This window comes from Coptis chinensis, chromosome 4, assembly GCF_015680905.1.
Source record: "Coptis chinensis isolate HL-2020 chromosome 4, ASM1568090v1, whole genome shotgun sequence".
NCBI classification, from domain to species: domain Eukaryota; kingdom Viridiplantae; phylum Streptophyta; class Magnoliopsida; order Ranunculales; family Ranunculaceae; genus Coptis; species Coptis chinensis.
This window is the reverse complement of record NC_141459.1, coordinates 35,848,539-35,920,627: the sequence shown is the minus strand read 5'-3', so window position 1 is coordinate 35,920,627 and position 72,089 is coordinate 35,848,539. Positions and strand designations below refer to the sequence as shown.

Below are 72,089 nucleotides of genomic sequence, written 5' to 3'. Positions count from 1 at the left end.
GATTTCTTCTTGTTTGTTGTTTTGATGTTGTTTTTTATTATTTTTAGTAGATAGGATATTACGTTGTTAAATTAAAGTAGTTAACTTTGAATTTGGTAGTTAAATGTTGTTTGAATTTCAATTTTAATATAATGTGGTTCTTTTCAAATTGTGCATGGATTTTAGTGTTAATCCCACCTTCCCGAATTGTTTGGGGGTGGTATTATTTATTATATCATGATTTGTAGAAGATCCTCCATTTTAGAGTTTGTTTTGGAGTGAAGGTTGAGAATATTGTCGTAATTGGCATACCTATGATTAGATGTGGTGGTAGGATGAAATCTAAACTCCGGTTTCAACCCTTAGAAGGCTACGCTTCCATGAGCGGCGCTGCGCTTCTTCACATTTTGGAAAATTTAGTTAGCGCCGGCGCCAGCTTCAAGCCGAGCGACCGCCATCATCGATCGGGACCTAGCTTGCCGCCGAGCGCGCGACCAGCTCAAACACGGAATTCTAAAATTTGAGGCTGGCGCCTAGCAAAGCGACCGACCAGCTCAAACACTGGAATTCTAAAAATTTCAGAGCGACGCGCGCTACTATACAGCGCCAGCGCCGCGCTGACTTCGTGGACAGAAAAATTCGGTTTTCACGGGTAGTTTCAGATCATTCACAGCTATTCAGAGCGTAATTTTGAGATGACATCTCCTACATTGATACGGAACAATCTTTGAAGATTTGTTTCAAAGCACTACTTATGGTGCTTGGTTTTGTGAGGTGATCACACACGTAGTGGGATGCTTATGGTTCTTGCAAGCATTTGTTCTTGGACTTGCCATGCCCGCATTTGAAATACAAGACCCATGATGCTATTGGGTAGATAATATTCATGTCTACACTTTATGACTTTTGCATGAGGCTTATGGGTCCAACAATTTCCGTGTAGAGGACCAAAGGGACATATAATGTAGCCCTTGGTAACTTGTCCCTTTAATGTGATACGGTAATGTTCTTTATCATGCTAAACATATTAGGGGAGTGACATTTTTTTCTCAAGCGATTAATGCCACTTGCGATGTTTTCCTTGCTTTAGGCGAGGAACGCTGCTATATGACCTTCCTAAGACCTTAATGTCTAGTTTAGCACGAGCCTGATAGCATGAGGCATAAGTATCTTCTTATGCCTATATTAGTTTGTCATTATACTATGTTTCTTCCCTGTTTTTGTGCCCCTTTCACTGGATTTGGGTTGGGTCGACATTGTGAGACCCACCAATTCTATTATTCGATCTTTCCGTGCAATGACTTGGCAAGGGTGGAGGATACAACCTCATCAAGTTGCACCTTACACCCCATAATTTTAACAGGTTGGCATCCGTAGATGATAAATGGCGGCAAGCTTGGCAAATTATAATGGCATGGCAGGGCTGAAGGAACCTCACTTCTTTATAGAAGAGGAGGATGACGAGTAAACACCGGAGTGGAGGTAAGTTTTAGTTTGGTTAGTGTCCGCTTATGTCCCAAGCAATTTAATTCGCTAACCCCATAATGGGTGGAACTCTTATAGAGTTGCGTCAGTTTTTGTATTTCCTATATTAGTATGTTCTAACCTTGTTTTGCAGATGTTCCAGAATTTCACGCGTTTCCATGGTATTTTTCTACACTCTTTATTTAAATGCTTTGAGGACAAAGCATGCTTTTTGTTGGGGGGGCATAGAAACACGTGTAATTAAGACATCTGTTAGGATATAGATATGTATAATGTGCACTTGTTTTCTAGTTAAAATTTCAAAAATCAAAAATATAAATAAAAAAGTATGCTATACACTTAGGAATATTGGTATTGTTTTCTTTCTCCATGCTCTTAACAATCTAGAAGTCTCACGTGTGAAGTGCATTGCGATCGGAATAATTGTTAGAAACTTAGGTTAATATGTAGGTAATAATCTTTGCATCTATCTATAAATTTATTACATGAGTATCTATGATTGTTAGCGATGAAAGTTTTTCAAATCTAGGCTAGAGTACTTATTCTACAAATCATGTGAGAATATAGCCTAAAGCCTTATATGAGCTGTAAAACATTTGAGAAATGACACAAGGGAGAAGTAAAATCCGGATAGAGAAATCACACGCCCACTTGCTTGATCACTAAACCATATCCTAAAGAGAATTTAGGCCCTCTTTGGATCGATATAGCCGAAATTCAAACCTATGAATTATTTTCCGCTAGTCGCCCCTCGAGCCTTTCTTTAGCCTTCCATAAACCACAATTCCTTTATTACAAAACAAAACAAAATAAAAATCAACCTACCCAATTTAGAATAAGTCGATAATAGAATGAGGAAGAAAGAAGAAGAGAAAAACTGTGTAAACAAAAATTAGTTAGTTCTTGAGAAAATAAAGAAAAGAAGTTTCCATCCAAAGAGAAAAAAAAAAAAAGAAAAGGAAAAAAAAAAAAAAAAAAAAAAAAATAGAAATAAATAAAACTCCAAAAAAATAGAATAAAAGGGAGTCAAAGGCCAAAGAAAAGAAAAAATATGGCTAAGGATGGAAACAAAGTGTAGAAGAAAAGTAAATAACAAGGTTTTCTAGTTACATAATATGAAGACTCTATTATCTCGGACTTGTCCTCTAGAATATCCATTTCCTTCCTTCTTAAACCATCTCCTAATCCCCATGAACACCTAATAAAGACCTCTATTTCAATTAGGAATAGGTTAGTGTGATAGAAGTGGCGGGATGTGTTTGATCGACCCGAGCTTCCTTGTTGTCATTTGAGATTGTAAGGTAAAGTGTGCCCAATCGCATGGAGTAGCTTAAACTTGAGTGGAAAAATCAGAGTGGTTTTGTCTTGACATTTATGTGAGGACCTACTTAAGGACGCTTATTCCGAAGTTTCAGAAACGGACTGCTATTACATTTCATAGTATTACTCATTGTTATATGTTTATTTTAGATGATTGATTTTTATGCATATATTAGCTTTAGGGTTCATTTGGGTTATTCTTATGTAATTGCTAGAGAGATGTATAGATAGTTGAGCATGAATAAGGAAACAATAGTTTTATTTTCTTAGTCGTTGTAGTATAGATGAAGTTTGAGTACCTTCACGGAAAACTCTCACGAGGTTATAACTCGGTCCACTAGGGAATTCCTAGTGGTTTAAGGCCTTGTTGCATATGGTCAATGCAATCGCGACTCAAATAAACGAGAGTAGTTAGAACTCCATTTTGGTCACTTATTCTAATTTCTCATCTTTGCTTGAGGACAAGCAAAATGTTTGTTTGGGGTGGTTTGATAAGAGCCCAAAACTGTAGTTTTAACCCCTTAATAATCATAATGTTAGACCAATTATGTGAATAATAAGTAAGAGTTAATACTGATTACGTGTTTTTATGCATTTCGGGCTTCAAAGTCCATTATGTGCGTAAATGTGCCACTTTTAGCGAGATAAAGGAGAAAAGTCACAGAACTTCGAATGCCATATCTTTGGACTCGGACCTCGGATTGAGGCCTACCTTATGTCAAAACGACCGCTCGGAAAGAGCTTCGCAATGGTCTAAGCCTTGACCCAATCAGAGGAGCAGAAGTGGACGAAAAGTCTGTGGAAGCCAACTGCAGCTGAAGAGGCCTTTTGATTTGAAAGAATTGGGTTTTGGGCCCGATTTTCCGCCCAAAACATGGCTCCAAGCCCATGCACGATTTTGGATCTGAAAGTATAAAACAAAAGCTTGACTCTTTGTTAATGGCAGTGAGGTTAGGAAGCTAATGTTAATGGAGTTTAGGGTTAGAAAAAGATAGATCTAGATTAGTTTTTTAGATCTAGATCTAGTTTTTACATTCATTCCATTAATTAGTTTCATTCTTTGTTTTAGATTAGTTATTTAAATCATTGAATATCATTCATTAGATAAATAAAATAGTTGTTATTCATTCAATCATGACTTGTTCTTATTGTTTTATTAGATCAATAAAGTTAATTATCTTTATTCACAATCTTAGTTTTAAATTCAGTTTAATTTAATTATGTCTTATTGTTATTATTGTTCTTGTGTTGAGAATGGTAGTATAGAAATTTCACACCAAACACATCACTCTCACCATTGTTCCTTGTGTTTGATAAATTGAATTCTATTTAGTCTTGATAGATTGAGAGTGGAACGAATTCCTTACTCGTTGTATTGCATGATTATGTTTTGAGAGTAAGAAGAATTGATTTAAACGTAAGAACGGTAGGATTACGTATTAGTGTTCTGTTAACATGATATTAGGATTCTACTATTTTTATCAAGCTTCTAGCTTAATTGGTTATGTACCCCGACCCTCTTCTCATTGGAGAGGTTGCAAGTTTGAATCCCACTAAGTGTTGGTTGGGATTTATCTCTTGTGTAATTATGTGAAGGGCCTTTGGGCCAAGTGAGCCTTCGGGCTAGAGATAGGGTGCTGCTACGATGGGTGAACCGAGGAGCGATTGGCTTCGGCGTTGATGAGCCTTTGGGTAATGTAAGCCTTCAGGCAAGGGTTATATATGGGTGGCTACGTTGACATCTTATTTTGACATCCACAACTTACACAATGAACTAAGGGCTGATTTTTTGTAGAGCAGATCTTCCTACCATCGATAAAATCTCCACCAAAACTCAACTCAATTGGATATGTCTAACTTTATTAAAAATAGTGCTAAAATTGTGGACCGTTAGATAAATATCGAACTTAAACACAATTTTTGACAAGGTTAAACATGTTCAAATGTCTTGATATTTTGTGGAGATGATCTCTATTATATGGAGAACATATTCCCATAAAATCAGCCCTTAGTTCATTGTGTAAGACATTTGAACATATTGCGTATATACATATGGGCGGGCTACGTTGACATACAAAATTGACATATGGAAATGACATACGCAATCCTACCTACCTACACAATGAACTAAAAGTTGATTTTGTGAGGATGTGATCTCCACAGCATGGAGCCCATCTCCACAAAACATCAGCTCATTTGGACACGTCTAACCCTATCAAAAGTTGATTTCAAGTTAGAAATTTATTTGACGGTCCAGAATTTAAACACATTTTTTATAAGACTAGAGACATCCAATTGAGCTAATTTTTTGAGGAGATACTATCTATGGTAGGTAAGTCATCTCAACCAAAAATTAGCCCTTAGTTCGATGTGCGAATCCGCTTTTGAAATGCGTATGTCATTTATGTATGTTAATTCTGTATGTCAACGTAGCCAGCCCGGTATATATATATATGGTCCTTCTCTAAAAAGTAGCTACTTAAGTTAACTTAAAATAAATACGTAAGTAAAACTTCACCTATAAAACAAATTCAAACCTAATTTTTTTTGTGGTCATAAAGCACTCACCATAAAGATCATCTCTACAAAATTTCAGCTTATTTAGAAACCTCTAACATAGATAAAATTGTTGTCATCTTTAAAAATAAATCTAACGATCTAGAAATGTCGAGTTTTTGCAATAATGTTTGGTCAATGTTGGAGGTTTCCAAATGAGCTGAAATTTTATGGAGATGATCTTTATAGTGGGTATATCATATCCACAAAACATTGGGGTTGAATTCATTTTCTAGGTGAAGTTTTACCTACGTACTTATTTTAAGTTAACTTAAGTAGCTACTTTTTAGAGAATGATTATATATATATATATATATAATCATTCTCTATTAAACTTAGATAAACATAGGACCCAGGTTTCTGTCCAGCATACACTTCAGAACAATTTCTCCTCCTAGCAGATGGTTAGTCCAACTTGCTTAGTAAGTGAGCATCCCCATTTGAAATTTTACTGAACCATCTAAACCTAGAAAAATTAAACACCGCAATACGAGCTTTAATCGACTGTCTGAGAGTTTCCAGATTCCAAGCACAAACTGATTCATTCATAGCCTTAATGACCTCCAGGCAGTCCCCTTGAAATGCAAACTCTCTTCCTTCCAGTCTTTCAGCAAGCATTACTGCTACTTCAAGAGCCTGCAACTCTGCCTCGACTACTTCCCTAGCTCTGAATCGACGAATAGCTGCTTCCATAATGCTTCCTTCATTGTCCAAGGCAATGCAGCCAGCTCCTGCCCAGTCCGTGTCCCTGATAAAGGATGCAACAAAGTTAATTGAAATACAATCATTGGGTATAATAGGGAATCAAACATCTAAACTTTCTAAACAAGATTGAATAAAGATAGGTGTAGAAGTAGATTGCTCTTCTCTAAATTCTTAGAGGCATTTTCCAGTTTCTGACTTGCTTGTTCTGATAATCCTTTCTCTCTTCGCCTTCATAGTTTCAAATTTAGTTTCATTCCTTATTTCCCAAGTATTTTTTGACTCCATATAGGTAAACGAAAGAAAAAGTGAAAGTGTCTTTAGAGCGGAGGTAATGAATATGCAATGTCTCATTTGTATAAACAAGTTTAACAACAAGTTCTATTTAGATTGATCCATTCTAAATATTTATAAACTAAGATTTTTTTTTTTTTTATTATTATTGGTAAGCCTGTTTTAAATGAGATCAGTAACTCTTTGATGCTGGCGAGGTTCGAGCCCCAGATCTCTGGTATCATCACCCAAAGATTTTACCGATTTTGCTAGTCGGCACCTGCACAAACTAAGATTTGACTTGAGTTTGGTACCATAATCGATTAATCTACGTGGCAGAACTTGTTTTAAAGTAAATGTCTAAAATTATCAAGTCGTCCGATCAAAAATCGTTTTATCCTTCTATTTATTTAAGAGTCCCGATACGAAAAGATCGATCTGTTGGTATTGTGGTACCTTTTGCATCTCAACCGTTAGATAGCATAGTGATGACCACACGTGCTTTTTCCGTCGCTTACTTGTTTTTTCCCAATTAAAAGAAAAACAAAACAAAGGAAAGTCCGAGAGAAAAAGGTGGGAGTGCGAGAGAAGACGAAACTCTCTCTCTTTGGTGTGAGTGCAAGGAAGACAAACCTCTCTCTCTCTCTCATTTTCATCATCACAGTCGTGTGAGACTGTGAACACTATTGTTCAAGTTAGGGAAAAGACGTCACGTGGACAAGGCGGACAAAACTTTTTCTTCTCCAAATTTAAAAGAGAAACAAAAGACCGAGAGAAATAGGAAGGCAGTGCAAGTGCGAGGAAGACGAATAGTGAAAAGTCTCTCCCTTTCTCTTCCTCCATAGTTTTTCGGTTTTAATGGGTGTTCTACCACCATTTTCAAGCTTATTAAGAACCTCGAACCTTAGAGCAGAAAAGTTGCCAGTATTGTTCAATTGTATGTGCTTCATGATTCATCTCTGTTTGGCCATCGGTCTGCTGATGATTGCTGTGGAAATCTTCCACACTAACTCCATCAAGTTGAAGAGCACAATCAATCCAAAAACGGCTAATGAATTGTGTGTCACGAACACTAACAATGTCCTCAGGCAACCCAAAGTACTATACTACACCACATTCTTATATTCCAGAAGTAAGGTAGACTATGAAACCACCATTTAAAAACTTGGAGAATGCATGTTTGATGCTGAAACAACATAAATGTTCGAAGTACACAAGCTTGTGGCTAGCACATTTGAAGTTTGGAGTTTGAAATCCAACAAAAATTAAAGTTACATGTCAAACATTACCTGTTTCAAATCAAGGAAATTCAAGTTTATGTTTCTTTGATAAAGAAATCAGGTTTATGTGAAATTGTGTAAAGAAGAGAACCCATTAACTCATAATAATAATCTACTCTGAAATAGAAACGGCAGACAGCAGATACAACCAAGGAAATTCTTAAGCGGCAGCAACTACAATTAAGGGAATTAAATTCGAAGAAGGAGAAAGAGAGAGAGAGTTTGTTTGTCTCGCACTCGCACTCGCACTCGCACTCGCACTTTCCTTTGTTTTGCTTTTCTTTTAATTGGGAAAAAAAAAGTAAGTGACGGAAAAAGCGCATGTGGGTCTAGCATCACTATACTATCTAACGGTTGAGATGCAAAATGTACCACAACACCAACAGATCGATCTTTTAGTATCGGGACTCTTTATTTAAACAGAGTACCCCCTCTCTAGCGTTTCTCAGGGTAAACAAATATATCTCATAGACTCATATAAGAACGTTAGTGTATTTTCTTTAGTGCATCAAATATACGTAAGTATCATAAACTCAAGGGGATGTCATTTGAAGAACGTAGTCCTTAGATTTCAACGATGGTGACGCACAATGGAATAAATAATAACTAGTAGATCAGAGATAAAAACAACTGAATTCCTTGCAAACTAACTATTCACTTATATTTACAAATAAATAGATGCCAATTCAGAAAATGCATCATCGCAATGGAGTGATTTATTTTCGGGTCGCGGTATTGACACCCTACTTTATGGGATTTGCACCTCTTTGACCAATTCCAAAACAAAAAATTGCTGCGAGATCGTACAATCCATGACATTGGGTTACTGCGAGATCCCATATCTCACAGAAAGTTGTTGTCGTGGGTCCTTATTTGTTTTAAATTTTTTTTAATAGCCACCGAAAAAAAAGTTAGTTGCTGTAAGATAATTGTGTTCACTAAAATGAAGTCATTGTTTGTGTTAATTATCAAAACTCTTCTTTATTAATTTGATTACAAGTTTTTTTTTATAGCATATGAAAATATTTGCCGCGAGTAGGGGTGTACAAAAATCCACTCTAACCGACATAACCGACCGACCTGACCCATATGAGTCGGTTATCTATTTACTATCGGTTTAGATCAGTTTGATTATTTCCAAAACCGACTACCTCGGTTCAGATGGCAGTTTATATTTGTAAAACCCGAAATTAACCGACCCGACCGCTATTTACGTGAGTACATGTTGATAATAGAATAAGTTATTTGATTAGTATCAAATAGACCTATAAAAAGCCCATCTATAAAGCCCACACGTGTAAGCCCACCTTTATAAACTTTAACCTAATCACTTTTGACTTCTTCGAAAGCTAGGGCATAGCCAGCCGCTGCCACCCAGCATCCTCCATTCCTCATTCATTTTGTATCACCAGTACTACACCACGACGCGACCAGTCCATCATTAACAAATGTTTGTATTCTTTTCTTCATCTCTTCCTTTTTTCTTTTCTATTCCTATTTCATTGAAACGTTGAGAGAACTTGATTTACTTGATTTTCAGAATTTATTTACAAGTTAAGAGAATTGAACTTGAGACAGCAAAAATTGTATGGTGGGTTCAGTTAATATCGGTTAAAACCGTGAAATAATCGGTTCGGATCAGATATCGGTTAGGTTAGAAATTATTCGGTTTGGTTTTGGATCGGTTGCATCTGGATTATCGGTTCGGTTCGGTTCCAGTTGCATATAATCCGACAAAGTTAGTTCGGTAGTCGGTTTTAGCCCAAATCCGACCCGAACCGACCCGTGCACACCCCTAGCTACAAAATTATGCCTCGATTGTACTTTTTGTTTTCACGGTTTTGGTGTTGTTCTAAAAGTGTATAAAGAAGCTCTAAAGAAAAAAAAAATGAGATATTTATATGTCGTATGTATTCATACGCAAAATTTGAAGTGAAAAAAAAACAAAAAACACTAAAAATCTTCTGCGGCAACTCTCTGCTGTGGGATATGGGATCTCGTGGCAACCCGATGTCATGGTTTGTGTGATCTTGCGGCAACTGCCTATCGTGAGATATGGGATCTCGCGGCAATCCGATGCCATAGAACTATTGGGCATGTGGGGTATAAAATGATATATAAAAAATAACCATTATTGTTATACTTTTTGCCAAAAGAGTGTCAATTCCATAAAGTGGTGTCAATAACACGCCCCTTTGTTTTCTTCGTACTATTTTTTTTCGAGTTTTTCGCTTCAAACTTTCAATAGGCAAGCTGGATTTAACATCTTCAAGACTTCCAGTACATGCGTCAATTTGTTGCCTTGAGATTGTAAACAAGAAATTTGGGTCATTGGATACTTAGCTTGAGAAATAGAGTGCTCAGTGTAAGCTTTCTGGATCACTACTATAAAAATTATAGCCCCAAATTCGAAAAAATTTAACAAAAGCTTTAGGTTAACGGTGTGCCATCCCACTAAATATAACGAAAATTGTGATCCAATGGTGTGTCAAAACACCAACCCGTCAGTACTATTGCTATTAATTTAGCTACATATAGACTGAGTTTTGGTAGAATGATGCATGCTCTATGCAGTGACAATGGCGGGTAGAAAATAAGGCTCCACATAATTGATTTCCAAATATTTAGGAGGGAGGGGCAAAATGGAGAGTTGGGAATTTAATTTAGTAAAAAAGTATCAATTTCTCTGCATGCTTTTGTTGATGGAGGCTAGGATAGTTGTCAAATTTAAAGTTTTTTCTACAAGCCTATAGAAAAAATAGAAAAATATCTCTGTTTTGGGTTTTTATTAGGGGTGTGCACGAGTCGGTTCGAGTAGGGTTTGGAACTAAATCGGCTATCGAACCGATTCTATCAATTTACATTTTTTTGGAACTGAATTGAACCGGCTATACTAATCGAATCGAATCAAACCGAACCGAACTATTTTCCAACTAAACCAATACCAGAACCAAACCGATTGGGTTATGATTTAACCGATTTTTGACCCGAATTGGCCGGTTTTCACAAAATTTTAAATTAAATTAATTAAATATATATTTTTAATATGTATTATATATGACGGGTCGGTTCGGGTTGGATTTGGAATTAAACCAACAACCGAACCGACCCTATCAATTTTCACATACACTAAACCGACTAATAAATATAACCGACCCAAACCAGACCAATTCAATTCCGGTCGAGTTTCACGGGTTGGCCGGCACACTTCTAGTTTTTATAGCCATTAATTAATCACGTTGTGAGGGCCCAAAAAGTTCTGTCCTTGATTGGGACTTGGGAGGAGCATTATTATTACTCGTTAAATTAAAACTCAACAATTAGATTGGCTGGATGCCTGGATTTATGCTGCTCAACTAAGAGGCCGCCGTACGAGTTCATTATTGAAAAATAATAAATTGGAAAAAATAACACGTGGGAGCTTGGAAGATACAGTTGGTGCTTATCATCATGATGACATTAATGATTTGATAGGAAGGAATATGAACGGATGACCGTGTGTTTTCCAAAGATGATGATGTAAAACGATTCGAAGTTACACGAATGCCTAATTTACATGGACTACAACCCAAAAAAATAAGACACTAAAAACAAAGAAATAGTATGACGGTTGGTTTTTATCTAAACAGTTAAGATAGATATTTTAGTAATATTTTTATAACGGATATTATAATTTTATATTGTCAAACATAAAAAAAAATATAATAATTTTATAACAATTTTCGCACAATTAGATCGTGTATGACCCAAGCATCGAGAAAATTTGATGATGTTACCACAGTTTACTAAAAGCATCAAAATTGAGTTTGATACCTAAGGCTGTGTTTGTTTAGTGGCAAATGGGGGTGGCAAATTTTATTTTCCCACTAGATGCACCATTAGCCAGTGTTTGGCTGCATTTAAGGGTAGTGGCAAACACTATTCCCTATTCTTGAAGAACAAAATTTTCATTAGAAGTGGGGAAAATAGAATCCACCTCCCCCCCTAAACTCTTTTGCCAGCATGAAAATCACTGAAATTTTCCCACTATGATCAAAACATTTGCCACCATCAATCTATCGCACTCATCTCCTTCTCTCGCTTGCATCTCTCGTGTCTCGACAAGTAATCTCTCATCTCTCACTTCACTCAATTTCTAACTCAAATAACTCAAACAACAATCTCTTTAATCAATTCAATCTGTTTTGAATCGACCAACAGTTTAAAATTTGACATGTTTTGTTGTAAATTTTACATTCTCAAGATCTCTCTCTCATTTTCTCACTTTGTTTTTTTTTTTTTTCTCTCTTTCTCGATTTGGTCGTTTCTTCTTGTAATCTCTCTAGCTCTCGCCAACTCGCTGCCATCAGGTATGATTTTGGGTTTGATTTCTTTTTTGGGGTTTTGATTTCGTTCTCACTATAATTGGTATTATTTGGTTTGGTTTGGTTTTGATTTTGATTTTACTGAAAATAGTGTATGTTGAACAAGGCTTGTAGATTTGGTTGAACTATTCAATATTATGACGATGAGTGTGTGTGTGTGTGTGATGAGTGTGTGTGTGCTGGTGGTGGTGGTAGTGTGATGAGTGTGGTGAGTGTGTGTAGGTGGTGGTGGTGGTAGTGGTAGTGTGTGTGAGTGTGTGTGTGTGTGCTGTGGTGTTGTGAGTGTGTGCGAGTGTGGTGTGTGTGAGTGTGTGCTGGGTGGTGAGTGTGTGTGTGTGTGATTGTGGTGTTGTGAGTGTGTGTGCGAGTGTGGTGTGTGTGAGTGTGTGCGTTGGGTGGTGAGTGTGTGTGTGTGTGTTGTGTGGTGTTGTGTCTTTGGGTGGTGAGTCTTTGGGTGGTGAGTGTGTGTGTGTGTCTGTGGTGTTGTGTGCGTTGGGTGGTGAGTGTGTGTGTGTGACTATGGTGTTGTGTGCGAGTGTGCGAGTGTGCTGTGTGTGAGTGTGGTGTTGTGTGGTGTTGTGAGTGTGTGGTGAGTGTGTGTGAGTGTGGTGTTATGTGTGCGAGTGTGGTGTGTGTGAGTGTGTGCTGGGTGGTGAGTGTGTGTGTGTGGCTGTTGTGTTGTGTGTTGTGGTGAGTGTGTGCAAGTGTGGTGTGTGTGACTGTGGTGTTGTGTGTCTTGGTGAGTGTGTGATGGGTGTGACTGTGGTGTTATGTGTGCGAGTGTGGTGTGTGCGAGTGGGCGTTGGGTGGTGAGAGTGTGTGTGTGTGTGACTGTGGTGTTGTGTGTTGTGGTGAGTGTGTGCTGGGTAGTGTGTTGTTGCTGCTGGGTGGAGTGTTTGTGTGCAGGTTGGTTTAGATGGTTGGGTGGGTGTTTGTTGCCACCGCAAGGTGTTGGGTGTTCTTTGCGTCTTTGGGGGTGCTAATGGAAGGTCTTTGGTGTTGTTGTTGCGCCGCCGCAAGGTGTTGGGGTGTTCTTGGCGCTTTGGGGTGTTATTGCGTGCTAGGCCGCCACTGCTGGTTCTTGGTTGATGTGTGTTGGGTCTTTGCGTCTTCTTCTTTGGGTCTTTGGAGTCTTTAACGTCTTTGGGGTGCCTCACTTCGCCGCTGCTATTGGGGATGTGTGCTACCATCGGGTGTGTGTGGGCGCACATTTGCAAGGTCTTTGGGTGGTGGTGTCTTTGTTGTGTCTTTGTTGGGTGCTACGCGTCTTTGTCTTCCGCTATTTGCGTCTTTATTTGCAAGGCGTTGGGTGTTACGTGCTGCTGCGAGGAGCTCTTTTCAGTTTGGTATTCTATGTTTTGCATATGTGAGTAGAGGTTTCAAGCATTTAATTTAATGGGATGTTTGGTTTTTAAAATTCTTATGTTGGACTAGGTTTTGAATTGTCCAATTTACTTGCTTAATTTGGTAGTTCCATCTTTGCAATAGTTGATGATCCTTGGTGATGTATCAAGATGATGAGTTAATGAAATGGTGTTGTAGAAATATTGTAGAAATATGAGTTAATGATGATCCTTGATGAGTTAGTGGTGTGATGATGTTTATTGAGCAGTCGGGATATTGGAATTTGAATTTGTTTCTCCAATGGAGGTGTTTGTTCACCCGCCATACTTGGAAAGTTCACGTAGTTGGAATTCAATGTTCTTTCTATTTTTATACTTCATTGAGTTTGGAAACCAAAAAAATAATATTTCTAAAAAGTTAAAAACTCATTTGCCACGGAAAAAAAAAAACCATGTAAACAAACGCTGGCAAAACTAGCAAATCTTATAATTTCTCACTATGAATTTTTGCAAACAAACACTGGCAAACTAAAATTTTCCCACTACAAATTAGCCTGGCAAAACTCTAGTGGGAAAATGCTGTCAAATCTAATATTTTCCCACTAGAGGTTTGCCACTAAACAAACACAGCCTAAATGTGGTTTCTACCTACCGTACCATATTTTGCCTATAAGTTGTAATCTCTTGTTAGTCTCCTTACCTTTAAAACCACACACGGAATTATAAAGTAGCTGGAGATGAGTTCTGTATCAGATACCACTAAACCTCATGCATTATGTATACCATACCCAGCCCAAGGCCACATTAGCCCTATGCTCAAACTAGCCAAGCTCCTATACCGAAAAGGATTTGACATTACCTTTGTCAACACTGAATACAACCATAAACGATTACTAAAATCAGGAGGTCCTGATTCCCTCAATGGCTTGCCTGATTTTCAATTCAAAACAATCCCAGATGGTCTTCCTCCTACTGATACTAACACCACCCAAGAGTGTCACAGCCCGAATTTCAAACCAATTAAAAAAAATGAATATTTGAAATATAAATATCTCAAACATCACTTGGTTCAATTGTCTAAAAACCCAGGCTATGACGGGGTGGATACTACACATGTCAAAACCTAAAACCCACATCATAAATAATCTTAACAACAAAAACTCCAAAAAAATTCTCTCTTCCATTCAAAAATCATCAATATAAAATTCTAAGAATAACAGGTCCTCAACATCTTATTCTCATTCCATATGAATATGAAACTACGCTATTACATACTTCCAAAAAGAACAGACCTAAAATATAAACTCCCGGACTGCTCGGACAAGAATCCAAATCACACGCATGAATTGATTCGCCTTCCACCTATGTTCCTAAGAACACACCCACGTTGCCAAAACAAAGCAAACATGGGTCGACAAATTGAATTTCTTTGGTATGAGTAGACTAAATACATATAAACATTATCATACTTTGATTATTCAAACAATCACTTTATATTATCCCATAACTTAATCATTCGCGGCTTGGAAGGCGGTAGTTCCGAGTCATTTTAACCGGCATAATTTCTTCCCAAGCAAAACTTCCATTTTATTAACGTCCATCTTATTAACTCATTCTAATAACTCCTTTTAATATCTAAATAATTGAATTACACTTACCGATATCCGCCGCTGTATAAGGGTAGGACCGCGTCCCTGCACAAAATATTATTAAGTCCTACCCTCCTGCAAAAGAAAGTTAGAACTTGTATATATAACATATGTAGATATTCTATATGTATTCAATAGTAAACCCAAGCACACTCGTATAAACAAATCCATTTCTCTTATCGATTAATCAATTACTTTATCTTATACACCCATTTCACAACCTATGTACCTTAGGTCATTCCCACCGCCACATTCAAGGAATACCCAACCCTACATTCCCGTACACTCAAGGAATACAACTAACCCGCAAGGCGAATACCTTAGTTCCTCTCTAGGGTAGTCCAAACAATCTGGTCATTCATGGCACATTCAATGAATACCCGGGTCATTCATGGCACATTCAATGAATACCCCTATATAACGCTAACGGGCCATTTATGGCACATTCAATAAATGCCCACCTAACATATGACATCATCAGTCATAAAACTCAAATCCAAAACTTGAGTCGTGGAGTTCTAAAAGAGTGCGGTAAATTTATTTATGCATTATTGAACTTTATTTTATATATCATTTAAGATAACGAATGAGTATCTTGATTCCTGTATTTTTGATTTACGCGTTATTAATTTCAGGGATGTCTTAGTGTCATAACGTTGTATATCATAAAATACTGCAAAATCACATAGTAGTTAATACACATACACACGTATATATAGAGGTCTTAGCCTAAAGTCAAGTATGCTAATAGTCCTAGACCTATCTTAATAACCCAAATCATAATCCGGGTTAAAAGTCAACTCTTGTCAACGGTCAAAGTCAACTATGGTCAAAGTCAAAGTCAAAGGTGCATGGCTCAAAGTCAAACTGTCGTTTCCATGTTCGACAGGTTCAGGGTCGTAGTCATGGTTCATGGCTAAGGTCAACGTGCATGGCTCATGGCTCATGACCAAGGTAATGGTTCGGACCGGTGGCGCCAAGCCCAAACCTTAGAACCCGGAAGTATAAACATTTAAAGACCCAATTAGATCTATTTTAAGTCCAATGGTCTCGCCCGAACAATATTAGAAACTCGCCCAAAAACTGTTAAGTGGTTCGGTCCAAAAATCTTAAATTGAACTGGTCCACAAAACTTAACTTAAACCGCCCAAATTAAACACAATCCGCCCAACCAAACATTTAAATTTATTGACCACTAAAAATTAGAACTGGCCCCAACTAAAAATAGAACCGCCCAAACTAAAAGATTTGGATCGGCCCAATCTCACCTAAGGCCCAAGCCCACACCGAAATCATCGTTCATCATCTTCTATCGGGCTCCTTTCCTCCGCTGACCCGGCTCCAAATCGACCACCACCACAAATACCGATCGCCTACCCATTCCAACCAAGCGGTTGGACTCCTAAAGAAAAACCCACACCTTTAATATATGAAAAACTTCGATTTCATCTTCCCTCACCTGACCACCGGTAGCGACTTCAAGCCAAATCAGCGCCATTGATAGCTTCAACACCTCCGACTGACCTCACACCAATCCAACATACAAACAAACATCAAATCCAAACAAACCCGGTTCAAAGCGATTTTTAAAAACGATAACCCCAAGTTCCAAAGATTATCGGCAAGATGCGCCATTATTAACAAGTCAGGAGCTTCCACCGAGAGCTTCAAAGACCCATTCGACCCATCATAATCCCACTACACAACCCAACAACCAACATCCAAAACAAAATAACAATCCAAGATAAATTACAAAAAAGCGTATTATGTAGCCTCCATTTAACCCTGTTAAGAGCTTCAATCCCACCCAAATCCGGCATTTAATCCCCCACTAATCCCCAATCGAGACGATTTCAAAAAAAAACCACAATCGATTGTATAACCGAAAAATAAAACACAACAGTACTAATATATGCGGGACCATTGTTTTGTTTTGAGCGAGGGCTTCGGGGCTCCATTAATGACCAAATCGCCTCAACAGAGTTTCGACAGTTCTAAATCAACTCCGAAGTTTCACTTTCGAAGTTTTAACAACTTCGACAACACGACGTCGAATCAAAACAATATTATGGACCGATAAAAGCGAAATATTAAGCGGGCGAAAATCATAGTTCTAGTAGTGGTGAGAGTTAACTCTACTCACTTGTATTAAAACCCGACGAATCCTCGTCGTCCGAATCGTCAGCTCCACCTCAAAGAAACCAAACTTCTCTCTCGCCTCCATTTTAATATATTATATTATCTTCGAACCCTATTTTTAAAAAAGTGTTTATATCTTGGGTCCCAAACCCAAGTATGAACTTGGCCCAAAACCAGCCCACGTATCCCGAGTCCAATCCGACGAATTTTTAAAATAAACAATTAAATTAATTAATTAAATAGAAAAATACGTATAAAAACACGGGGTGTTATAAAGACATTCCATCACTATGTGACTCCACTAGAAAGAATTGCGCGGTTCCCTTGGGCAATTTAGTCACTGAATTGAACAACACTTCAATCTCTAATGTACCGCCAGTTTCTTGCATTGTATCTGATGGGACCATGAGTTTCACTCTAAAAGTTTCTCAAGACTTCTCCATTCCTATAGTCTATTTCTGGACACACAGTGCTTGTGGCTTGACAGGTTACTTCCACTATTCCCATCTGCTCCAAAGAGGTATCATACCACTCAAAGGTAATATACACAAGTAACTATCAAGTTTAATGCAAATATTTTTGAGTTGAGAATGAACTTCTCCCTCGTTGTGTAGCTAATATAATATTGATTTTGCACGTAGATGAAAGTGATTTGACAAATGGTTATCTAGACAAAATCATGGATTGGATACCGGGAATGAGAGATGTCCGACTAAAAGATCTACCAAGTTTTGTTCGAACTACGGATCCAAACGACTTCATGATCAACTATGCTATCGGAGAACTTGAAAGCAGCTATAAAGTTTCAGCTGCTATTTTAAATACTTTTGATGCATTTGAACAAGAGGTTTTAGATGCAATTAAGTATGAGTTGACACCACCGTTACCACCTATTTACACTATTGGCCCTCTTCAATTGCTTTCAAAACCTGTTTCAGAATCCGCTTTAGATTCCATTGGGTCTAATCTATGGAAAGAAGAAATCGAGAGTCTTGAATGGCTCAATTCAAAGGAACCAAACTCAGTTGTTTATGTGAATTTTGGTAGTATAACAGTCATGACATCGCACCAACTCATTGAATTTGCTTGGGGTCTAGCTAATAGCAAACACTCATTCTTGTGGGTTATTCGACCTGATATAGTCTCTGGTGACTCAGCAATTCTTCCACCTGAGTTCATAACCGAGACTAAAGAAAGAAGTCTATTAGTAAGTTGGTGTCCACAAGAACAAGTACTGAATCACCCTTCAATTGGTGGATTTTTAACACACTGTGGTTGGAATTCTATTTTAGAAAGTGTGTGTGCTGGTGTGCCAATGATGTGTTGGCCATTCTTTGCAGAACAGCAAACTAACTGTCGATACTTATGCACCAAATGGGGTATGGGCATGGAAATCGATAACAATGTGAAGAGAGATGAAATAGAGAGCCTTGTGAAAGAATTGATGCAAGGAGATAAAGGTATGGAGATGAAGATGAGATCCAAAGAATGGAAGAAGAGCGCCCAAGAGGCCACTGCACCTGGCGGATCCTCGTACTTGAACCTAGACAAGTTGATCGACAAAATGCTGCTCAGTTCTTTTACCGCAAATATTTCCGTTCAAAAAAAATAAATTGATTTTTGTTTGTAGCTGCGTTCTTATATATGTTGGGTTTCTCATCTACATTAATAAGTGTAATCTCTGTCTAGCTCCTTTTTGCCAAGAACTAATACTGTTCCTGTCCGGCTGTCCCTGACTTGGAAAAAAAGTTTTCTTCATACTGGGATTGTGAGCATAAGAGCATGGTACAAACGCTATGTACCGTTTTTAAAGTGAAACTTCTAGCACTATTTTTTTTAGAATGATAAGCAAATTTGGAGATTTAGAATCCCATTTCAGTATGCTATCTACGGAAAGCAACTTCTTTTGTTTTTTTAAAAACAAAAATGGCATTTCCTTTCCATATGATGCGAGAGATTACCAATTGATAACCTTATCAATCGGTAATCTCTCGCATCTTAGTGTTGAGGAAAACGATACCAATCTATCCCTACTAAGATAGCTTGAATATGAACACTCTAAACTCCAATCGAAAAATTTAAGTTTTCACTACAACCAACAACCACAAACCTAAACTATGAAATTAACTATCACAAACAAACAATACCAATATAAAGTAAAACTTACAACAATGAGACATAAGATATAACATGGTTCGGCTAATGATATCTACTTCCACAAGAGCAAATCCTTTTATAAGTGTGGAAATGAAGATTACAATCATTCCTATCAAGTCTCTCCAAACTTACTAGATCTCTCTTTACTAATACCTTTTTACAAGCTTTATCTCTTTGCAAAAAATTTCTCTCAATTTTGGTAGCTCTTAAAATTGGGTTTCTCTCTTGTATGACTTGTATGCTGCTTGGGTAAACAACTCGACCTAACTTCATATATATATAAAATTTTGAAATTTCGGTGTAAAACGAAATTCCAAAACAACTCGGTTTGTCAACTGAAAAATCGAACTCCTACCTGTGCACGACAAGGGAGCGTGCGCCCCTTGGGCAAGGCAAATTAGGGGGTGTGCGCCCTTTCACTTCTTCAAACGTCAGTAGTCAGAAGTATCTTCACCTAAAGACGGCTGTAGCCCCCTTTAGCTCTTTACGAACAATGCCATAAGATCGTCCAAGCCACATGTGGACAATGCCACCAAGTTGTACCAGCACATGGTGAGGGACCCCAACAATCTCCCCCTCCCAAGCCTTAAGAGGGGATACCTCCACACATTTCCAAATCAATAGGAGGAGTATGCTACCATTCCGGTGGTAGCACAACAAACATCAAACTTGCCATTCGGCAAAACTTTGGTTATTATATCTGACCCATTTTTGTCAGTATGGATTTTCTCAATACATAATTGCTTCTCTTCAAGAACTTCTCTAATCCAATGATAATGCATATATATGTGCTTGGATCTAGAATGAAAACTCGGATACTTGCTCATATAGATCACACTCTGACTATCACAAAGAACTACAAATTGTTTCTGCTTTAGCCCTAGTTCATTGAAGAACATTTTCATCCATAACATCTCTTTGTAACACTCAGTGGCTGCAATATACTCAGCTTCTCTAGTGGAGAGGGTAACACACTTTTGCAACTTCGATTGCCAAGAAACTATTCCCCCCGTAAAAGTAAACAGATAACCGAAAGTAGACTTCATCGAGTCAACATCACCTGCCATGTCTGCATCAGCTGTGTAGCCTTTAAGTAAGGTCTTACTTCCACCAAAACACAAACACGCCTTGGAAGTGCCCTTGAGATATCTCAATATTCACTTATTAACACCTTCCCAATGCTCTTTGCCCATATTTGATAGAAATCTGCTTATAATACCAATGGCAAAAACAATATCCGACCTTGTACACACCATTGCATACATAAAACTGCCAGCTGCGGATGCATAAAGAATCTTTTGCATTTCTTTCTTCTCATGCTCACCCTTCAGATACTTATCTTTTGTCATGCGGAATTGGCCACCAAGCGGACAACTCACCAGTTTCGCTTGATCCATGTTGAATCTCTTCAGCACCTTCTCAATGAATATAGTTTTCTTAAGAAAGCCACAATTTCCAACTTTTTCTGTCACGAGTGATCCGCATATATACCAAGTATATGCTTTGATTGACCTAAATCCTTCATCTCAAAGGACTTACTAAAGTAATTCTTCAACTTGGATATCTAATTGATGTTTTGGCCAACAATCAACATATTATCCACATACAACAAGAGCACTATGAAATTCCCATCTGAAAACTTCTGAACAAACACACAGTGATCGGACGCAGACTTCTTATAGCCATGCTTCACCATAAAGAACTCAAACTTTATATTCCACTGTCTTGGTGCCTGCTTCAACCCATATAAACTCTTTCTCAGTTTGCATACCAAATGCTCCTTGCCTTTGACCTCAAAACCCTCTGACTAATCCATGTAGACATCTTTCTCAAGATCACTATGAAGAAAAGTTGTCTTGACGTCTAGTTGCTCAACCTGTAGGTTCATACTTGCGGCCAGCCCCGATACCACTCTGATAGAAGTCATCTTAACTATAAAAGAGACAATTTTATCAAAGTCAATACCTTTCATTTGATTGAATCCCTTCACAACAAGGCGAGGTTTGTGCCTTGGTTGTGAATTATTCTCTTCATGCTTGACTTTGAATATCCACTTATTTTTTAGAACTTTTCTTCCTTTCGGTTTCTTAACTAAGTCATAAGTGTGATTCTTATGTAAAGAACTCATCTCATCTTACATGGCCTTCAACCACTTCTCTTTGTCTGTACCTTGAAGCGCCTCTTGATAGTACATAGGTTATTTACCATCGGATAGTAAAACATATGTATGTGGTAGGTACCTGGTTGAAGCTTGTCTTTCTCTCTCGGATCAACTCACCCCATCTTCTTCTGGCTCAGGAGGATGCACTTCTTCTTGTTCAGGTGGTGGTTCATACACTTCATCTGCATCTTTTATTTCAATAGATTCAATCCCATCATGAAAAATAGGATCATCTTCATGAGCCTCAAACCCATGATTCTCTGCATTCTCAATGCCTCCTGCAATTCGTTCCACATGAGGAACTTCTGGTTCTAAATCAACAAGATCATCAATGAAAGCTTTTAGCTTCTCACCATTCTTAAAGTTTTCTATTGTTTGGTCTTTGAAGAACACAACATCTTGATTTCAGATAATCTTCTTGTTGATCGGATCATAAAGTTTGTAATCAAACTTCTCATCCCCATAACCCAGAAAAATGCACTATTTGGCTTTGTCATCAAGTTTTAATCTCTCATCCTTAGGAATATAAACAAATGCTCTACACCCAAATACCCTAAAGTATCCATGATCAACATCTCTACTTGACCATACTCTCTCTAGATCAATAATCACTATTCAGAGGCTTCAAAGGTGATAGGTTGTACACATGTACGGCTGTGCGTATTACTTTTACCCAGTAACTCATTTGTAACTTAAAATGAGGCAACATTCATCTCATTTTCTCTATAATGGTACGGTTCATCCTCTCGGCTATACCAATGTGTTGTGGTGTCTTGAAAACTGTCTACTCATGATGAATCACGTGACTCTTGCAATACTCTTCAAACGACCCAATATACTCTCCCCCATTATCCGAACGGATACACTTCAAATGTTTCTCGGTCTCTTTTTCCACCATGCTATGGAAAGTCTTGAACACACCAAGAACTTCATCTTTGGTCTTCAAACTATATACCCATATCTTTCTTGACGCATCATCAATGAAAGTCAAGAAGTACAAAGCTCTCCCGTGGGACTTCACTTTCATAGGACCACATAAATTTGGGTGTACTTGCTCAAAGACATTCTCCTTTCGGTGAGAGGGGAATCTTTGGAAAGTCACCCTATGTTGTTTTCCAACCAAACAATGAGTACATATATTTAAATGCGTACCTTTGATGTTTGGCAATGTTTTTTGCTTGGCAAGAGCCTCCATGCCTTTCTCTCCTATATGACACAATCTCTTCTGCCATAGTTCGGTGGAAGCTTTTTCTTGTGCCGCATTTAACTCTGCTTTACACAAACTAGCTTGTGTCTTATAAAGCGAACAACACTTCTTCCCTTTGGCTACTACAATAGAACCTCTGCTCAGTTTCCATACCCCGTTACCAAACGAGTTTTGAAAGCCTTCATCATCTAACTTCCCAACGGAAATTAGGCTTAGTCGAATGTCAAGGACATGTCTTACATCCTCGAGTGTGAAGGTGTAGCCAGCAATAGTTTTTACATAAACATCACCAATGCATGTAATATTCGAGACTCCATTATTACCCATCTTCACCTCACCAAAATCACCTGATTTGTAGGTAGTGAAGAAACTCATGTGGGGTGTGACGTGGTAGGAAGCTCCTATATCTACCACCCACTCTGTACCCTGGCATGAAGTGCTCAAGCATAACTCACCACAATCTGACACAATCCCTACTTCACACTCTGATGCTATGATAGTAGAGTTTTGGCCGATGGTGCTTTCTTTCAACTCTAACTTGTCTTCGTGTATGGTACTATTCTTCCCATCATTATTCAATTCTATGCATTCATACTTGAAGTGGTCATGGATACCATACTGATAACACGTCAAATCTTTCTTAGGATGTTTACTCATGCTCCTAGATTTTCTTTTGTCATCACCTCTAGAATGAGATGGCTCTCTACTTTTGCCATTCTCTTGCCTTTCTGTGACAAGGATCATTGAGTGACAGGAGCTACTATGTGCACCCCTTTTTGTCCCCTCATTGAGGTCTTCTAATTTCTTCCATAAGCTAAAAGAGGTAGTCTCTTGGGATACATGGTGGAATACACTATCGTCAATCCACTATCGAATGTACCCAATAATTTTTCTATCAAGTTTGCTCCACTCAGCCATGATCACTGCATCCGGTTTTACTCCTCCATTCTCAATGGATTGTGCCAAGTCCTTACAATATAGCAAGTCTTCCATCTTTACTTTCCAAAATGTGTAATTACTTCTATTTAGACTAGTCATGCGAGTGTTTATAGAATGATCCTTCTCAACAAACTATATTAACTCAAACCTTCTCTTAGGAATTTAATCAAACAATTTTCGAGCAAGATTTGGAATAACAATCTTTGTGATTGATCTAACCACGGCTCTAATACCACTTGTTGGGAAAACGATACCAATCGATCCACACTAAGATAGCTTGAATATGAACACTCTAAACTCCAATTGAAAATTTTAAGCTTTCATTACAACCAACAACTACAAACCTAAGCTATGGAATCACAAACAAGTAATATCAATGTAAAATAAAACTTACCACAATGAGACACAAGATATAGCGTGGTTCGGTCAATGATGCCTACTTCCACAAGAGCAAATTCTTTTATAAGTGTAGAAAGGAAGATTACAATCACTTTTCTCAAGTCTCTTCAAACTTACTAGATCTCTCTTCACTAATATCTCATTACAACCTTTATCTCTTTGCAAGGGTTTTTTCTTAATTTTGGTTGCTCTCAAAATTGGGTTTCTCTCTTGTATGACTTGTATGCTGCTTGGGTAAACAACCCAAACTTCATATATATATATATAGCATTCTAAAATTTCGGTGTAAAACGAAATTCCAAAACAACTCAGTTTGTCTGCTGAAAAATTGGACTCCTACCTGTGCACGGCAAGGGGGGCGTGCGCCCCTTCACTTCTTCAAAAGTCAGTAGTATCTTCTCCTAACGATGGCTGCAGACCGCTCTAGCTCTTTACAAACGATGCCGTGAGATCGTCCAAGCCACATGTGGACAATGCCACCAAGTTGTACCAGTACATGGTGAGGGACCCAAAGAGAAATTGCATAAGATCAAACAAAAATATGCTTGAAGTAGCGAAGAAGTTGACTGAAATTCTTGGTGAAAATGGTTTACCTGTTGGCAAACTTGCAGCTGTTTTTAATGGGAAAGAACTTTGTTAATTACATGAATTCTTAGGACTTTCCATTGTTGCTGGGAGTGAAGTGGTAGTTATTATTGTATGAAATTGGAGGTTGTAGGTTTGAGCACTGGACTAAAGTGGTGTGTCAGTAGTGTTTGTCTTAAATCATTCCTATGTTTTGATGTCAGAAGCTCTTGGTAAGATATATAAATTAGAGGGTATTTTGTATTGGGTACTGTAGTCAAACTCATTTCACCAGCAAACCTGGGAAGTTAGACATAGTTATGGACTTGTGGTTATGCAGAACATTTGTTTGGGTCGTTAGATTTAAATGATTGGTGACTACTGACTGCTAGCCATTAGATCTTGGACCTGGAAATTGTTTGGGTCATTACAAGAAAATTTATACCAACCACGATACATTGGTATTTACTTGTCCACACTATCTGCTTGCGCAGTAACACCTACCAAGTTTGATTACGTTGGTACCTTTAAATCATAATGTAGTGGGTTGTGGACTAGAGGAATGGGTAATGCTTAAACCCCAAAGCAGGTTCAGTAAACCCCAAAGCAGTAGACTGCAGAGAAATTTTCTTTACAAAATAGTCACTCATAATTGAAACAAGAGAAGTGTCTTAGTACTGCACAAAAGCAATAAGTACGAATTACATACCATGACTACTTCCCACAGAAAAACTAATCTTAATGAGTTCATCTTTCGCAGAATCAATACAACAAATCCTTCATGCGATTCGGCGGCACAGGAGTAACACGACAACCTTTCCATTTATCAGCAGCACAAGAATCCATAACTCCAACTTCTTTAGCCTTGAAGATAGCAAGATCACCAATTGCAGTAGGGGAATCAAAAGAAGCATCAGCTTTATTGCTTCCAAACTCAACAACAGCTGGATGAAGATGTGGAAACGGTAAGAAAATACTGTGGACTGCAATCTTGAAAAAAAAAATCAAATTGATTGGTACAATAAAAATAATTATTCTCAGGGTACACTATTTATATGTAAGTTATAGGGAAGCATATAGCATAGCATCTTTAACCACAAAACGTCATTTCAAAATAACGTTAGATCAAGCATCAGTAAACAATAAAATTTACCAAGGAAGTTACCCTTAGTACACAATATAGGATATTACGTAACTAAAATTCTAAATAAACCCTTAAAGCAGAATCTACAATATTAGATGAAATTAAAGCAGTAGATGATTGATATTAAAGCAGTAGATCAATTCTCATCTGTAATCTTTTGCAAGTATTCTTGGAGCAGGACCACCAATATTATTAAATGATAGGTCCCTATTTCAAAGTAACAAGGTAAATAACATAATTAAAAAGTAGCTCACAAAAAAAAACATAGCTGATGAGATCAAAAACAAAAACAAAAACATTCATAAATGAAAAACCTTTGAGGTTAGCAACACCTCTTGGAATTGGACTTGACAGCCTATTCTTATTAAGCCGTCTCATTAATTAGAGAAACAAAAACAAAAGGAGGCAAATCGATAACCCACTTGTATTAATATCAGCATCCGAAAATCCCGATAACATCAACGTCCATGTGACTTCATCTTTGACTGGAATCTCATCCTTAAATATCCTATAAGCATTATTGATACACCTACATTTAACATACATATCAATCAAAGCAGTCTTCATAACCATATCACTCTCAAATCCACTTCTAACAATACAACTGTGAATCCCACCTCCTATTCTCAAACACCCACAACTCGGACAAGCGACAAGCAAACTCATAACAGTAATAAAATCAGGTTTAAACCCATTTCTCAACATCATCTTATAAAGCCAAAGAGCATCTTCACCAAACTCATTACTCGAATACCCCATAATAATCGCATTCCACGAAACCACATTCTTCTCAGACATTCCATCAAACACTTTCTGTGAATTACCCAAGAGTCCAAGTTTTCCATACATATCCACCAAACCTGTCTCTACAAACACATTCAATTCAACCCCACATCTAATTACCCAACAATGCATTATTTTCCCAATTTGAACCAACCCCAAGTTACCAAAAACTGGTAAAACACTCGCCACAGTAACTTATGCATAAACCCCAAATCAAACATACAGTCATATAGGGTTTGTCTGGTTCACGGAAAAAGGTGGAAAATAAAACGTTTTCCAGGAATTTGAAATGCGTCACGTGTTTGGTAACATGCGGAAAACCAAAAAAATAGAAATTGGTTTCTCTAAAACATAAAAAGGAAAGAAAACAACTAACTTAAAATAAAAAAGGAAGTCGTTTTCTATTTTCCATCCCGACAACAACTCACGGCTAGTGAACTGGAAAAAAAAATTGTTCAAGCTCGAGAAGGTAAGTTTCCCACTCTCTTCTCTCTTCTCTCATTGATTAATGGTGGTCTCCCTCACTTCTGTGTTCATATCTCAAAGGTTTCAAACACATCTCCACCGATCAAATCAGCGTTTGTTTGAGCATAATAAGGTACGAATTTTTTGTTATTTGATTCAAACCATCGATTAAAATATCGATTTGGGGTCGTTGTTGTGATTTCTTTGTACCAATTAGTTCATTTTTATGTTTTATTGTTTATGTGGTTTGGATGTTGTAGATCTGGTGTTTTGAGATTGTTGATGGTAGTTAATTTGTGTTTATTGATGTTTATATAGTGATGAGTTGTTCATTTTGTAAAACTTTGTTACTGTTTCATATTGGTTTTGAGTTTTGCGTGTGTTTTTGGTCTTCTTCTTCGGTTTGTAAGACCAGAAAACTAGTATGCAAACTTCCTTTTTTACTGTGAAATTGAAAGTTTATGTTGAAGCTTCTTCTTCTATAGTTCGATCTAGCCTTGTGTTTTTGAATTTCCTTTGTACTTTGTTTGTATTGTGAACATTGGCTATGATCTTTCCTTTTACTTAGATGAGTAGTGACAACGATTTTGAAAGGATCGCGTAAAGGTAGGCTGCCGTCGTTGGAGCTATGGCGTGATTTACAAGTGCAATAAATCACTGTTTTTCGACTAGCGATAGCATACCAAGGAAGCCATATGTGAATCGTGACATCGCATGTAAAATTGTACTTGGATGGTATAATCAATGATGATAGTGAGTGTTACGATCTTTTGAGGATGAGTAAAGAGTCGTTCCGAAAGTTGGTTATTTTATTTAGAGAAAAGAATTTGTTAAGAGATTCAAGGAATACGAAAGTTGAAGAGCAAGTTGCTGAGTTCCTTCATACTATAGGGCATAACGTTAAAACCCGAGTCATCAAACATAATTTTTTACGTTCAGGAGAAACAACTAATCGATATTTTCATATTGTTCTAAAAGCGATTCTTAGTCTTTACAAGGATCTAGTGGTGGAACCAACCACTGATATGGAAACACCTCCAATTATAATGATGTAATGAAGTGAGATTCGGCCTTGGTTTAAGGTAAAATATAAATATATTCTTTAGTTAAAATTGTTAAAAGTTTTCTTATATTTTAAGTAATTAGTTTTTTATTGATTGTAAATAAGGATTGCATTGGAGCAATAGATGGGACTCATATTCGTGTGAAGGTACCTGAAGGTATACGCAATAGATTTCGTGGGAGGAAAGAAAAACCTACACAAAATGTCTTGGCTGCCGTTTCCTTTGATCTTAGGTTTACTTATGTGTTAGCTGGTTGGGAAGGGTCAGCTCATGGCGCACGGGTACTTGAAGATGCTTTAACAAGACCTAATGGACTTAAAGTCCCTGAAGGTATATATATAAATGTATATATGAATGTATTGTTTACTTATGTAATATGGTAGATAATGATCCCTATAAATAATGTTATTTCCCTTGTAGGGAAATATTACTTGGTAGATGCTGGTTATCCTAATCGCATGGGATTCCTTGCTCCATTTCGCGGTGTTAGATACCACTTGAAAGAATGGAGTGAGCATGAACCAGAAAATGAGAAGGAGTTATTTAATGTTCGTCATTCATCATTAAGGAACTCTGTTGAACGAGCTTTTGGAATCCTAAAGAAACGCTGGAAGATATTGGATGATTCCGAATCTTTCTTCTCTTTTGATACACAAGTAGATGTGGTCCTGGCTTGTTGTATCCTACACAACTATATCATCGGTGTCGCTCCTAATGATTTGTTCCTTTCAGAGCTAGATCCTGAACCTGAGAGTGGAGAGCCTCCAGAGAAAAAGACAAAACTTACTCAGAAGGAGCAACGTGAGCAAAAGAAAGAGTGGGCTGCATTTAGGCTGAATATGGCACAGGTTATGTGGGATAACAACTTAGTAAGAAAAAAGCAAAGGTGACATGAAAGAGCAACTTTAGAAAAATTAGGAGTGGGATAACAAGTGGTGTTTGTACTGTAGAAGAATTTGTGATGCAAGCTTTGTACATAGACTATTATGGTTTTTGTTTTCCTAGTTCTATGCTTGTATAAGACTTCAATGGTGATTAATATGATACTATGTTTTGATTGTGTAACGTTTGATGTAATTTTTGTTATGCTTAAGGTAGTTTAGATATGTGCGATGGTTACTTGCACCTGCTTGTTCCATACATGGGATAACTATGTTGATTTGTTAATTGTGTCATGTGACTAACATAATATTTAGGAATGGAAGAAACTCAACAATCTGTGAAAGGAAAGTCCAAGCAAGAGAAAAAGAATTATAGGTGGTGGTGATAAGAAAGAGAAAGTTTTGATCTCATTTTTAGCGAGTGTGCGAGAAAGGGAGAAAAAAGAAGGAAAAACATTCAAAGAAGTCCACTTTTTTACAGCAGCTGACTAAAAGTTGTTTCCGATGCCTTTAACGACACTTGCACTGCGGAAAATGTTGTTGGTCGTATGAAAACTACTAAGGCAAAATATGCAATGATTAAGAGCCTTAAGGAAAGGAGCGGTTGGGCGTGGGATGATGAGCTTAAGATGATCAAAGTTGACAAAGAAGATGCTGAAGATTTTATTGAGGTATTTGTTTTTTTTTTTCAAACTCAACAGTTGAATATTTTACTGCCATGTCTTTTATTAAAAATTGGTTCTTGAAGTTGTTTGTTTGAGGTATATGTTTATATGATGATTAGGCTTGTTGTTTGAACTGAGTTTAATGTTCTTTTATACCCAAGGTTGGCTGATGAAGGTGTTAATGTGCTGATGAGCTGTTAGTGCTGATGAAGGTTTATTTTCATTGGTTTAGTGGTCTTATTATTTAATTGGGATTTGTTTATTTGCTCTTGGATTGTTCAGTTTAAGCTCATAAGTAGTGTTCATTACTTGTTTCTTCATTACTGTTGCTGCTTTTCTTTGTTTGGGCTGATAATTAGTGTAGACCAAATAGGGGGATACTTTCTCTAGCATGTAGAGTTGGATGGAACTTTTGAGGCTTTGAAAAAGTTTAAGTTAATTATTAAAGATGAGAATTGTAGGATTGTGTAAATGGGCACGATAAATGGATTTAACTGTTTAAGACTCAAAGTACATGCTCAATGACTGCCTTTGAAAGTGTCTTGATAGTTAATTTATATGTAGTACCTATTTGGTAGCTTTCCGTTCTCCTGTTTGTTTGATGTCCGTAATTGCTGGCCGACGTGAATTAATTTCTAAATGTCGCCTAAAAAATTAGAATGTTTAGTATTTATTGATGAGCCCTATTGACGATGGAATTTGCTGGCTAATAGATCAGTCAAAGTTGGGAAGGGTTTGCCCATTTGGTTGATCAAGTGGATAGGAGTACAGAAATTTGCCCCGACCAAGTTGATTGGGGGAGTTCGACAAATCTATTATAGTAGGTAGTCTTGTCATGTAGAAAAGGTGGACTTCCATTCCGCCAGTGCTAAGCTAGATAAAACCTTGTGGCACAACATGGTATTTGCCCATATGTCACAATACCAACGACCTGAAGCATTTTAAAGCCATTTCATTCACTTACAGAATTGAAGTTGACTTCCCATAATGCTCTGTCTTGGATACTTATTCTCCTATTAGCTGTTTATTGGATGCTGATATTAGAAGAGACTTATCAAATTTAATGAAAAACAAAACAAACTACATAATTAAAAAAAACAACATGTATTAATATAAAAAAAAAAATCAAACTCAAGAATTAAAAAAAAAAATTAACAAATATTTCAAAATTTTAAAAAGTACATACCTTGTGAGAATCGAGAATGGGTTCAAATCAAATTTTAAACCCCAAATCAGAGATGGGTTCTTCAAATTTGGGTGCTGTAAATCGAGCTAAATAGTTGGTTGCTTGCTTTGATTTTGGAGTAGAAATTTTGGGTTTGATTTTAGGGTTATTCCAATTTTCGATTTACAATAGTGAATAGTGAAGGAGAGAGTGAGAGAGCCATGAGAACGTAAGTTTTTTTTTTTGATTTCGATAGGAAAGAAGGTAAGGGTTTTTGATCACATAATAGAAATAGAAATGAAATTTGGGAGAGAAATATTAAAATTTACAAAAATACCCCTTCTCTGCTTAGATTTGGGCCTTTGATCCAATAGTATATTTCGGATGTAGAATTGTTGTTAGAATTTCGGCTGTCAACCTATCCGGATATATATATATATATATATAAAAGCCAAAATTAGAAGAATATCCGCACCATATTTTGTAGTGTAGGAAACTAGTACTAAGCGCGCTTTGTATGTTGTTCAAAGAACACACTAATCCACACGTACACCTTTATTAGGCTTCCACGTTGATGTTTAATTTATATTGTTTTAGTGGAACCCTTTTTTGTAGGGCCCTTAGCAAAGGAGAAAAAAAATGGAAATTGGCGTTAGTTTTGTTTTTAGAGGGGACAAAAAAAAAAAAAAAAAAAAAAAAAAAAAAAAAATGGATAAAATAATTAAATGCCAGTGGAGTTGAGCCACATAAGAGATAAAGAGTGATCTTGGACACACCCATAAAAACACTCTCATACTCCATAGCTAACTAAATTTTTTGTCATACCCCAATAACTGCCTCAATCCAATATAATAATATCTCCCAAAAAAAAAAAAAAAAAACTATATATAGTTATTATTATCAATAAAATTTTCACTTGAAAAAAAAAAACAACACACGGCCTTGTAATCTTGCACTTCAGAATTCCAAACCATTAGATGTTGTTGGTCGAGACTTAGGCCTGACCAAATACGTGGGTATTTGTATTTATCTATTGTACTAATCCAAAGTATAATTATTTATCAAAAATAAAAATAAAAATCCAAAGTATAATTGTCGATCTTATGAGTTCTCCCATTCGTCCAAATTTGATTTTGAATTTTTGTCTCCATCCTCATTAGGTGGTATTCATCCTCATTACTTTGGTACGGTTGATTCAAATAAAAAACATTTTTTTTTTCTTTTGAAATATGAAGAAGAAGAACATGTTTTATTTTAGTTACAAGTGAAGAACGTAAAGTATCTAGGGTTTAGTATGGAGTATTTAATAGTCCCACGTTGTATATTCTAATAAATGACTTGTTTTGTACATCTTGGGCATGCTTAATAAAAGAAATGGTAATTTAGGAATCTAAATGTGTCTAAAACCATTTCATTTATTTATTTTAAAAGTTGGGGGTATGGGAGTGTTTTTATGGGTGTGTCCAAGATCACCTGAGATAAAACAGAAAATGTATTATTTTTTTAGTTTTATTTTCAGTGAGGCCCATAAAAAAAAAAGAAAAACTGACAAAATCTGTCGAACACCATGACATCAACTACGACAAAGCCGCATTATAACATAATAAAGATATATACTTTAACCTATACTAACTAGTATGATGCACGTGCAGAAGCACGTGTTTTAGTGCATGTGAGAGTAACACATGCAGAAAAAAAAATGTCCAGACAGCTGTAAAAAGTAGTAATCTATATTTCCTTTTATACCTTTACAATACGATATATATTATGATATTTGACAAAAACAGCCATGAAATTTAATAATTCAAATAGGGACAAAAACATCCTAAATAAGTGGCCAAGAGATTTAGAGATACACAAAAAAAAAAAAAAAAAAAAAAAAAAAAATGAATTTTCACTATTGCGGGACGATTTTTAAAGTAGTTTAAATTTGTGAGGTGCAATGACTCAAAGCCAGGTATGAGGGTGTTCGACCTGTGTGATCACACAGGGCCTCCTGAAGGGGCCCAAGTTTTAGTTCCATCGTCATCCTATTACAACATGACATGTGTTAAAAATCCAAACAAATTTGGAGGATAACTACAAATTACGAATTGTCTAATTTTCCCTATTTCTACGCTTTCAAACATGGAATGGAAGGTATAATCTACGATCTATATACTAAAGCAGAGACCTCTAAAAGAGATTTCTCTTTCTCTTACGTGGCACTATAATATGAGAGATAACATTTTTTCTCTCATATGTGGCACTCTAATATTAAAGATAGTCTTTTCTAATAGTTTATAATCCCATGTACATTGAACTTCTTTGGAGAGTTTGAGTCTATTTCTAATTCTTATATTTAGAGAGTTTGAGTGTATTTCTAATTCTATATATTTGATCAAATAAAAAAAATTGCTAAAAAATAGGTGATTTGTAGAAGATAATTTCTTATTACGAATCAAACACTTTTAGTGTTCCAATTCTTATATATTAGATGATTTGTAGAAAGTAATTTTCTATTACGAATCAAACAGTTTTAGTGTTCCAATTCTTACATATTTGATAAAATAAAAAAAATTGCTAAAAAATAAGTGATTTGTAGAAGCTAATTCCCTATTCCAAATCATACACTTTTAGTGTCTATGATAAAACACCGACTTATTACGAATACATCCTTAACGCAGCCCCAAAAATACTACATATTCTCCAGTTAATATAACTATATACTAAAGCAGAGACCTCCAAAAAAGATTTTTCTCTTTCCTATGTGACACTCTAATATGACATTTTCTCTCTCCTATGTGACACTATAATATGAAAAATATATATATATATATAGTCTTTTATAATTGCCTATAATCCCACATATATTGAACCTCTTTGGAGAGTTTGAGTGTATTTCCAATTCTTATATATTTGATCAAATAAAAAAAATTGCTAAAAAATAGGTGATTTGTAGACGGTAATTTCCTATTACGAATCAAACACTTTTAGTGTTCCAATTCTTATATATTAGGTGATTTGTAGAAGATAATTTCCTATTACAAATCAAACACTTTTAGTGTTCTAATTCTTATATATTTGATCAAATAAAAAAATTGTTAAAAAATAAGTGATTTGTAGAAGCTAATTTCCTATTACAAATCATACACTTTTAGTGTCGTCTATGATAAAGCACCGACTTCTTTCGAATATATTCTTAACGCGACCTAAAAAACACTACATATTCTTCAGTTAATAACTTATTATAGGGTGTAAATTTAGCTTCTGACAGTTCCCCACATTCTCTAAGGATTATGTGAGATATACCGAATCAGAACACTCAAAATGCTATTTGCATAACCCTTTCATATACCTGGAATTTGTATTTGTTGTTGCTTATTAATATCTTAAGAAGTAGACCAATATACTTCCCGAGTAAGTTTCCGAATACCCATCACTGCACGTACTCACATTTTTAACATATGCACTTTTCTTCATTTTCGTTTTTCTTTATTGGATCTCATTCTGATTTTCAAACACATAAAAGCTACAATATGATAATACATATTGAAAGTCGAGACCTATAAAAAGAACATCGACTTATTATGAAGGGGTGCTTTTATTTACACATTTGATTTATGCTTATTTGTATGACATTATTTCTTTTGACAATCTAATGATATATCAAATAATCATCCAAACACAACCTCTCACATACATACACCCGAAAACTCGATTCAGAAAATGCCAAAGTTAACACGAGATCAAATGCCAAGGTGCAAACTCTCCCAAGTTCTTTCTCATTAATGTAGAAAACTATTTTTCTATCGGTTTAAGAACACTATGAAAGGATCGGATGATCACTGATAATCATATTTGGAAGACAGGTAGATGCAATGCATGGTTATGCATATGATGTTGTTTTTCTATTTAATGTATATAGAGCAATAAAGTACGTTTACATGTGAATCCATAGAGTTTTTTCCATCATAATAAGAGCTGACTATAATAATCTAGATTATGTAATCGAATATCATCGGGAAACACAAATGAACTCAAAAGCAAAAATATATTTGGCACTTGAGATGATTTCCTTTAGGGCCCAAATGGTAAGCAAAACCTTAAGTATATGTACTTAACTAATTTCATTTATAAACAATACATTGGCTTTCTTTACTCTGAATACATACAACCTTCTTACATTTCATTTCAGCTCCTGGAATAGAAATTGGAACTGATTCTTATAACAAATACAAGATACGGTGAGTGAAATCACTTCATTTAGGAGCGATGATTAAATTAATTGATCGAGGCGGCTGTCTTTGGCTTCCTAAGTTTTGTTCTTTTTTTTTCCTGAGTACAGGAAAATGGGATAGTGCTAAAAGATATGGGTCATGATGCTTATAGAATGTCCATATCATGGAGTAGGATCTTGCCAAGTATGTTTCACCTCTCTAACTTCATAAATGAGTGTGGATGCTTATAGAATATATATATCATCATGGAGTAGGATCTTGCCAAGTTGTATAATAATATGATGTCCTATATGAACTACTCTTGGTATTGCATAAGAAAGCTATTATTGAATTTGTATTGTGATGAGCATTTCAAAGCGATGGAACTATAGTTGAACTTGCAATAGCTCAACAACATTTATTTGATACGCAACAAATTTTGGTTACAAAGAGACCCACCTAAACATTTTTTGGTTGTATGAATTTTAATAATTTTAGAGTAAAATATATTGAAGCTTAAAAATTATTACTAGTGTTCTACTAATAATTGATGGATGATAATTCTTTGGTCCAAAAGAGTGAATAGTGTTTGTGTGAATTATTGTTATACTTATTTTTGTGGCACTTTATTGATACCATCAAACTTAACCCTTTCAATAGTAGTGTAATATTGGAAGAACTTTGTGGTACTATTTTTTCATCCAAACTTTGTTTTGCAATATGGTTGTAGAAACATTAAGAATAGATAAATCTACTATAAGAAATAAGGAAAAAGGTGGAATAAGATGGAATATTTAGGCATTTTATTGTAAGTTCAAGGTGTGTGTTAGAAGCTTCAAGTTTGGAAAGGGAATGTTATTTGAAAGACACACTCTTCTTCCATCCAATTGATTATTAGATTGTTCAAATCTAAAATTAATGGTAATTACTCATTTTACCCACCCAATCTTACGTTAATACTTTGACATGTTTACATTGACGAAAAATATAGAACGACATGATCTTCTATGTTATTCATGTTGGAATTGAATAAGTATATTTTGCATGTATACAAACAATCCCCTAGAAAAAAGGAAAATACTTGGGGGAGTATTCTAAGTAGGTGAACGCATTTTCTTGAAAGAGATTTTTTTTTTGTATTCATCAATTCATCGTAGAACATGTTCATGTAATAAATTTTTTCAAGTGGGAGTAGTGTATTCTTTGAGGATATGGAAACAATTAATCTGTTTTAGTGATTTGTACACATTAGTATGTAAGCCGAGTAGTGATGATTTACCTAAATCACCATAAATCTAATAAAACTATTATTCAAGCTAGATCGAGTTTAAGATAATTCAATTTGAAAATTATGGATTAATATCCTAAACCACAAAGTGAAAATGCTATCTCAATTTGATCCCTTAGTTTCCAAGTACTTATACACCATAATCGCTGCTCATTAACGTATTTCGGTTTATTTTCAATAAAAATATATTCTGATTTGAAAATTTGAAGCTAAATCACCATAAATCTAAGAAAACTATTATACAAGCTAGATCGAGTTTAAGATAATTCTATTTGAAAATTACAGATTAATATCCTAGACCACAAAGTGAAGAGGCTATCTCAATTTGATCATTTAGTTTCCAAGTACCTATGCACCATAATCGTTGTTTATTAACGTATTTTGGTTTATTATCAATAAAAATATATTCTAATTCAAAAATTTGTGTGAGATATTTTGTAAAGCCTTTTCAACACACAAAATATTTAATAGATCCCGGGCGTATGCCCGGGTCCAAAATCTAGTCCATACTACTTATAACTTTAGAGATAGTGTAACTTCATGTTTGACTTTAGAGGTAGTGTAACTATGTCGAAGGTTTAGTTAAGTGTTATATATTTGGGCTTTGGGCCAAGTTTAAGTATTTTGTAACTTATGCAATGTGCATACCAATGTACCATACCCAGCCTAAGACCATATCAACCATATACTCAAAAAAAAAGATCGGTACATTTGTGCCCGATGTGGATCGGGTTTGAGCTGACATGTGCGCGGTGGAAATCTTCTTGGGTTAAAGTGGGCTTTGGGTTTGTACTAACTTTGTTTTAACTAATTGGGCTTAAGTAAATGATAATTTAATAGTTATTAAAGCATTTGTGGTTACATATTTACATAACTCCTAAATTCTAATTAGTTTCAAGATATATAGTATAGAACTACAAATGTAAACCCTCAATTATATTACTTTCGCTTCACATACCAAAAATAGAAAATAAAAACCATTTAGCATAATAAATATTTCCATAATAAATCAGCAATAAATGTTTTCAATTGAAAACTGAAAATACACAACAAGATCGTGATAGAAGGGGGCAAGCTTATGCTTAAGATGTGATCTCTAAATAGTGGGTGCTAATATTCTCACCCCCTTACCACTTTAAATTCCCCCCAAAAACATTTTTAATACCCATTATACCCCTGTATTCTTTATTCCAACACCATCACTGACGTAGCGGAAGTGATATTAAAAATTCATTAGAATATAAAAAAGATAAATTAAAACATAAGTTTATTAATAATATTAAAGAGTTGATTACAATTTTCGTCTATGAAGCTCTTTATATAGACAACTCTATCAAATCATCTTAGAAACCTACTAAAACACTAAGAAACACTTTCCTAATCTATCTATATCATAATAGTAATCTTCTTAGACTACTAGAACTCACAAACTAGATTTCTACACACTTCTAAATTAGGCTTAAAAAATAAAAACGAAAATAATTTGTTTTTAGTATACTTGGATTTACTAAAAACAATTAGACAATAAACATAGGTTTTATATTCTACATTATTCTCCCCTTCTTTAAAATAACGAACTCGCCCTCGAGTTATACATAGGAATGACAATTATTCAATTGGAGCAATGCAAAGTAGACACAATAGCTTGATTATTCTATATTTTCTTTTGACAATCCAATACAAAATTCTTGAGGCAAACAGGAACATCAATCAATTTTTCACAAAACTTCAAGTATGGGTTTTCACAAATAAATTTCTTTGGATAACTGTGATATACCATATTCTCCTTCTCTTTAATAATTAACTCGTCCTCAAGTTCTTGCTCAAGATTAGAAACATTGACAACTTCTTTAGCAACAATTGACATTATCTCAAGCAAATCAACATCATCTCCTAAAACTTTAGCAACATTAACCTTCTATTGAATATTTTTCTCCTCCTCAAAATAAATATCTACAGTTGTTCATTCTCCACAATGTGATTTGATACTAGAACAATTGTAAGCACTTGGACTTCATCTTTCTGGGGAGTAGAATGCACTATACCACAAACTTCAAGAGTGGATATAGAAAATACCATTCACTACACCATAACAACATTTTTGTGATGCCTATTTGGCATCACAAATAATTTTTGTGACGCCTATTTGGCGTCAGAAATTTGGCATCTCAATTTGCGTTACTAATTTTTGTGACGGCATTTTGGCGTTGGTAATTTTTGTGACGGCATTATGGCTTCACAAATTTGTGACGACATTTTCACATTTGTGATGGCATTCTGGCGTCACTTGGTTTGTGACGGCGTTTTGGCGTAACAAATTTGTGACGGCATTCTAGATTTGTGAGACCATTTTTCCGTCACTTATTTGTATTAATATTGAAAAAAAAAAAAAGTTGCAAGCCACATTCTAAAACTACCTACAGGTGCTCCAATCACTACTATAAATTTCTTTCCATTCATCCATAACTCATTACCATATAACAAGTGAAAAAATAATCTTATATTAAAAATATTTTATACAACATTGTATTATATTCTCAATTGTCAACAAATGTAAACCGGCTACATACGTAGTCCCAAATTATAAATTTCACTCAACAATAGTATTAACAATGCCTACATTATATATGTTCCTACACTTATAAGGAAGCATTAGACAATGACTTGTAAAAACACAAGAAAGAGCTCTCTCTCTCAATGACTAGCCACCATATTTCATCTTTCTCATCTTCTTGATAGCCTTCTTTCAAACTTCTCTCCTCCATCCTCGAAGCTTTATACCAGATGTAATAGTATCAACATTCGACAAACAACGATAGCACAATCGATCACCTGAGTTTAAACATCCAAGCATACAAAGTCGTCATAAGCGAACGGGTGATCATCAATTGTCAATTCTACAACATGTTTAGCTCTTGGATCCTCAACTGCCACACCCCTGACAAGAAGATTAAATTAAAACTCATATTACGGATTATAAGTCAATTATTAGACTAAGAGTGCATTCTCATAACCAAAACTAGTATAAGCATTTTCAAACTTTCCTAAGTAATTAAGTATATATATGACAACAATAAAGATCACCTTTTATGCTAAAATTCAACAAGTGCCTAAGCGTAATATGTGAACAGGTTATCATGACAGTATGCAATTGTAAATACATGGGTATCTACAAGTGGCCTTGGAAAAGCATCAAAGAAGGAAAAGATGCCATCAGAAACTTCATATGGTCAGGTAATCCCACAGTGAGAAAGTTCATTACTCTAAAATGGGCAAAAGTCTACAAACCAAAGAATGAAGGTGGGCTCGACATCCGATCTCTCAAGGAGTTGAACCTGTCTCTCCTCATGAAACTAGCATGGCAACTGCTAACCATGGACAACCCTTGGTCTAAGTACATGGAACAGAAGTATAAAATAAAAAATGGCAAATGGCTTGCCTATTATAAGTGTTCCTCCATTTGGGACGGGATTAAGTGGGCTTTGGAATCCATGAGAAACAACATTTCTTGGGTCATTGGAAATGGTACTACAGTGGACATGTTGAGAGATGCTTGGGCTGGGCCTAGTTCGGTGGCGGACTTGCTCCCACACATCGACTGGAGAAACCCCAAAACCAGAGTTAGCAACTTGATAAAGAGCAACCAGTGACATTTCCCTACCAAAACTCTGTAGCTCTTTGAGTCGTTGGGCATGTCACTTCTCTCTCTACCCCCACCTTGCAATGAGCTAGAAGATTGCCGAATCTAGAAACTTGACAAGGAAGGCAAGTTCACAGTCCTCTCGGCTTATGACATTATAGGATAAGGGGCAATTGTCTGGTGGCATCGCTTTATCTGGAACATCTACATTCATCCCAAAACTGCTGGAATGGCTTGGAAGATTTTGCATCTTATCATTATTCCAACAGATGATAAAGTTACAAGTAAAGGTATCTAATTGGCTTCTCGCTGTAACGGATGCAAGGAAGACGAAGAAAGCTTTGCTCATCTTTTTTGGTACTGCCCAAACTCTCAGGCTCTCTGGGATTGGATTAAAACCTTATTCCAGTTGAATGCACTATCAGTTAAGGGAAACATAGATATGAAGGAAGTTCTGAAAGCGGCAAATCATGCAAGCCCACTGATCAAGGAATTGTGGACAGCAGCAGTTCTGCGCTTGTTGGTAGCAATATGGAAGATGAGAAATGTGCAGAGGTACAACGACTCAAACTTCAACCATCATTTCATAAGAAAACTGGTCTGGCAAGGAATTCATATAACTGGTAGATTGTCTAAGAGCTACATGTTCAATTATGTCAAGGAATTGGTAATTATGCATTCTCTGGAGATTGTTTGCAAGCCCAAACCGATAAAAGCCATTCAACAAGTCAAATGGTATCCACCAGAGGTAGGAGTTGTTAAGATCAATTATGATGGTAGCTCTATTGGGAATCCTGGTCGAAGGGGTGTGAAACTAATCTTCAGAGACCATCAGTGCCACCTGCTCAGAGTTCTCGCACAAGGACTGGGGATAGTTACTAACTATGAAGCGGAGTATCAAACACTAACTTTGGCAGTGGAAGGTGCGGCAGCAAGGAACTGGACAAGAGTTTGGCTAGAAACAGATTCACAGTCAGTCGCACTAGCCTTCTCTCATGGCCATATACCCTGGGTCCTGAAATCGAGGTGGGTGAGAGCTACTGCGGCGCTCTCCTCCTATAGGATATCGCACGCATGGCGGGAAGCCAACTTCAGCACAGATGCTGTGGCAAAGCATGGAGCCACTTTAGAAAAGGATGAATTTGTATGGAGCGTGGAAAGACCACCTTTTGTCACAAAATTGGAAAACTAGGACCAGTTATACTTTAGATTTCCCTAGAGTGTAGCAAGATGCCCTTTTGTTACTTATGGTGAAAACTCTATAATGTAACTTTATTATTATAATAATATATTCACATTTGCTTGCAAAAAAAAAAAAAATGCAATTGCAAATAACAAGGTCCAAATTAAAACAATACTTAAACAAACAATGCAAGAAAAAATTGAAATAGTAGTAGAGCTCATAGAGTCCTCTCAAACTATAGGACCATATAAATAGGAAAGAAACATCTGATTTCAAATAGAATTTTCATCCCAAGATAGATAGACCATAGTCAATTAGAAACTGAAATCTCCTCGCATTGCCTTTCTCCTCATTTCAAGTTCCAACAGAAGTGCATTTGTTCTACCTCATTACATTCCAACAAAAGGCATAATTATGTAACATATGATACATTGTGTAAATAATATATTTACTTGAATTTTCAAGACTTGGGCATTGGATGTTTATACCTGGTAAAAAGTTTAATTTCAGCATTCTTGTTTCTTAATGGCGAGAAGCAGATGGCGGCTTGTTAGAAGCCACATCATGCTCCTCTTCACCTTTAATTCATGCTGGAATGCGAAACCATGAGAATCCACCATAAGCAAATCTAATTCCAGATATCAATGACTGTTTAACTGATTGCATTTGATTTGAATTGGCAATTGACGAGTCTGTCCAAGCACGAAATTGAGGTGAGTTAATGGACTGATTGGGTCCCCTCTGTGTTAAAAATAGATTTTGGCCGAGTACTGGTTGTGATGGCTGTTGTGAATTGAAGATAGCAATACCACTACCACCACCTCCTCCACTGCATGCATATGTACCAGCACTCCAAGCAACCATTGTTTGAAAATAACAATAGAGTTGAACCTAGCAAAAACTAAAAATAGAGTTGATCAAACAAGACATACCTATTATAATTGGATTGATCTGGACACAGACAACGATGTGCTAGTTCAGTGCAACACCAAGAAAAGAGGGACTAAATTAAATAAGTATGAAGGCTAGCTTCATGTATTGGAATGTCTTAACCAAAAAAGGGGGAACCAATTTCAAACTTAAAAGCCTGCAAAATCCACTAGCCATTTGAAAAGAACAAAAATGAAATCTTTGAAATTTGAAGTGCCTCACATATAATTTAATAACTTCTCACGTACTGATTTCATCTATCTTCCAGAAAAAGGAAAATTGATTTCATGCACTCTTCCTAAGACGAGACTAAGGGCATGCTAGAATATCAATTTGGACAGTTCAAATTGGATGTAAACATCAATTAAGTTAACCCATATGTAATTCCTTTTATACCATTCAAAACTTGGTAAAAGTGATGACTTTGAAAAATAAAATGAAAGGGGTGAGAAAGATTTAACCTCTGAAGTATAAAAGATCTTCGATGTTGCAGATACCATTGAATCAATGAAACAATAAAACTCCAGCGACCAATATCAGCCCAAACTTTGAAAATTCAGAAGAAATTGGCGAACTTCAATCGATTTTAGAGTTTTGTCATCCTTCTTTTATAGGGTTTTTGTATCGTTTCTAGAGGAAGACACGATTTAGTCGTGGGAAATTGAGAGGAAGACGAGATAGTTAGAGGGAGAGATGGGAGTTAATTTGAGAGAAGTGTTCGGGTTGTTATTTATACTAAAGAAAACACATGATGGTAGAGATGGAGATGACTACTTAGTAACAGAAGCTCGACTTCCAAAAATCACTCTTTTACTCTTGTCAGAAAGCCATTGTATTTGTTCCTCTTGTCGTCTTCTTTCTTTTCCTTGTTGTAATCTATGATAATTCTCTTCATTTCTTGTTGCACTCAACAATAATTCTCTTCATCAATTTGTTGAGCATACATTTGTTCTTCAGAAACTCTTTGTGCATACATCTGTGCTTCAGCAATTCTTTGTGCCGAAAGTTGTTGTTGTCTAATACTTTCTTGAAAACGAAATTCATAATCTTGAAGTGCATGAGAATATTTTTTATGAGAAGCTTGTAAGCGAGACAACTTGTAAGAACAATCAAGATAGTCTTTTTCATGCCTTAAACGAACATAGTAATCATGGTGAGGAGATTTATAATACTCAAAATCAATATCTCAAATATCATTTTGTAGCTCACATATTTTTGTTTTGATAGCACAAATTCGAGCATGAAACATGAAGTTGTTGTGCTTGAGAATATATATATATATATATATATATATATATATATATATATATATATATATATATATATATATTCCTTTAAAATTCAAATTTTTGTTAAAATCTGACATGCTGGATGAATATTGAAGTATCTCTATCTAGATAATTCCAAACGAGACACCATCAGTTGCATTGGAAATTGGATTTGATAAGCTTCGTAATGATATATAGCACGCAATCTAAATCCCAGTATTGCGATCTATAAAAGCTCAGGAAAATGATGTATTTTCTAGTCTATTTTTCAGTTCATTTATTTTTTGTGTGGTGGTGGTGGTTTAATGAAAACAATGGTGAGTAAGGATCGTTGGTGGTAGGGTGATGGGGTGGAAGGTGAAAAACGTGGATGATAGAAAATCTAACCTGAAGATATAGAGGTTGCACTATAGTTAGTGCATTGGAATTGATTGAAAATTCCTACCTTTGCCTTTTTGTTGTGATCTTCAATGAGGAAAGATTGTATCAACACTATAGGTAGTGAATCGCAAGTCCTTCAACAAAAATCTTGAATCCAAAGATACTCTGAATAGAAGAAACCCAGTATTTACGTCCTGGGAATGTTCTTTAACTTTAAACTGGATATCAATCTTATAACATCGTCAGAATCTGATACCAATTGACGTAGTAGAAACGATATTAAAAGTTCATTAGAACATAAAAGAGATAAATTAAAACATAAGTTTATTGATAATATTGAAGATCGAGTTGATTAGAATTTTCGTCCATGAAGCTCTTTGTATAGAGAACTCTATCAAATCATCTTAGAAACCTACTAAAACACTAAGAACCACTTTCCTAATCTATGCATATTATAATAGTAATCTTCTAAGACTATTGGAACTCACAAACTACACTTCTAGACACTTCTAAATTAGGCTTAAAGAATAAAAAAGAAAATAAAAAACCTTTGGGTGATGATACCAGAGGTCTGGGGCTTGAACCCCGCTAGCATCAAAGAGTTATTGATCTCATTTAAAATCAGGCTTACCAATCTAAAAAAAAAACAAAAAAACAAAAAAAAAGAAGAAAATATTTTTTTTTTAGTATACTTGGATTTAATAAAAACAATTAGACAATAAACATAGTCTATATTTATTCCCTTTCAACCAAGCACTCTTTTTTATTCTACTCGAAGATATCAATTGATGCATCCGTTTTTTTTCCCTCCTTCCATGGGCATAGTTTTGCTAATTAGTATTTATTGTATAAAATTATATTTGTTGTTTGATCAATAGTATTAACTTAGTTTAATAAAAAGAAACAGTTTTAATAGCAAATTAACAAGACAAACTTTCAAAAGCATAATGTTGCTTCATCGAGAATAGTTTGTATGTACTGTCTAATACATGAATATTGGCTTAAGAAAATCTCCACGGTGGGATTATAATTCAAACGTCATTCTCAATAGATTCCATGGCTGAACTCACAAATTATAGTGTAAGTTGGTAATCAATTTCAATAAATAAATTGCAAGTAACAAATTCTGAGTTACCCAAGCACAGAAATTAGACCGATTTGAAGACGTAATTAGTAGCTTTTGAAAGTGGTGGAGGATGAGAGGGTCTAATGGGTAATCAAAATGGTTAGGGGTGAGCTTATAGAGATAACGTGGTGAGAATATTAACACCCTAAATAATTCATGTCCTTTGGGACCCTCGAAATTCGAGTCGTTCTCATTTAACTTCCATACTAAATCCTGAAACTCCCCCAACCCACTATATTTTACCTAATCAGCCCAAGATATAATGAGTCAGAGAACCTAACTATTTAACTATCTTGACAAATGCCAGAGTAGTCAAATAACTGGCTTACAAAATGAAATCATTACAGTAATTCAAATGTAGTTGATAAATAACAAATATAATAATAATGATAATAGTAATAATAAACTACTAATACTAACATTGTGTCCAAAGACAAACTCTAACAGAACAATATCCTAGCTCGTCTCTCTCCGTGCATGACATGTTGAGAAAGTGGGATTGGGCTTTGTTGTTCATCTTAAATCCTTTGTTTGGAGAAATGGTTTGATGGTTGGAAAAATCTCCTTCTAAACTGTCTACACTTTCTTTACTCTTGTTCTTGATGTTTTAATGGTGGAAACACTAGTTCTTTATCTAGAATGGGTTGAAATCTAGAATAAACTATTGATTTGATTGCAAAACATGTATGGAAATGGTTTTTATAGATATCTTGCTCACAAAGTTATACTCATTTGAACTTGTCAAATGAGTATGACTAGTGTTTTTGGGATTGAATCAAAGATTAGAGAAATAATGAAAACTTGTACTGAAGAGAAGATTGAAAACTAGTATTAAAGATAATAAGAACTTGATTTAATCACTAAAGCTTGAAGAACAAAAAAATGAAAAACAAGTAAATCAAATTACACTATTAATTTAAAATATATTATCTACTCCTAATGACCAAAGATTAGTTCTATGGTATGAAAAATAAAGCTACAAACCAAATGGTTTAGATCCTAAAAACATTGGATGCCTAATTTTTTACATCTCAAGGTAATAAAATGCACATTTGGGGACTGATCAACTACCTCCAAACAACATTTTGCTTGTCTTTAAGCAAAGATGAAAAAGAAAAAACTAAGATCACAAATGTATGCTTTATTATACTAGTCTCATTTCACAGAGTGCGATTGCATTGACCATATACAACTAGGCCTTAAACAACTAGGAATTCCCTAGTGGACGAGCTTAAGCCTCATGACAATTTTCCATAGAAGGTACTCACAAACTTTCTCTATCTAGTACAAAGGGTCTTGCTTCCTTGCTTATTCTCAGAGTTCTATACATCTCATTAGCAGGGGAATAAAGAAAAGCTCCTTTGAACTCAGAATAATATATACAGAGTAATTAATCATTTAAAGATAAATGTGCAAAATATGAGTGGTGAAATGCAAAAGCAGAGTCGTTTTGAAACTTTTGGAGAGCGTCCTTAAGGTGGGTTCTCATAGGGGTGTGTTGTAATCACAACTGTCTGATAGATTCATTCAAGTTTCATTTTCTCAAGTGCAGATGACACTTATATTCCTCACATACACGAATGATGTCCAAAGAAACCGGGATTGATTGATCACAATATCCACTTACTATCACACCATCCTATTCCTAGTTAAGCTAGAGGTCTTTTATTAGGAATTACAGAGCTAAGGTAGTGGTTTAGAAATAAAGGGAAGGGAAAACAAACTCTGAGAAATTGGGTTTTCAGGATATTTGTAACTAGAGAAGAACTTTGTTTTGTTCTTTTTCTTATGAATTTGTGATTCATTCTTTAACCCTTTGGCTTTGTGACTCTATTTTGATTTTGATTTTTGGGAGTACTAACTTTGCTTTTGTTTCTTTTGAAATCGACTCATTTTGATTTTGAACTTTTGGGAGATTTCGATTTTTGAATCTTTTTTTTTTTTTTTTTTTTTTTTTGGAAGCTTCTAACTATTATGTTTTTGTATAAGGCCTTCTCTTCTTTTTTTTTTACTGTTCATCCAATTCTTAACTCGTCAGCTGAGTACACTTTTTATTGTGTGTGTAGTAACGATTCAGGGATTGATGGAGAAAAAATAAAATGGTTTTTAGAAATTGGTGAAGGCTCAAGGGGGGTAACTAGAAGAAAAACTATATTTTTGGGTTTCTAACGTTTATTTGGCTATATCGATCCAAAAATAGCCTAAATTCTCTCTTAAGATATGGTGTGATGATCAAGCAAGTGGACGTATTATCTTTCTATCTAGACATCCTTGTGTTATCACTCAATAATCATTCAGATGAGGCTTTTGGCTAGATTCTCACAGGATATGGAACTTAATTGTTTGAATCTCGGCTTCGTAAACTCATTGTTATATACAATCAATGATGTTGATGCATGCCATTTATGAAAAGATGTAGAAACTATTGTATGTATATTAGTCTGAGTTCAAAGAACAAATCTTTACTCTATTGCTATAATGAGACTTTTAAACCATTTGTTCATCATGAAAAAGGAAAACAAAACTTTTAGTACTAAATAGAAAAATATTTTTGGTCTTTTCAATTTTCTTTTACTAAATAGATAGAAACAAGTATAGAAATATACTGAATATATATAATATAAGAAATGCTATATAATAAATGCCTAGTTTTTACATAATATTACTATACCACCCCCAAATAGAAATATGCTTTGCCCTCAAAGTATTAAGAAAAGGAAAGAGATTACCATAAGAACATGAGCAAAAACGGCAGTAACCTGTACTCTGTTCTTCGTGCTGAGAATATACCACCCCCAAACAAGTTTGGAGCGTGGTTTGCTGGATATAGAACAAGAAATACATGGTTTATCTAAATAGTAAGCTACATAATTATTCTACCATGAAAATTTTGGGGTTTTTTATTTTTTATTTTTATTTTTTAAATCCTATTTTTCTCAAAAGGTATCTCTAACCATATAGAGGGTTTTTACAAGAAGATAAAATCATATATTTATCCAGTATTATTTTGGTTACTCTAGGGCGTAAGATTTTAATTTTTATATCCTCAAGTTTTTTGAAAAACTATGGAGAGATGTTATAAAAATAACTCGTACAAAAGTTGTGATTTCTAAACCTAAGTTTGAAAAACAAATTATAACAGGTGATCTTAGGCAACTTTCGTGTCAGCTTTTATTGAACCCAATTCAGTTAGACTGTGGCTTCAGTTATGTGTGTTGGGAGGAATGTAGTCAAAAGAAAAGAGCGCTTAAGGCGCTAAAGTATGTAGAGAGTCAAGACTTTTAGTGCCTTGCCTTGACCAAGGTGCGGGAGGTAACATAAGGCGCGGATTTTTTGTGCCTTTTTGCGCCTTTTGTCAAGGCTCACACCTATTTATTATTTTTTTTTTTTTTTTTTTTCATTTTTTTAACAATTTTTGCTATACGTGACACATTTACACTCGATCCAATTGTTGTATGGTACAAGAAGTTGTACAAACTTAATAAGTTTCAGTTTGGAGTACACTCTAAAATTAATTTTGACTAGTTTTTGTTAAGTTGTATGGATTGAGAGAAGACACAAAGATGCATTAAATGAAGTTTTACGAGATTCTAAAATGTGAATCACGTGTTCTATTTCATGAAGAACTCATTTGGCTCAATTCGATTGGTTCATTATTTTAGTTTATTGAAGTTGAGCTAGATTGTATTGAGAGATATGAGTTTTATTTTGCTCTTTACTTATTGCTTAAGATTTTTCTTTTAAATGACTACAATGGTTTTATGTTTACAATCACATAAAATTAATTTTAAAGTTTGGCTAAACAAATCAGTGATAATTTATGTCATATTTAATATTTATTTTATTTTTTTTTTGATATATCTATTTTTTTTTATTACTATGCGCCTCACTTCAATCAGGCGCGCGCCACGCCTCACGCCTTGTGCCTAAGGCACAAAGAGGGTGTTGCGCCTTAGATGCACTTTAACGCCTCGACAACACTGGTTGGGGGATTTACTGTGCAAGACTTAAGATGTCTCGTACGAATATCATAGTGATATGGGCGACCTTTAGTAACACATAACTGATCCTCAAACCGCCCTTAGAAGAATGGAGATTGCGTATTTCTAAGGGTTGGTATATGTGGATTCTATTGCCCGTTTTGTTTTTGGAAAGTCACATAACTATTGATGTATCGAGAAACTCTATTATAAGCACAGGAAAAACAAGAACTTTTATGAAAGGGTGAGAGAAGGGTTTTTCTTTTTGGCTTTTTGTTCCTAAATTACTTAAAACAATAACATAAAAAGAGAAAATTACTACTAAGCAAAATCACTATGAGGAGAGCGATCCTCCCAATAGAAGGAACAAAATTTTTGAATTTAGGTGACTCAAATTGCGAACCATCCCATGGTTTGACCTCCCTAGAGCTTCCACCTTTTGTTTTGCAAGTAGGCAAATCTAGTGAAGAGGACTAGCTTTATTTCTAGATAATCTAGTCTCTCCTCTCCTACGCTCTAGTTAGCCCTAGTTAAAGCCATTTCAACTAGATTTTAAGACAAAACTCGAAACAACTAGAAATCACCCACAGAAGGAAAAAGTTTTCGAAAATAAAGGAGTACAGTTGCCAACCATCCCATGGTTTGGCATGCCTATATAAAACGAAGCATACTAAACAACCATGAAAAGCAACCGTAAGTCACCTTCACATAATCACCATCTCTCCTCTGCTTTGTTTCACATCTCTTCTTTATAAAGGAAAAACTACTCAAGTGTCAAAAGTGAAGATTGAAAGAAAAAACTTATGTCAGACAGAAAACTGGGAAATACAGAAAGCAGGAAATGTAATGTAAATGGCAGGTAAAGAAAACTATTTTAAAAAGAATGTAAAATAAAGAAATAAAAAAAATGTATACTTGCTCCATAGGGGTATACTACTCAAACTACGAGTAAAAGTGCTAACAAAGAATATGCAAGATATACGTGGACTCAAGGCTCCGACACTTACAACCACACACTCCAAGTGGAGTGGTCCGGTTACCTTAATGATGCACTCCTATAGAATGCATTGAGAAAACATAACATGAATATTTTATAGTCAGATATTCAAGACTATATGTGGGGTCATTTTAAGTTAGATTCTCCAAGACTATGCATATGAGATGGATGATATGCTGTTAACTATATACTAATAGTCTAAATAGTTGGGGATCTTTATTGGAAAACATATGAAAGCATTTACCCCCAAACAGAATGAAATGATGCATTTGGAGTGTAAGATGTAGAATGATAAAAAAAGGCTTATGTAAACCATCATAGAACTTATGCAGTAACCCATTATGTTTGAATTGTCCAAGAGAGTGTGAGTGTGGAAGTAGTTGTTCTTGATGAGGCTTAGATGATGCGACATATGGCAAACTGGGTTTTTCAACCACTTGAATAAAGAGATCATTGTATGCTCTCAAGAACTCATATCCCACCTTATATTCTATTTCCTCTTTTTCTGTACTTCAATCAATGCAAGGCTCTTCTCAACTGGAATGATATTCTCGGGAGTTTGTATGTTGGGCAAAGTCTCTTTACTGGGAAGGTTTAGAAAATTATGAAGGATTTCCAAGGCAATTGGCTTATGTGCGAGTTTGAGGCTTCTTTGAAATGGTTTAGCGGTGGAGTCCTCAGAATTTGGTGGGTTTTTGATGAATGGAGATTGGCTTTCGAGAGGTGTTTACTCGGGGGAATGATGGTCGGGTGGTGGTTCTTTATATGATCTCAAGGACTCAGAGAATTCTTTATCTAGCTTTGGCGTTTCCACAAATTTGTGGTTCATATCAGCAATATTAAGGATGTCACAAATTTGTTCCATCGATAAGTCTTAAATGACCAAACTAAAATTAGATCCACTTCCCACTATATAATATATATCCTCTTCTCCAGACACTTCATTTTCTTTGTCCTCTTTATCTAGAACTTCATAAATTTTCTTAATGTCATCGTCCAAGTTTGTCGAGTTATTTTCCAACACATGTTCTAGATTTTCTTCTGTCGGAGTGTTCTCATCCATTGGTGTACTAAGACAAATGGGAGAAACTGTAACTTTAGGCATGTAATCATCATAAGAACTGGAATTCACACGATAGTCACATAGATGGTGATGTGGCTTTAATTGGTCATAAATGTCAAGATGGGCTTTAGCAATTGGCTTTGTTATAGCAACACCTTGCTCCTCTTGTTGGTTGGTTTTTGGACTAGTGGGAAGAACATTAGTCTCAGATGTGATATTGATTGAAATGGATTGGAGATAATAGAAAGTCTTTGCTATTTGTTGTATTTGAATTGTTTGCTCGACCATTGCTTGGTAAAGTTGGTATGTGATAAATGGTGGAGTGGGATATAAATTAGATATGGATGGTGATGTGAATGGTAATAGGCTTTGGGTGAAACCGCACTCTGACTGACCATATGGATACCTGAATGGTGGTAGACTATCTGAGATGGAACTCTATGAATGATTAGAAAACTCTGAGGTGTATTGGGTATTACGAAAGTTTGAACATTGAGGTTCGAAATTGTAAGAATTGTTTGTAGCATACTCAACCTCGGCATATGATGTGCATTGAGATGCCCAATGATACGGACTACCACAACAAGAACAAGGTTCTGGGTTTGCATTGTAATTCCATGATGGTTGCGATGCATATTGATAAGCCATGGATGCTCAAACAAGCATGATGCACAATCTGTAGAAATTCATTTCTGACTTTGAAGTTTTTGAAAAGTTTGCATGCAATGTCTGTAGATTAGATATTATGCGCTGTTCGAATTGAACAGTGGGCATAAATCTAGGATTTTGGCTCTACACCCGTCACGAGGGAAGATTGCCACTTCACCAGATGGTGTGCCCACAACACACGCTAAAAAGGAGTCACATATCCTTAATAGCCCTATACAAATTAAAATAAACCCACTGCACCCTTTGTCAATAATATGTTGAATACTCACATTTAAATGTATATGTCATATCAAGGAATCCAATATATTGAAAGCTAGTACACATTCAACTGAAGTAATATAAAAGTAATGCTTGAGAAAAGGTTGAGTTTGTAGGAAAGAAGGAAAGTATAGAGTGAAAGACTGGGTGCTTGCATTATACCTTAGTTTTAAAGCAATGGTTTATGAACTCAAACCCAAAAATGTCAATCTGAATTTTAAGTATTTTAATACTAACTAAACCCAATAAGAAGCAACCTAAGTGTGCTATATAACCATATGAGCTGTTCCAAGTACATGAAGAAAAATAAGTTCAGATATGAAGAATTTAAGAAGTTAACGATCCTCATGCACTACTAAATGATGAATATTGGGACGACACAAAGGTATGGTGCTTCTTAATACCCTCCTAGATTTTACAGTCACCAAATTAATGACTTGGTAAATTGATTATATCATTGAGCACATTTTACAAAAATGCCAACATCTGCATATATATAATAAACTGCCCTGCTTAACATATTGAAATGAAATTACTTGCTTAATAAATTAAGAGTATTTTTGGCTGAATTGATGTAGTAGATGTTCCAGAATAGAGGAATAGGTTGCTTGATCACCCTTAGCAATTAGGGTTATCTGTTGCTCGATGAAGCTATAAATATCTGGCAATCAAAGGTCTGGATCATTGGTTTGATATCCCCTTATCTGGGTCATTCCCAAAGTAGTAGGCACCAATCTCCTTCCCGCATGTACCTTTAATTTAAAAGAACAATTATATATTTAAAGGAGGTATGTCATAAATTATAGCCTCTATATCGATTCAAATGCCCAAAAAGAAGAAATACACTTGCTACGATCATTATAACAACGATTAAATTTTAAAAGGAAGGGCTGAGTCAACATGTACATATGACAATAGGAAAATATTATAATTGCACAATAATTCGCTCACAAATGATGTTTATATGGACAGGTATGGATGCATCTGTGCCTATCCCATTCTTTTCCATAACTTTTTACCATTTACCTTTCATAACAGCAGGTCCTCTTAACAAAAGCTCACCACTATTGCCTGGAGGCATACAATAATCAAAGTTCAGATTAACAAATTCAGCTTGCATGTTTGGTGCTAGAAGTCCCATTGACGCATTCTTCTTGAATTTACCTTTATTTCAAACCACGTATTCCTACTACAGTGGACTCAGACATGCCATAGCCCTGAAAAAGTTATAATGATTTGATATTAAGACTGTATGCAACGATCACTTGCTTGTAAATTTTTAATGGAATCACATCTTAGGCCTAAAAAACATTCACGGATAAATAAAACATTGGGTGCGAAGTAGAATCCCAATTCACACATAAGCATTTACATTGAAAAAGAACTACTATAAGCTTTTAATTCAAAAATAAATACTAAAAGCTTTTGAATTGTTTATAATGAAAAATCATGTAAACTATACTGGCGCATAAAGATGGAACCTGAAAACCAAAGTCCTTTCTAACATCAAATAATGCACTATGCTGTAATTTAGTGCTAGGCTATCGGGTTTATTGTAAAAAATAGAAAAGTCGACCTTGTAAGTTCTAACAAATAATTATAAGGATACCAAGTCCAAAATCCAAACATATACTAAATATAGTGAACACGTAACATAGTCTTAGTATCCTTATTATTTGTTTAGTAACATGTAACATAGGCTAATAATAAGAATTCCATCAAAGGCTTGCAAGTTGTTTAATAGTTTAATCTGTGTCACACATGTAATAAATAATATAGTTTTGATAGAACACTTGAAAAGCTAAGGATGAGTCAAACACATATTTTAAAGTGTTAAATTGGGAGAATTCCTGCAAAATAGAAGACATTACAACACATGATTTGTGAAGGACTTTAATGAGGATAGTACCTTTTGAGCTGAGAAACTTTACTATCGGCTTCTTGCAGAACGAATTTAATGCAATGTACTAAGAAATAACTGATGACACACTTCTTCCAAAAACCTTAGTCGCTTTAAGTATTTTACTCACCTCTACGGCTTTGAGTCAAACATATTGATTGCAAAATTTTGATCGATTTAAGCTTCTCCAAACTATGGTGTATTCCAATGTGTTGCAAATTGTCATTTGTTATAACCTTAACCCTTCTTATGCTACTTAATTAACATAGCATAGAAGTAAAAGAAGATCTGCACTACCTTACGACAAAAAAATTCAATGGTTGCGGTGGAATCTTGCTTAATAAAATAAGATTGTTGATGTGGTTTTAGTAGACTAAGACTGATCTTAATGAAAATATTAGCACTACAATATTTTTTAATGGGCAAATAGTAAATATCATGTGTGTGTTTTGTTTTGTTTTTCTGAAAACATGTGGAAAGACCAAAAGGTATTTTTATAAATTACTGAACACGCCAACAATAAGGCTAACTTGGTAATCAACGTAGTAATTATTTTTAAGTGGGGATTTTATTTAAAACTTTGCTGACGTGGGTCACTATGAGCATCTTGGAAGAACGGATATTAATTTAGGTGGGATTGGAAATGAAGTTAATATTGTACCTTAAGTGCAAGCTTTGCAAGGAAAATAATAGACTATGAATGCCATTCATGGAAGTTGGAGGCAGAAACAAAAAAAACACTACCTTATCACCTACGACATAAAATACTATTGACTTCTCAATGATATAGATGCCTGCGAAGCAAGGTCCTCTAGGACAACGAAGGATAACAATTAACATTCTAAGCTCTAAGTTATGATATAAACATCATGCATGACTACACTTTCATGGTTAGTATATATACTACAATTTTTTTTAGCTAAAACATTACTTGGCAGTATACCTGGTCCTCTTTTATATTTTCTTTTGTTCCTAAACCCCAAAAGGTGGCATAATCGATTATAGTTGTTGTTTGGCGACACTATCCTTAAATCATCTCATACAAATCCACATACCAAATTGATGCAACATCATGTCCAATTTATTTGTATTGTATAACCAATATTTCTAGCTACCTATATGTTATTCATGTCAAACTTTCCATTCCTACTTTTTAAAAATTCTATATCATCTTCGTAAGCAAATTTCAACTAACTGCCTCAAAGTATTTTAATCAATACTTGACATGTTTTTTGAATGGAACCATGGAAACACTGCTTCTAATCTTACATCAAGATAAAGGTAAATGAAATAGATAGAAAAACTATGTATTCTGATATAAATTTATTAAAAAAAATATGGCATGGTTTAACTGAAAATCCAAGAACTAACCTTAACAACAATCTCAAGTGCATAAAGCTAATGTCAATTCCGCTGCTATCATTAGTGGCGAATCTGCCAAAACAACCAATTTTAATAATCTTTATTAAAACAAATTCTACAACAAAGTGCTTTAGGTAAATTTGGATGATTATTACCTTTCTTCGTAGCTTGAATGAATAGTGGGTAACTCTTCCATTTGCTTCCACAATTGTGTCAAATGCTTTATATGAAAGATCATATTCTGAAATAAAAATCATCATTCCTGACACGAAAGAAGTATATATAAAATACTTGAAATTTACTAATTAATTAATACGCATATATACCACAAAATATTAGTGCAAACACATTGAATAAAGTTTTGAATATCATATAATCAATGTATCTTTGACCTGAACCCTAATACCTTCTATGAGCCGCGCCATTCCAACATTGCAATTAAAGTTCTTCCATAAGATTGTATTAAAGTTGAAAGGACTAAGTTTCTATTTCTTACAACTTTTTGTACCTTATCTGAATAATGAGTGAAGCATGATAGCTTAGAGCCAATGTCAAAGGGAGTAGTTCAAAAAATTATTGTGGGCACTTTTTAATAATTCATAGAGAAGTCACTGTTCGATTGGAAAACATGCAATGGCTTGGGAAACATCAAATTTTTCTTCACTAAGGTTTTAAGTATCTACTGTAATTTTACTTGATTTACTTCCAAATAGTGTTTAGTTGCTTAAGTATCATAATTTTCTTTTTAGAATACATGAAGCTAATTAAATTGAGCATATGCATTCCTAAACTAATAAAGAATTGAAACAGTAGAGCAAAAGTCAAAAGATAGACACACATTAAGTTTTGATCTATTTTTTTTTTCTGCTAAAGTTGACCTAAGTAGTGAAACTTAAAAGGAGTTTACTGTTTAAATGCCAAATGATCAAGGTTACTGAAACACCATATTGACAAACGACAGCCACCATTACCACATGCAATGGGATATAAAAAACAACTGATAATGTTTTTGGTCGGTTTAGGACTAATGGAATCACATTCGTCTTTGACAAACATGACATTAGTAATTCGTGGGTTGAGTTGGGGTTTTTGTTGTTCATCTTAAATCTAAGTGGGAAGAATGGTGATGGAGAAAATCGTACCCCACCTTTTTCTTGATTCCTCTATTGTTTTTGGGTTTGTTTTTTTTTATGTATAATGAAGTTGAGAACTAGCTATTCTTGTTTTGATATTGAAAACAAGGAAATAAGAGTAGTTTGATAATGAAAAGCATGAAGAACTTGATATGAACAAGGTAACTTGGTTAGCAAGTTAGACTAATTTGATTGATCCAAATGAGTATAACCAACTTTGGTTGGGTGAATGAATGAAAATGGAAAATAAGGTAAATAACAATTAAACTAGTAATTTAAAACATATTAATCTACTCCTAATGACCAAAGATTCATTTTAGGGTAAGTTTTCTCTCCTCTCACTTTGGCCTATATACTACACCATTTACATATTACAACTTTGTTCCCATCCTTTAGAAATAAGACACCTCATTAGGGTTTATTTATGCTTTAGGTATCTTCTTGAACAAGCTTGCTAATGATACCAACTTTTGAGTTGAGGACATAATCTTTGGTCTTGTGGGTTAAAGACATGACCTTCTATCTTTTTGGTTTTGAGTCCCTAACTGTTAACCGTTGGCTTTGACCTTGACTTTTCGAAACTTTTTCTCTTAAGCTGGAATCTCCCCAAGTAGCGTCGATAACACTCCTTTTTGCACTAAAATGCATGTATCCTGCAAAAGGTAGCAAAATCTATGAGTTGTTTGTTCATTAAGTATAAGAAGAGCATATTTGAAGCATTGTAAAGGTAGTTAAACGCACATTTGGAGATTGATCAACTACTCCAAAATAGCATTTTACTTGTCTTCAAGCAAAGATGAGAGAAAAACTAAGGTCACAAATGTGTGATTTATTATACTAGTCTCGTTTCACAGAGTGCGATTGCATTGACCATATGCAACAAGGCCTTAAACCACTAGGAATTCCCTAGTGGACGAGTTTAAGCCTCGTGAGAGTTTTCCATATAAGGTACTCACAAACTTCCTCTATCTAATACAAAGGGTCTTGTTTCCTTATTTATTCTCAGAAGTCTATACATCTCATTAGCGAGGAATAAAGACAAACTCATTTGAACTCATAATAACATATACACAGTAATTTAATCATCTAAAGATAAACATGCAAAACATAAGCGGTGAAATATAAAAGCAGAGTCGTTTCTGAAACTTTTGGAGTATAAGGTGGGTTTTCACAGGGGTGTGTTACAATCACAACTCTTTGATATATTCACTCAAGTTTTGTTTTCTCAAGTGCAGAGGGCACTTATATTCCTCACATACACGAATAACGTCCAAAGAAATCGGGGTCGATTGATCATAATATCCACTTACTATCACACCATCCTATTCCTAGTTGAGCTAGAGGTATTTTATTATGAGTTATGGGGCTAAAGTAGTGGTTTAGAAATAAAAAGGAAGGGAAAACAAACTCTGATAAGTTGAGAAACCGGTCTTCAGGATATTTGTAACTAGAGAAGAACCTCGTTTTGTTCTTTGCTTCCGAATTTGTGATTCATTCTTGCCCTTTGGCTTTGTGACTCCATATGAATTTGATTTTTGGGAGTTCTAACTTTGCTTTTGTTTCTTTTGAAATCGACTCCATTTGATTTTGAACTTTTGAGAGTTTTAATTTTTTTTATATGAATCTTTCTTTTCTCTTCTTCTCTTTTCGAAGCAACTAATTGTTCTGTTTTTGTACAAGGTTTTTGATCAGTTCCTAAATGTGCATTTTATTACCCTTATATTTTATAGCCCTTCTTACACTTAATGAAAAGATAACTCATTGCTTTTATTGCCTTTTTCAGGTTATAGAGAAATTCAGACCACTTATCATAAAGGCTGCGTCTTATCACCAAAAAGAGCCTTAATCACGCTTATTATGAAGACCAGAAGCTGCTATGAAAAAGTGCTAAAAAATTCAAAGTCAATGGTCAAAGTCAAAGATCAAAGCCTTCAACTAAGAAGACCAGAGATGGAGGTCCTTATCTCATAATATGGCATTCTCCAAAACCTATCTTGATAAAGAAGAAATCAAAAAGTTAAAGGAAAAAGCAAAATTATAAAGTGAAGTGTGAGGTGTCTTAAATGTAATAGAGAAGGGCAAATCAGTAAAAGACATAAAGTAGGGGTATATAATCTAAAAATTAGGGAGAGAGAATGCACCTAGACTTAATCTAGTGTCATGTAGGATTTAATTTCTAGTATTTTATTTTTCAAGTCATTTTTCACTTTATTGTTCTTCATTTTCATTCTAATCTTGTTATTTTGCTTTATTTCAATCAATCAATCAATCTTCTTTTGTTGTTCTTGTTTAAATCTATCATTTCAATCACTTTCTTTCAATATTTTGAGTTATTTCAATCTTTATCAACTTAAACTTTCAATGTTCTTCATTCATAAACTAAAAACTAAATAAGTTCTAAACTAAGAGTCTACCTTCTTCTTTCAAACACCCATCATTCAAACTCTAAACAATCTAGGATGAACCACATTAAAAACAAACTTTGAGATACTCTAAACTAGTCTACTTCAAATGGTGCCACCGTCATGGATTGAAGAAGCGAGAGCGCTTGGTTGAGCATCTAAGGAAGAAGCACAATTCTCACCTTTCCATTTATTATTTTTTTTGAATTTTCGTTGTTTTTCATTACTGGCGTACTTTTTTACAAATCAGGGTTCGGGATCAACATACTGGAGAGAAGTTGAAGCTATGGAAGAAAATTGACGAAAGTTCATTAGAACCGGACAGGTGACCGTGCCCTAGCCAGTGGGCGACCACCCAGGCACCTCCACGCACGAGCGTCTAGTTTTTTCCAGTTCCAGTTGGTTTTTTTTTTGTGTAGTTGAACTCCGAACCTAGATTTTGTAATAAAGTAGTATAAGTTAATGGAACTTGTTTGTAATAGTTAGAGCTAAAAATAAAAATGAAATTTTTTTTTAGGAAAAATGGTTTTTGATTGATTTTTGTGGATGAACATGAGTTGAAACTTGGTTAAAGTTGTAAACTTACCAAGAAATTAGAGTTTTCATTGCCTTGGGAAGTTCAAGTACGCGAGGCATGTCGTGAATCATCGCTCACACACTTTGAACCAACTTGGTAATCAACATTCTAAGTCTATTTAACTCCAGTTAATCTAGATAATCAATCTAAACTAGTTAATATATTAGATTAGTATAGTATTAGTTTAGTTTTAAGTTTTGGGCCCTTGAAGGCAAAGTTGTTTAATTATCAAAAACCCAACTTGTGGGATTTTTAAATAGACCTTTACTGTAACTTAAAACAAGGTAAAGCTCGGAAGGTTGGGCCTGATTATCAGATCACGTGCCAACCGACGATGCCTTCTCCTCAAGAAGCGTGTAAGCACAGCTTGAGAGGTAATTTCTAAACCTCCTCGAAGCCCACGTAAGAGGATACCTTGTGTGTTCAAGCATGCTTACATGATTGTTTGAAATTTAATTTCTGCACTGCAATTTACATTCATGCATAAGGCTAAACCCGAGGCACATAACAACCATTGGGAAGTCATTCCCCAATATAGATAAATTGGACGTTGCTTGATTCTTGAAGCCCTAGACAAAAAAAAAAAGAATTAAAATCAATTAACTAGAACCCAAAGTAGTCACGCTCCTCCAGAAAAGGACAAAAATATAGCCATGAAGATTTAGAGTAATTAGTTACCAGATTCCGGTGGAGCAACTGCCTTCCTCACTCTACTCCCCCAGATTCATCGTGAGTGAGATTCTTGGTAGCACACCACTTGGTGAAGTGACTGCCTACTCTTCTGAACCGTGTAGTAGAGTCATCCTAGTCTCGCGCCCAATTGTTCCCTTGAACAGGGCATAGTAATCTATAGACCAAGCAAATATTTTCAAAAAATAATAAAAAAAAATTTTCTACTGTTTGTGCATCATCATTGATTGAACATTCATGTCTTATCAATATGCATCACAACCGTCATGGAATTACAATGCAAATCCATAACCTTGTTCTTCTTGCGGTAGTCCTTATCACTGGTTATCTCATTGTCCATCATATACCGAATTCGAGTCTACTACGGGAATCCTTACGATTACAAACTTCAATTTCCAAACTTCCCTAGTACCCCATACATTCAAGAGTTTGCTAATCATGTCGAGAATTCATAGAGTTCCACCACAAATAGTCAACCACTATTCATATATCCGCCTGGTCAGTCAGAGTGCGGTTTCACCCAAAGCCCATTCCCATTCATATCACCATCCATATCAAATTCATATCTCACTCCACCATCCATCATAGACCAACTCTACTAGGAAATGACCAAGCAAATAATACTAACTCAGCAAATAGCAACTACCTTATATTCCATGTATATCTACAACAAGCAACGTGAATGAAGCTGGAGCGCTAAAAACTCTTTCTTAGTCATCCCATCTACGAGGATTAAATCCTCTTTTCCGATGTATTCCTTCTCCATTCCATTCCATTTTTTTCTTTAAGGGAATACATCAATAAGGTAACCGAACCTCTCCACTTGGAGGGTGTGGTTGTAAGTGCAGGAGACTTGAGTCCACAGTATATCTTGCGCATTCCATGTTAGCACTTTTACTCGTCGTTTGAGTAGTGTACCCTTATGGAGCAAGTATACAAATTTTCTTTTCTTTATTTTACACTTCTTTTTAGAATAGCTTTTCTATTTCTGTCATTTACTATTCATGTCTTTATTTTCATTTCCCTATTTCTATTTTTACATAAGAATTTTTCTTTCAATCTTCACCTTTGACGCTGAGTAGTCTTTCCTCTACAAAGAAGAGATGTGAAACAAATAAGAGAGCGATGGGGATTAAGTGAAAGTGTCTTATGGTTGTCTCTCATGGTTGTTTAACATGTCTCGTCTTCCATATGCATGCTATACCGTGGGATGGTTAGCAGCTAGGGCCCTTGATTTTGAAAACTTTTTCCTTCTATGGGTGATTTATAATTGTTTCAAGCTTCATCTTTCTCTCTGGTTGGAATAGCTACGAAATAGGGCTAACTGGAGATTAGGAGAGGAGAGACTAGATTATCTAACAATAGAGCTAGTCCTCTTCACTAGATTCATTTTCTTGCAAAACAAGGAAGTGCACAATCTAGGGCAAGCCAAACCCCATGCAGGTTCTCAATTAGAATCACTTAATTTCAAGCACCTTCTATTGGGAGGATCACTTTCGTCATAGTGATTTTTCTTAGTAGTTTTATAGTTTATATTTTTTTGTCATAGTAATTTAGGAACATAAAACCAAAAACTAAAAACAAATGTTTCTTTCTTTCTTTAATAAAATTGTTTATTTTCACCGCGCTTATAATAGATAATTCTCGATACATCAATAGTTATGTGATTTTTTCAAAAACAAAATGGGCAATGGATTTTACACATACCAACCCCTAGAACAATGCAATCTAGGGGCAATTTGAGATCAACTTTGCTTACTAAGGGTCGCCTATATCACCGAGCTATTCGCCCAGGTCAGGACATTCCATATCTTGCGCAGTAATTCCCCTAACTCGCGTAGCTGAAGCTCTGTCTGTCTAGATTGGGTTCGCCACAGAGCCGACAGGAAAGTTGCCTAAGATTATTTGTTATGGTTTGTTTTCAAGTAGTAGCGTCTAGATTCATAGCTTTTGAGTATGACTTTCTTAAAACATCTCTCCATAATTTTCAAAACTAGATGATATAAAAAAGAAAGTTATATGCCCTGGAGTAACCAAAATGATACCAGATTCACGTATAATATTATCTTCTTGTCAAAATCTCTATATGGTTAGATATATATTTTGATTGAGAAAACCAACTGGATTTAAAAAAAAAAGGACGAGGCGTCTCCAAACGAGAATTAAACAAATAGAGTAACCCAAAGTGATACTATTCTCTATTTAATTCTATCTTTTGCCTCCACCTTTCTATTTTATCTCAAGAATCTGACATTAAAAGACTCAAACTTGTACAAAATTTTCAAAATTTTCCTTTCTTAAAAATCTTTCCCTTTTCGTTTAAAATCTTTTCCCCTTCTCAATCCCTCTTTCAAAAACTTTCAAAAATGTCTTCTGTAGCGAACAAAAACCCTCCACCTAGCAAGACTAGATGAATAAGTTTCAATGATCGTGTGCATGCACTTTGTAGAGAACTACAACTGAAGATATGAACACATATACTGAAAATCATTCCTGGTTTAGGTAAGAGTTCATACGCACGTAAGAGACGAGCTATGAGAGAAGGCTGGTGCTTGAACTGTCAAACACCAACTTGCCCCAGTCTTCAATCTCATAATAATTCTGTTTATAAATTCTACACGTGTTATCCTCCAGTGCATTACGCTCGGTCTAAGAGAGTAATCCAACCATCTGGTTGGGATTGACTCAAGTTTTCAAAAACTTTCAATTCTTGGGGATCTGACTTAAAACGACCCACCTTTTTAAGTTTCAGTCAAACTCATTTAAAAACCCAAAAAAAGTAATTAAATTTTTTCCTTCTGATATCTGTACATATTTCCCTACAATTCCTTTTTGTTTCTTTCCCTCATCTGTTTTTATCCACTGTTGGATGTGATTGTACCCTATATAGTTACGTTGCATTTTCGATGCTGATCGTTTTGGTATCTCACGGGTTAAGATCGGATGAGTAACAAAGTGCGGATCGGCTCTTGAAGTTGGCAAGGCATTGAGGACAAGATCGGAATTTTCTGATTTTATTTGGGCTTGGGCCAAAAATTCATTTTCACTTAAAAGGCGCGTGCCTCATCAAATCTAATTAGCCCATGCGACCGCCTACATTCATCTTCTTCCTCACAAAAATCCCCAACCCTAGCCGCCCACACTAGCTCGTGACCGCCCGTTCACCCATACACACCACCACCTGATTTTTTTCACAACCTACTCCATTTTCAACCCCCAATCCAACTAAAAACCCCAATTTTCTCAATCCCTACTCTAAATGGCTCGAGTTCTTAAAATCGTGCCAGAGCAAAATTTTCAAAATCTCTTAAATTCCAATCTATTTGAAATGCACTTCAAGGCTCGAGTTTTATAATTGCATGCTTAGAGGGGAGGATGATTGCATCATGATTGTCAAGGATGGTCGCTCGCTTGAGCTCACCAAGAAGGTGGTGAGTAGAGTTTTGGGGATTCCTCTAAAAGCTTATGTTCAGATGGAGCAGTCCCCAGACAACAAGACCATTGATGTGATGATGGTAGAGACTCTTCTCGAGGGGGTGAAAACCCTAAGTCTCACTGCGCGTTTCAAAGTTCACTTCGAAGGAATCAGTTGGCAATATCTCAATGGACATCCTACAACCTGCTAGGCTCAGCCAAGCCTTCTGATATCGATAAGGCGATGCTCCATATTCTTTGGTTCTTTAAGAGCAGAAGAACAGCTTCTGCATCGTCACCTTCATTTGGGAGCAACTCTGTAAACCCAAGAAGTCCACCGCTCCTCTACCAGTGCTAGTCACCAGGATCATGCAACACTGGAGGTTCAAGGCCATTGACGCCCTAGTGGAGGTCAAAGACGCTACCACAGGTCCTATCTATGCCCACTGCATCCATAAATTATGGCTTCCACCTGCTGCCAGAGCTGCTGAGCAAGCACGCCCGACTGAGAAAGTGGATTACTTCACTAAAGATGCCACTCGACAGTTCACTCAGCCCATGGATGGAATTCACTTCCTCTATGGAGGCCAGAGGATTATGCATTCGTACCTCCACCAGCTATGGAAAACTCAGGGAAACATCATAGCGGAACAGCAGACCATCAGAGCGGAACAACATACCCTCAGAGAGGAGCAGTGGTCCTTCCAGCAGGAGCAGCGACAATTTTAGCACAGTGTCACTAGAACACTACAGAGCATTAGAGATGCGCTCCGGCATAGTGATAGACATGCTAGGACTCGACGTCATCAAGGAGAAGGATCTTCTAGATGCCGAGACGAGTCACGCACAGATTCTGAGTAGGCAGCTCCATAATGTTCATATAGATAGTTTATGTTTTGTTGTTGTTCTATTTTTCTTTATTATGACGTTTAGTATAAGTTTAATTATATGATTAATATTATATATGTTTGTTTTAGTTGTTTTCTTATGGAGTTTGGTTTATGAGTAGAAGGTCAAACAGATACATCATGCCAAATTTTTCCATTTTTCTTCCATGCAAGTTTTCAAAAATACAAAACCTCAAAAAGATTTCATAATATTAATAGAATAGTTATCTCTAGTATAATAAACCATGTATTTCTTGTTCTATATCAAACAACCTACACCCCAAATTTATTTGGGGGTGGCGTATTTTCATCATGAAGAACAGAATACAGGTGTATCGCCGTTTTTGTTCATATTTCTATGGTAATCTCTTTCCTTATCTCTACATACTTTTAAGACAAAGCATAGTTCTATTTGGGGGGTGGTATAGTAATATTTTGCAAAACTAGACATTTTCTATATAATAGATATAATAGTATATTTCTTCCTTTCTAAAATTTTTTTTGAAAAAAAGACCAAAAATATTTTTTTGTTTAGTATTAAAAAGTCTTGTTTCCTTTTCTATATAATGAATAAAAAGTTTAGAAGTCTCATTATAGCAATAGAGTAAGGATTCGTTCTTCGTACTTAGACTAATATACGAACAATAGTTTCTCAATAGTTGCATTCATCTTGCAACAATGGGGACCAATTTTAGTGTGACTTGTAGTGATATTACTTAAGTTGCATTAGTGATCCGGTGCCCTTTCCTTAGCTTTTATTTCCTGCTATAGTTAAAAATAGTTGGTAGAAAAAACTTATCCGTTGGTAGCTTCATGTTTATTTCCTCTTCTGGTAAAATCCTCCATCGCAGACAATGAGAGTTCAGAAGAGGAAGCACACAATAATGGATCTTTATGAAATGGAAAATCCTGCTGGGAATAGAACTACAACCGCAAAGGCTCCCACTCAAGGGCCCTCATATGCGGAAATAGCAAAGCACGCAGTTCAGCAACAAGTGGAACTGAATGAACTGCTAGAGCCCGATCAAATGGGAGATTTCCCACTAATTACAATCCCAGAGCAAGCATATGAAAGGGGTTTAAATTACTACAAACGCTACTTAATTTGGCGTATCAATTTGTTCAAAGTGCCAATTGAAAAAGTTAGAGAGCTTGCAAAGGAGAAATTGAGCGTCTCTGGTGAATGGATAATCACTCCAATTGGAAAGGGCTATCTCTTTATTCGATTATCCAGTGATGAGGATCTAAATAGAATTTGGTCGCACGGGACTTGGGACTTTAGGAATGCACTTCTTAGATTAAGCCCCTAGAGCCTAAACTTTAATCCAGAAAGCCACAACCCCTCTCATGCTCTTGTCTGGATTCGTCTGCCAGGGTTGGACCAAGAGTTTTGGTAGAAAGAATCATTTTTGTCCATAGCAAGAAGGGTTGGATATCCTATGTTCATTGATGAGAAAACCTTGAACAGGGAATATGGGTATTACGCCAACATCATGGTGGATGTGGATTTGTCAAAGCCAATGCCTGATCAAATTTATGTGAGAACCAAGAAAGTCTAATTCTGGCAAACAGTGGAGGTGGGAAAACTTCCTAAAATGTGTAATCATTGCAAGTTAGTTGGACACCTTGTCACGGAATGTAGGAAGTTAAAAAGTGTTATATCAATGCAGAATAAGGATAAAGAGGTGGTAGTAGACACTACTCCACCACCTCAAATAGAGGAAGGGGTCAACAAGAGAAAAAAAGAAAAGGAACAGAAACAACACTAAGGAAAGCAGTAAGTAATGGCAGCCTCAAACAGTAGCGGCGCCTGTGTTGGTGGAGAAAAATAGTTTTGGTGTTCTTGTAGAAGAAGAGGATATAAATGGGGATGAAATAGAAACAGGCACATATGAGATAGTCAAAGTAATAGTTTTGGCTGATCAAAGGCTAAAACCAATTGCGCGTGGAGAGCACTAGTGAGAAAAATGATAACACAGAGGAGGAAGTGCACTATGTAGATGCAAAACAAGGGGGAGAGGCCCCTGCAGAGGACTTAACAGAAGAAGAATACCAGATGGCAGCCCATGAGATAACACAATGTCAAGAACAGATAGTAGTACATGAGAATATTACTACACAAGGCCAGCAGGTGGAACATGTAAACCTACAAGGAAAAGATGACTTTGGGGAACCATAAATGGTACTTCAAATGCTGGTACAAAGAGACAAGAAACAAGAAAAATAAGAAAATAGCAAACACAGAGATTCATCTCAAAAGGATAGATGGGCTGATGAGACAGATGACGAAGCATAAACAAGGCCAAAAGAAGCACCTCCTTATAGTGGATACAAGCCTCAGAAGCCTTAATGGCAATTACAAAGTACAACACCACCGACTACCAGAGCCAAAGTTGGTGCTGGGCCCTTAAATAAGTGATTTATCACTTAACTGAATAAAGGTGAATAGTTTCTCAATGAGGAGCCTATACTGGAACATCAGAGGAATTGGAAACCACAAGTCCCAACAGAGGTTAGCTAAGCTAGTGGAGAAGGAGAAACCTGACTTCATAGGCATTGCTGAGCCTCAGATATCTCCGAATGACATCCCACTTGGTTAACTGTAATCAATGGGAATGAGCACTACATTTCATTTCAATAAAAACAACAATAAAGTTCCAAATCTATGGCTTCTATGGAGGAAGAAACTACCCTCACCAGAAATGGTCCACTACTCATGCCAACAGCTAACAGTGGATATGTAGGGAAGTGTTATCACCATAGTGCATGCAAATTCCCTATATACATATATGCGTGCACTATAGGAGGAATTGGCTATTTTGAACTCTCTCAGTAGACCTTGGTTTGTAGTGGGAGACTTTAATGCTTATCTTAGCATTACAGAAAAGAAAGGAGGATTAGGACCAACTAACGCTGCCATGGAAGACTTCAGGAACGCAGTCCACTCAAATTTACTTATGGAAGCACCTGAAACTGGGTATAGATTTACTTGGTGGAATAAACAGGTAGGAAGGTTTAAGATTTTGGGGAAACAGGACAAAGTTTTCTTCAACGCAGAGTGGGCTAACAACCATGCAGGTTGGAACTACAAAGTGGGGCTCATGATTTTCTCAGATCACTCGCCTCTCATTAGAGGAGTTAAGACTGTACCAAGGCCACAGAATGTTCCTTTTCGATTCTTTAACATGTGGGCTTTGCATCCAGATTTCATGAAGGAAGTGGCAGACAGTTGGAATGTAGAAATGGAAGGAAACTCAATATTTGTTCTTAGGCAAAAACTGAAGCTTCTCAAAAGGAAACTAATGCAGTGGAACAAAATGGTGTTTGGTAACATCAAATACAAGTTGGAAGATGAAGCCAGGAAACTTGAGCAATTGCAAAGTTTGTTTGAGCAAGATGGAGATAATGAAAGGATTACACTGGAAGTGATGGAATAGGAGTCAATAGTAGAAGAACTTTTACATAAAAAACAGAGCTTTTGGAAACAAAAGTCAAAAACTCACTAGGATGAAGATATGGATAGAAGTACTAAGTTCTTTCATGCTCTAGTAAATCTGAAAAAGAGCAAAAGTATGATTATGGAAATGAGAAACAATGAGCGAATCATGATACGAAATCAGAAGGACATTGGAAACTACATGGTGAATCACTATAAAGAGAAATTTAGCAATGTGGTACATGATCCGAATGAGGAACTGATAAGTATGATGCCAGAAATGGTCGAGGAGGATGATAATAATATGTTATGTCAGATGAAAGATAAAGAAGAGATAAGAAAAGCAGTGTTTGGACTTAAAAAATACAACTCTCCGGGACCAGACGGATTTAACGGCTTCTTCTTCTAGCACTATTGGGCTATTGTGGGACATGATTTGACTAGATCAATCCTATACTTCTTTAATGCAAGGTTGCCCAAAGGGTTCAATTCCAGCTTCCTAGTTCTGGTACATAAAGAGCAGGAAGCACAGTAACTCACCAAATATAGGCCGATATGCCTATCAAATTTTGCCTTCAAAGTCATCACCAAAATCATGGCCACAAGGTTGGGGCCTATTGCAGAGAGAATAGTCTCAAAGGAACAGTATGGGTTCATTGCACACAGGAATTCACAACAAGCAATTGTTCTAGCATCAGAACTTGTCAATGATCTCAAGATAACTCGACATGGGGGTAGCATTGGAATATAGCTTGACATATCTCAGGCTTTTGACACCATAGATTGGCAGTTTCTCTGGGCGGTTATGAGAAGACTTGGGTTTGGGAATAGATGGATTCAATGGGTGCAAGCAACTACTTCAAGTAACTCTATGTCTATCATGTTGAATAGGGGGCCAATTGGTTTCTTTGAAGCACAGAGAGGGCTGAGGCAAGGAGATCCGCTATCTCTTCTACTTTTTGCACTAGCATAGGATTGCTTTAGTAGAGGCATACATAACTTGGTAAAGGAAAGAAAGTTGAAGCACATGATACTAAACTCAAAATATTCTAGCCCTTCTCACCTCATGTTTGCTGATAACTTATTCCTTTTTTGTAATGCCAATTTGAGAGGTATTAAAAATCTTGTTAAGCTTCTTAACAGGTATCAGGCAGCCTCGAGACAATTCTTCAACAAAGAAAAGTGTAAGATCTTTCTGAGCCCTATGACAGAAAGAAAGAAGACAAAGCTCATTGAAATTCTGAATATGAAAGAAGGAGAATTACTGGAGAAATATCTGGGAGTCCCACTCTTTATGGGAAAGCCTACCAAAGCAGTTTTGGCTATGCTAGTGGATAAAATAAGGAAGAAAGCTGCATGATGGGTTGGACACATGCTATCGTTCCAAGGAAGGGTGGTCTTGGCAAAACATGTACTTAATAGCATCCCAGTGCACAATATGGCGATTTATAAGTGGTCGCAGCCTGTCATAAAAGAAGGGGAGGCAATCATCAGGAATTTTATATGAACTGGGGATCCATCAACCAAGAAAGCTACCACAATTTCATGGGAAAAGACTTGCAAGCAACCAGAGGAAGGAGGGCAGGGTCTCAAGAAGCTGAAGGATATCAATTTGGTAATGCTTATGAAGTTGGCATGGGCACTTTTAAATGAGGATTCGGATTGGGCAAATTTTATAAAGGCTAAGTACACCAACAGAGTCAGAGGTTGGTCAGAGTACAAAACTTCCACAGTTTGGATAGGAATCAAATGGGCAATCAAACAAATGGTACCGCACCAAGGATGGGTCATAGGTAAGGGAAACTCCATAAGCATTTGGAGGGACAACTGGTCCTTGACAAAACCAATCTGTGACCATTTCAAGGCAGAAATAAAAGAGGTCATCAGGCTCAAAGACAAGCTAGAAAGCTACATACAAGGCAACCAATGGACTTTTAACAACTCAATGTTACAAATCCTAGAAAGAGTAGGCATTGACATCGACATACTGTAGTAGCCAAGGCCATCAATAGAAGATAGACGAATATGGATTTCATCCATATGGGAAACTTCACAGTGGTTGGGGCTTATGAAGATATCAGAAGCAAATCACAAAAAAAGGTATGGCCAAAATTTCTATGGAGCTCCCTTGCTTCACCGAAAGTTAAAGGAATAGGATGGAATATTTTTCATGGTGCAATGCATACTGATGATAGAATGAAAGAAAAAAATGAAGATTAAGCTCGCATCCAGATGCGGAGTATGCAAGAGAAATGAAGAAACACAAACCCACTTGTTGTTTCATTGTGGAATAGCAGTGAGAGCTTGGAAATACCTTGCCAATCTTTTTAGTCTGACAAGGATTCCTCATGAAACAAACAATATTTTACAACAAAGTAAACACTTCAGTTCACTGGTGCTGGACATGTGGATAGCGGCACGCATCACTTGCTTAGTCAGCATATGGAAAAATAGGAATCAGGTAATCTATGATGAAAAGGCAACGAATTTCAATTTCATTTGTCAGGAAATCAGAAGAGAAATGGTAAAAGCCCATAGCACTTATCACAACTCCCAAATAGGCTTTTGCTAGTCTCTTAGCAAATAAGATAAAAAAATAGATAAGTGATCAAAATCACATCCTAATAACAAAAATAAAATCCTAACTCATTTTCGCAGGCATCGCGATTGCATTTACCATATGCAACAAGACTTTAAACCTTTAAGTTCCCCAAAAAGGACGAGTTATAGTCTTGTGAGGGTTTTCAGGTGATATACCCACAAAATCAATTAATAGCATGTTCAATAATGATAGTATTTTTCAGAGAGAGAAATTCCTTACCCACTTAGTGCTTACTCAAACAGACGGTCTCCATTACTAACTACATTGCTGCAAAGACTCATAGATTATGATGGGAGATAGTAAAAATTGACAAAATTCTCAATCAAGGCTTATGTGTGTACTCAGTCAATCTCCTATACTCTCCTATCCAAGAAATGGAATCCCTAGCTTACCTTTAGATAGATAATCTTGACTTTCAGCCCTCACCGGTCATACTCTCAGAAAAGAATCTCTCAGAAGATGGTCTACTATTTTACCTCATGTATGTGGGGAAAAGAATAATGAATATGAACATCCCACATACTACCTTGAAAAACGAACTTCTAGATGACAGTAGTCTCATGGAAAGAATGTCAATCACATATGAAGTGTCGGGTCCTTCACTTTAGCATCCTCTCACCTATTCTAGACTTCGTACCATACTGTAGTGATAAGTCATGGGTTGTAACTTGGCTTGGGTATTGGTTTATGAAGGAAAGGTAAAAAGGATTCAAAGGTTGTTTCTAAAATACTAAGGGTTTTGCTTCTTTCTTTATTGCAGAGAAAATTCATCATTTGTCTTAGCTTTTCCATCTATTCTGTTCAAATTCTTTTTTTTTTTAGCTCAGTGGTATATCCTTGATTAGTACTGGATATGCTTGCTTTCCACTAGCTTCTTTCACTTAGAACAGAATGATGGTCTTCATTGTATCTCTCTCGTATTTCCTTGTAATCTTCCTTTTGTGATATTTCTTCCTCTTTGTGCCTCTCGTATTCTCAGAAACATATGGGTATGGCTGATAAAGATTTTGGCTATACTCCTTGTCTAGAGTTGGGTAAAGGGTAAAGGGTTTTATGAAAGAAAATGGCTTATTGTAAGGCTCAAAAAGGTTTAACATGATGGTCCTACTAGGTGGGATAAAGGCTGAATAGGTTCACTACTTGACTTATCAGTATGATACTCTATTTCGAATAGACTACAAGACCTAATGGCTATCTCCCCAGTTGATGTCACTTCGTGATTAACCAAATCAACGAATAATGAGACTATATTACAACGACATAAAGAACTGAAAGATGTTGAGTCAGTAAGACTTGGATTTTTTGTAAGACTCTCCAAAGAATGGGTATAAAGCTCAAGTCTCATGGGCTAAGTCCAAAAAAATCTACTTCTAGTTTACTAGGGGTTAAATCTCTCTTCTAGCAAAAGTACACAAAACTGACCAAGTACTATGGTGGTTCCTTGATAAAGAATTCTATCAACAAGAACTATGTCCGAGCATAATAAATAGTCTAAGCGATAATGAAATCAATAATATCAACTATCTATCAAACTCAACACTAAGCAGTATATAATATATATCCCAGACTCATCATTCAAATTCATTTTTCTCATACTGCTGATATAGAAACAAAAATATTTTTGGTTTTTTGAAAACTAATTTTCAAAATTCATTTCTCAAGTACACCTTCTTTTGTGTGTTTATTGGATGGTATATGGATGATGTAGATAGATGATGGTCATTGAACAAAATAGAAGCGTATCAAAGCCTAATTATCCCTCAATAAGTAAAGGATGAGTAAGGTATCGTTCCACTTTTAAGTGTATGTTTATATGAAGGACAGGATTGGAAAAGGGGTTTGAGGGATTAAAAACTATGATTGTAGAGATTGTAGATTCTAATGCTAAACTAAACTAAACTAACTAAACTATTGAGAATTTATAAGAGAGGGAATTCAAGAGATTAGACTCCACCGATACTTTTGATCAGTGACCTTTTGCTTTATGGCTGTTCTCACAAGTAGACTACAATTAGGCAAT

At 35.8% G+C, this 72,089-nt stretch overlaps 4 protein-coding genes and 1 long non-coding RNA gene across 11 annotated transcripts; 3 read left to right on the top strand and 2 right to left on the bottom strand.

The window, feature by feature from the left end:
* The first annotated feature begins 13,965 nt into the window (after positions 1-13,965).
* Positions 13,966-18,753, top strand: LOC147503345 (7-deoxyloganetin glucosyltransferase-like). The gene is made up of 3 exons (XM_086603953.1): positions 13,966-14,298; positions 17,368-17,628; positions 17,732-18,753. The coding sequence occupies exons 1-3, from the start codon at positions 14,040-14,042 to the stop codon at positions 18,700-18,702; spliced, it is 1,491 nt and encodes a 496-aa protein (XP_086460079.1). The 5' UTR covers positions 13,966-14,039; the 3' UTR covers positions 18,703-18,753.
* Positions 18,754-25,107: 6,354 nt separating this feature from the next.
* Positions 25,108-30,898, bottom strand: LOC147503344 (pentatricopeptide repeat-containing protein At4g18520, chloroplastic-like). 7 transcript variants are annotated; one of them, XR_015221989.1, is made up of 2 exons: positions 30,706-30,898; positions 25,108-25,507 (listed from the first exon to the last, which is right to left on the bottom strand). XR_015221989.1 is itself a non-coding variant. In XM_086608053.1 (2 exons), the coding sequence occupies exons 1-2, from the start codon at positions 26,574-26,576 to the stop codon at positions 25,280-25,282; spliced, it is 675 nt and encodes a 224-aa protein (XP_086464179.1). In that variant the 3' UTR covers positions 25,108-25,279. The 7 variants fall into 7 exon arrangements, 1 of the variants encoding a protein (XP_086464179.1); XR_015221992.1 differs by having other exon boundaries at positions 25,108-25,500; XR_015221993.1 differs by having other exon boundaries at positions 25,108-25,461.
* Positions 29,395-36,871, top strand: LOC147503343 (uncharacterized). Its single transcript, XR_015221995.1, has 3 exons — positions 29,395-29,525; positions 34,862-34,910; positions 35,012-36,871. It is a non-coding gene; the product is annotated as an uncharacterized LOC147503343 (long non-coding RNA).
* Positions 36,872-40,253: 3,382 nt separating this feature from the next.
* On the top strand, positions 40,254-41,003 carry LOC147503342 (uncharacterized). The gene has a single exon (XM_086604800.1). It carries the CDS (start codon positions 40,254-40,256, stop codon positions 41,001-41,003), a length of 750 nt encoding a protein of 249 aa, XP_086460926.1.
* A 576-nt stretch (positions 41,004-41,579) lies between these two features.
* LOC147503341 (transcription factor TCP3-like) lies at positions 41,580-41,858 on the bottom strand. The gene has a single exon (XM_086604799.1). It carries the CDS (start codon positions 41,856-41,858, stop codon positions 41,580-41,582), a length of 279 nt encoding a protein of 92 aa, XP_086460925.1.
* Positions 41,859-72,089: the final 30,231 nt, after the last annotated feature.

Bases quoted from the DNA above. Each gene is read 5' to 3' on its own strand.
- LOC147503342 (XM_086604800.1), top strand. From the start codon at position 40,254: ATGAAGGAAGTTCTGAAAGCGGCAAATCATGCAAGCCCACTGATCAAG.
- LOC147503345 (XM_086603953.1), top strand. From the start codon at position 14,040: ATGAGTTCTGTATCAGATACCACTAAACCTCATGCATTATGTATACCA. The intron at 14,299-17,367 runs GTCACAGCCCGA...GGTGTTATAAAG, and splicing joins TACTAACACCACCCAAGAGT to ACATTCCATCACTATGTGAC. The intron at 17,629-17,731 runs GTAATATACACA...TTTTGCACGTAG, and splicing joins AGGTATCATACCACTCAAAG to ATGAAAGTGATTTGACAAAT.
- LOC147503341 (XM_086604799.1), bottom strand. From the start codon at position 41,858: ATGGTTGCTTGGAGTGCTGGTACATATGCATGCAGTGGAGGAGGTGGT.
- LOC147503344 (XM_086608053.1), bottom strand. From the start codon at position 26,576: ATGCATTGTTGGGTAATTAGATGTGGGGTTGAATTGAATGTGTTTGTA. The intron at 25,462-26,083 runs GTGGGTTATCGA...ATCTTCATCCAG, and splicing joins GGATGCTGATATTAATACAA to CTGTTGTTGAGTTTGGAAGC.